The sequence below is a fragment of the Arachis hypogaea genome, chromosome 1 (genome assembly GCF_003086295.3).
Source record: "Arachis hypogaea cultivar Tifrunner chromosome 1, arahy.Tifrunner.gnm2.J5K5, whole genome shotgun sequence".
In the NCBI taxonomy this organism is placed as follows: Eukaryota; Viridiplantae; Streptophyta; class Magnoliopsida; order Fabales; family Fabaceae; genus Arachis; species Arachis hypogaea.
Window position 1 is genome coordinate 9,905,159 of NC_092036.1, and position 72,089 is coordinate 9,977,247.

Here is a 72,089-nt window from a genome sequence, read left to right on the forward strand (position 1 = left end):
AGAGTTTAAAGTATCTCTTTGAGCAGAAAGAGTTGAATATACGTCAGAGGAGGTGGATGGAGCTTCTGAAAGATTATGATTTTGAATTGAATTACCATCCTGGAAAAGTGAATGTTGTGGTGGACGCCTTAAGTTGGAAGTCTTTATATGCAGCTCGGATGATGCTACGAGAAGAAGAGTTACTAAAGGCATTCCAAGGTTTGAAACTGGGAATCAAGGAAGAATCTGGAATTCTGTATTTGAGTCAGTTGTAAATTTCAAGTGATTCTAAATCAGAAGTTTTGAAGGCTCATCAAGATAGTGAAACGTTATGTAAAGTATTGCCGGCAATTGAACAAGGAAGATAGTTGAGAGTGTCAGAAGGTAAGGATGGTTTGTGGAGGTTCAAGAATCAGATTATTGTGCCAAATGTCGGAGACATGCGGTAAAGTATCTTGAAGGAAGCTCATAAGAGCAGGTTTTCAATCCATGTAGGAAGTACCAAAATGTATCAAGATCTGAAAGCGATGTTTTGGTGACCAGGGATGAAGAATGACGTGGCATTGCATGTATCTAAATGTTTAACGTGTGGTGCACGAAATTGCAATCACACTTTTGCAACCCCGCACAACTAACCAGCAAGTGCACTGGGTCGTCCAAGTAATACCTTACGTGAGTAAGGGTCGATCCCACGGAGATTGTCGGCTTGAAGCAAGCTATGGTTATCTTGTAACTCTTAGTCAGGATATCAATAATTATCAGGATTGATTGTAAAAAGCAAAAGAACATGAAATAAGTACTTGTTTTGTAGTAATGGAGAACAGGTTGAGGTTTTGGAGATGCTCTATCTTCTGAATCTCTGCTTTCCTACTGTCTTCTTCTTCAAGCACGCAAGGCTCCTTCAATGGCAAGCTGTATGTAGGGTTTCACCGTTGTCAATGGCTACCTCCCATCCTCTCAGTGAAAATGTTCAACGCACCATGTCACGGCACGGCTATTCATCTGTCGGTTCTCAATCAGGTTGGAATAGAATCCAGTGATTCTTTTGCGTCTGTCACTAACGCCCAGCCTTCAGGAGTTTGAAGCTCGTCACAGTCATTCAATCATTGAATCCTACTCAGAATACCACAGACAAGGTTTAGACCTTCCGGATTCTCTTGAATGCCGCCATCAATTCTAGCTTATACCACGAAGATTCTAATTAAGGAATCCAAGAGATATCTACTCAATCTAAGGTAGAACGGAGGTGGTTGTCAGGCACACGTTCATAGTTGAGAATGATGACGAGTGTCACGGATCATCACATTCATCAGGTTTAAGAGCAAGTGATATCTTAGAATGGAAGCAAGCATGATTGAATGAAAAACAGTAGTAATTGCATTAATCCGTCAAGACACAGCAGAGCTCCTCACCCCCAACCATGGGGTTTAGAGACTCATGCTGTAGAAGATACAATGAGAAACGTGTAAAGTGTCATGAGGTACAGATACAATGTCAAAAGATCCTATTAATAGTGAACTAGTAACCTAGGGTATACAGAAATGAGTAAATGATGTAAAAATCCACTTCTGGGTCCACTTAGTGTGTGCTTGGGCTGAGCATTGAAGCTTTCATGTGTAGAGACTTTTTCTGGAGTTAAACGCCAGCTTTTATGCCAGTTTGGGCGTTTAACTCCAATTTTTATGCCAGTTCCAGCGTTAAACGCTGGGAATTCTGAAGCTGATTTGCAATGCCGGTTTGGGCCATCAAATCTCGGGTAAAGTATGAACTATTATACATTGATGGAAAGCCCAGGATGTCTACTTTCCAACGCCGTTGAGAGCGCGCCAATTGAGTTTCTGTAGCTCCAGAAAATCCACTTCGAGTGCAGGGAGGTCAGAATCCAACAGTATCTGCAGTCCTTTTCAGCCTCTGAATCAGATTTTTGCTCAGGACCCTCAATTTCAGCCAGAAAATACCTGAAATCACAGAAAAACACACAAACTCATAGTAAAGTCCAGAAAAGTGAATTTTAACTAAAAACTACTAAAAGTATACTAAAAACTAACTAAAATATACTAAAAACAATGCCAAAAAGCGTATAAATTATCCGCTTATCAACGTGTCATAAGGTTAAGATTGAACAAAAGAGACCATCAGGAACCCATCAGCCTTTAGAGATTCCACAATGAAAATGGGAGAGTATTGCAATAGATTTTGTGACAGGTCTGCTTAGGACTCGAACTGGTTGTGACGCTATTTGGGTGGTTGTGGACCGATTGACAAAATCAGCTCATTTTCTCCCCATCCGAGTAAGTTGCACAATAGAAGAATTAGCTCGAATGTAGATCAAAGAGATTGTCAGATTACACGGCGTGCCTTCTACCATTATACCTGACAGAGATCCTCGTTTCATATCAAGGTTCTATGGAGCTTTTCAGCGTGCATTTGGAACTCAGTTAAGTTTGAGTACTGCGTATCACCCTTACACAGATGGTCAATTAAAGAGAACTATCCAGACTATGGAAGATATGCTAAGGGCTTGTGTTTTGGACCAGCCGGCAAGCTAGGATCGGTATATGCAATTAGTGGAGTTTGCTTATAATAATAGCTACCATGCGAGTATCGAAATGGCTCCGTATGAGGCTTTGTATGGCAGCAAATGTCAATCCCCGCTATGTTGGTATGAAACTGGAGAAAGGAGCTTATTAGGGCCTGAGATGATAACTGAAACTACTGAGCAGATAAAGAAGATTCGTAGCCGAATGCTTATAGCCCAAAGCTGTCAGAAGAGCTATGCTGATCAAAGGCGAAAGCCTTTAGAGTTTTAAGAAGGAGAGCATGTCTTTCTGAAGGTTACACCAACTACTGGAGTGGAAAGAGCTATTAAAACTAAGAAACTGAATCACAATTATATTGGACCGTTTGAGATCCTGAAAACAATTGGGTCGGTGGCTTATAGGATTGCTTTACCGCCATATCTTTTGAATTTGCATGACGTGTTTCATGTGTCACAGCTTCGGAAGTATACTTCTAACGCAAGTCATGTTCTGGAACCAGAACCGATTCAGGTAAGAGAAGATCTAACATTTCCAGTAATTCCGGTGAGAATTGATGACACTAGCATTAAACGATTGCGCGGGAAGGAAGCATCATTGGTAAAAGTAGATTGGAGTCGAGCCGGTATTGAGGAACATACTTGGGAACTCGAATAAGATATTTGGAAAGGCTACCCACATCTCTTTTCAGGTAACTAAAATTGAATTTTCAGAGCAAAATTCTTTGTTAGGTGGATAGGATGTAAACCCCGTTAAATTAGTAAATAATTAGTCAATAAATTAGTTTTTAATAAAGAAAATTAGAAATGTGAATGTTATATTAAATTAGGATAGAGCTCATCGAAATGAGAATTTTGACACTAATTTTGAAAAATTCGGCCCAAAATTGGACCGAACGGACCGAACTGATTGAACTAGATCCAAACTGGGACCATGGGCCCAACCGGCCCAGCACTTAAAATGAACCCAGGCTTCTCATCTTCCCCAATTCAGCAATAAATAGCGCTAAAACACAATAGGGGGAAGGAGAGGATAAGCCATCCAAAACCCTTACGGCAAAATTCAAAATCCAGTAACTCTTCCGTCCGAGTTCCAATCGCCGCACCGTTTCCAACCACGTATCCACCGCGTCGAGCTATACGTTTTTATCGGAACAATTTCATAGGTAAGCCTTTAATTACTCTCAGCCACTCCTTTCTCCCAATTTTCGAAAATATTGTAGGGGTATTGAATTTCTTTACTTTTTGATGTTTTAGGATCCAATTAGCTTGAGAAAAACGTTCACTCTTACTTATATGAAGCTTGGGTAAGATGAGGATACCATAAATTTGATTTAAATTACTGAAATTATGTTTTGAGTATTAAATTGGGTATATATGTGTTATGAATGTGTATTAGGCTGTGAATAAATAATTGGAGCTTGAAATTGTGGACATTGGAATTTTGGTGGAGGCTGGCATTAGTATTTTATTGAGCTTTGGGGTTATGCTTGTGTTGGGTGAATTGCTTTGGTCGCTACGTGGGAATCGGCCAAGGTATAGTTTAGGTTTCGTACATTTAATATATAATATTCTGTAAAATCTTAGGCTAGATGACCATAGGATAGGTTGGAATGTATGTGCATATTGTTGTTTAGTATCTTGTTGTTAAATATGGATTGGTATGGAGCTGTGAATTAGTTGATGGTTTGGCAAATTGTAATTATTGAATTGAGGATATCGTTATGTATCTTGTGAGCTATGGTTTTGGTTGCAGGATTTGGAATGTGTGTATCTAACTATTGTTGGTTTGAAGTATGGCCTTTATGTGGTTATCGTATTGAGAATGGAGGACACTTTGTGTAGTAAGTGTAGGTTGTTGTGTTGGTATCATAGGTTTTGTTTTGAATGAAGAAGATGTTTTGAAAGTTTATAAAATTTTGGTTTTGGGCCAAATTTTGGCGAAGCATAACTTAACTTTTGGACCCTCAATTTGCTTCCAACTTGTTTTAAAATGAAAGTTGGGTTCATGAAGTTTATTCCATTCGAAGAACGGGTGAAAAATATTTTAAATCGAAAGAGTTATGGGTGTTGGAAGATTATCCCTGAAAACTTTATTTTTTTATAATTCTGCAGCTTTGCTACTGAATCTGTTTTTTTAAAGAACGTACATCCACACGTACACATGGCATAAATTTTTGGCGATGCGTATGCGACTGATCCTATGCATATGCGTAAGGAGCTAGCAAGCATGTCACGCATGCATGTGGGTAATGCCAGAGGCAATCCTAGAATGCCGACACTCAGATTATAAAGCTTAAAGTATTAAACAGAAGGCATAAAAGATAGTTTTCTAAGAGTAGCTAAGCCTAACTTAAATTAATCTTAAATCTAAGTCCTATACTGCCATTCCTCCATACCTCCATCTCCATCAATATTTCACAGATGTAAAATTTTAACACACACACACTCTCTCTCTCTCTCTCTTAACTTTATTAAATAGTTTTTTGAGATTAGAATATTTTTAACTTCCTCTAATAATAAGTATTTTTTAAATTATCTAATGCATAAAATATTACATCTTTCCATTTTATTTTGAAAGTTTCATTTTTTTATGTCAAAGCATTACGATTTATTATATTATTATATATTATTTTTATACCACAAAACAAAACGTGAAATTATATATTTTTTGTTACTTATTTTATTTTATTTTGGCTATTAAAATTAGCATGTATTATAATTAACATATTTTCTATTATTTATACAATATTTTTTTTAGTTTCAATCAATATGCATTTAAAAAATCATCTTTAAATCCTAAACCATGTAATTCAAAGATCATTGCATTCATATTTTCTAAAATTTCAAAAAGATAAAAACTTTTTGTATTATTATAATTATTTGAATAGAAAAATAATAACAATCACATCATAATTTTAATTAATAAAATAAATTAATTTGTCAATTTATATTAAACTATTAATTTTAGTTACACTTAAAAGTGAATAACACTTTAAAAATAATTAAAAAAATTTAAAAATCTTATGTGAATCAACATGTACATAAAATATTATATGAAGATAAGTATAAAAATCAGGATTGTCAATAAGTAATTACGTAAGAATAAAAAATAATTGTAAATTTTAAGAATTGAAATAGTAAAAGAATTGAGGAAGAAAAAGTTAGATATATATCAATTAAATAATGTTATAAATAAAAAACTTTATTTATTATTTTATAATATTCTTTTTTTTTTAAATGCATGTATGCATATAATGAATTCTCTATTTATATTTATTAAAGGTTGAGACCGAATTGTAAGTTAGAGTACAGTGTATCACAAAATACGTAATGAGTTAAGACTATTTTTTTGTCTTTATCCTTACTAAAATATAATATTTTTTTTCTTAAAAATCGCTTCATTCTTAATTTTATATGTAAATCATATGAACGAAAAAAATATATACTCTATCTACTCTCAATTTTTCTTTGACTATGTCTTAATCCAGTATAAATAAACATCTTTCATACTGTCACAAATTTTTAAAAAGTTATTGGAAGGTATACGTGAAATGGAAAAATAATTGTAATATGAATAAAAGAAAGTTAATTGATAATTTACCTTTTTTTTACCGTTTTCAAAATAAAAAGATATATCAATTACTCTTTAATAGGGTTAAGATGAGAAAGTCGAAAATTAGACACCAAACTCCCATATTTCCTTTATATATTATTATAGATACTAAATAAATTTCTACTCTATCTTAAAGTAAACCAAAGACTTCTTAATTGAAATATAAAATATTTATCATCATAATTAATTTCATACTTATTATTATTATTTATTAAATAAACATGCAAATTAATAACTTATTTATATAAAATTAGTGTCTATTAATATACTATTATAAAATAATAACAACATGGGATCGTGGGATGACATGATCCTTTTTACATTCAAAGAGAATATTACAATAGTTATAGGCTTACATAGGATGAACCTATATAGGTGTAGGACTTTTGCCACCCTTAACTGTCTACCACCTCACCAACCACCATCATCCACCACTGCCGACTTGAACAGTGAAATACTTACCATGTTAATTTTTAGTTAGGGCTACCTTTTTATTTTCATACATATTTATTCTATTTATTTTAAGTTATTATTGTCCATGCATAATCATTATTTTAGGGCAACAAAGAATAAAAGTTCCATTGGTGCTCTTTATCAATCAAGAAATTTATGTGATTAATGCCTGGCTGGAAACCACTAAATAAATGCCAAAATCATAAAAGAGAATTTATTTGTAGTGGAATTCAGAATTCTCCTAGCTAGTGGCCAGAAAATCAAAAGGAAAAAAAAAAAAAAACGCCGCAAAGAGGCATGCACACTCTACAAACATTATTATAGGGATGAACGTGCGTTAATTATTGCATTGTGCAAGCAAGCCAAAAATAAAAATAAAATAAAAAATCTTTGTACTTCGGATATATTGCATTGGGCAGTTATAATGTAACATTTATTTATACATGTTGTTCTTATGTTATGTTATCAAATATGGTTATGACGTGAATTTAATTTGTACTATTGATTTTATTATCAGTCTTTTTGTTTGAAATTTGTAAGCATTTTTAGAGTTTAAAAATTTTAAAAATATATCTTAATTTTAAAAAAGTAGTTGTGAAAAAAAAAAAAAACTATGCATGTTGGATTTGATTATTAAGAAATTAGTCTTTTTTGTTTTGATTAGACAAATAATATAATATTTAAATTTTATTATTAAAAGATTGACTAATTCTATCCAAATAGACTATAATTCTCTATTTTAGGGATTATTCATATTCCTTTAACATAGAACTATAGAAGACTTGGCCATTATTTCTGAAGATAATGAAGGAGGATGTAGTTCATATATATGTGATAGAATATACTGTAAATATGGTTGAAATAAAAGAATAAAAGATAAAGACGTGTGAAAATTAAATTAGCACAATTTTACTATTTTATCTTTCATTTAGTATATATGATAAAAAAAATGATCTTCTATACTATAAAACGAATATGTACAAAAGAATTATGGCAAAAAACTAGAGTTTATAAAAATATAAAAATATTTTTAAAAGATTATTTTTATTAAAAAAATCAATAAAATTTATTTTTTCTAATATTTTAAATATGTTTTCTCTTAAAATAATATTAAATATACTCCTCTTAAATAATAAAAATAAAATAATATTACATATATAATATTATTAGTTGAAATAAAATATAAAAAAATTATTTATTTAATTTTGCGGATATACAAATCTGCATATCCGATATATTAGTGTGTGGATCGGATTTCTAATAACCTTATAGATCATATTTATATTCGCAATTTTCGAATCGAATTCGAATAAGCACGGTGGATATGCGAATCGAATCTGATCTATCAACACCCCTAAAAAAACAATGCAAATATAATTTCTCTTTAATTTATAGAGCAATATAATTTGTTAACTTATATCTTGATCTATCAACTATAGACAGTTAGGTTTCTTCATTTGATTATTAATTACATTAACGAAAGTATGAGAATAACAATATAAAAAAATAAATCCTCAATCATAATTGATACTAATCAATAAAGCATGATTTTGAGTTAAATACATTCATGAACACAAGAAGTTGCTTTTATAATATGCTATGTGATTTTAGGTGCAATTTACATATTATATCGGTGTTAAATGTGAACACAATATATTTTTATGAGTGGGGAATAATCTATATCCAAAATTGAAAATAAGTGCTTTTATCTATTTTTAATTTAATTTTTCTTTCATTGAAGTGAAGTAAGTGCTTTATTATCATATCATATATATTATGAGAAATTATCTTTATATTTATTCAATACAATTAGGTATCTCTCAAAAATTGTTTATCATTCAATTTTAAAAAAAAAATAAAAAAATTATAAAAAATAAATAACTACTTATAAAAGTAAATATTTAAATTAATTAAATAATATTATTTAAATTAAAAGACAGACTAAAAATTAAAAATTTAAAGAATAAATAATATTTCTCTTATAAAAAAACACAAGCTGATAAATTTTGGTTAGCAAAGTCAACAAAATGTAATGGGTTACAGCAAAAGCACACAATAGTGGGTCTCACGTTGCAAAGTGAGTATGTACTTGTATTGAACTAATTCGCCAAGTTGTGGGGACAATATCATTGGAATTTTAATTTCTTCTAGATAGACATCTTAATTATTAGTTGGAAGCTGAAAAATTGTGTAACCAATGTTAGTGTAGCGTTCAGAGGCTATGTTCAAAACTCTTGAATTTTGGATCAAATTTATTTGAATGATTTTTTAATATAATTTTTATCTTTAAACGTACCTTTATTTTGAAATAACATTATTTTATATTTTTTAATTTTAATTTTTAATATTAAAAATTAATTACAAAATTTATTTTTTCAATTATCTTCTTTTATTTTCTTTTTTTATACGTAAACATTCATCTTTATTTTATTTTTTCGTTATTTTTCTTCACTTTTTTTATCTTTTTTACATGTAAGATAATCTTTATTTTATTTCTCAACTATTTTTTTCATTTTTTTATCTTTATTTTATTTTATGCATCTATCTTATTGTTATTTTTGTTTAATTTTATAAATTTATTTACCTTTTATTATTATAGTTTATTTTTTATCATTTATTATTATAGTTTATAATTATTAGACATTATCAATTATGTGTATATATATTTAATATTATATGTAATTTATTATAATATACATATAATATTTAAGATAATATTTATATAATAATATATTATAATTTAAAATTCTGTAATATAAAAATTGTTAAAATAATAATATTAAAAATTTAATCTAATGTTTATTTTTTTGATAATTTTACATTTAAAAGTGATTTTGGTTATTGTTATTCAAATAATATTTTATCAATTATAATTACTTTTGAATTAAAGTATCCAAATATAAATTACATTGAAACAAACTCAATTTTAATCAAAATCAATTCTAGTATAATCAAATTAAATTTAATTCTATTTTATAAAAACTAAACCAAATACACACTTAGTATTTGAGATAATATAAAGTTAGGCGGCAAAGAGAAATGTTTGTATATATTAATAAATATTTTTTTTAATTAATTTTGCGTCATTCATATACAATATTAGTAATTATTTGAAAAATATAGTGTAATATTAATGTACAAGACTGTATTCGAAGATTCAGAATGTAGCTTGCTTAGTTGACGATGGATTGGGTTTTCGTCAGTCCGATGGGATGACGAAACTGGATTTAAAAAATGTGGGGTGACACCCATAAAGATATTATAATGTTCCAGTTAAAGAATTAGAAAAATAAAGAATAAGTAATGTATAAAGTTGAATGATTATACTTGGAGATAGTGACTAAATTCTGTATTTAGTGGATATGTTTGAATTTAGGAATTTATTTCATAGACCGAGTTATTGAGGACTCATGGGATCTGAGCGTAACAATTAATAAAAGGGAGTTAGGTAGATAAAGATGTTTAAAATGTTTTTTTAAAATATTTTAAGTAATTAAAATTTAATATATATAATTAATTAAATTATATTATTTTTATTATAATTAGGTTAAGATAAATTAATTTGACTAAAAATTAATAAATTATATTTTGAATCAGTCTAAATTAATATTTTTTATAAAAAAGTAATTATAATATTTTTATTATAAAAAATAACTAATATATATATATATTTTAAAAAACTTTAAATTCTAACTTTTTTATGTTTTATTATAAGATTAGAATTTAAAATTTTTAAAATTAAAAAAATATATAATAAAAATATTTTAGTCATTTTTTATAATAAAATTATTGTAGTTATTTGTTATAAAAAAATACTAATTTAAATCGATTCAAAGTTTAATTTATCGATTTTTTGACCAAATCAATTTGTATAATTTAATTTTAACAAAAATAATATAATTTAATCAATTATATGTATTAAATTTTAATTAATAACAAATATTTAAAAAAAATATTCTAAACATTTTTATCAGAATATTTCTCTTAATAAAATATTTATTAGATTTAGAAGTTTAGCCGATATGACTTCATAAATGTGTCAGAAATGAGCAATAATAATTTTAACTTTATAAGAGGAATATTAAAATATGATCAGAATTAAAAATATTAAATTAATAATTAAATAATAATAAAAAATAATAAATTCTGCCCTTCATATTTTTCTTTCTAAAGTTCTATTTAATATTGTTAAATTTAAAATAATAAAGGATATGAGCTAATAAATTAGCTTGTTTTGTAACTCTATGCATGTGCTTAGGCCAGTCATGCATACCCAAAATCTTTTCCTATATATACTCAACTTCTCAATGTAGGGTTTCATCAACAAGTGATCCAATGGCGAAGTCTAAGGTTCTAAGCATTGTTTTCTTTGTGTTGTTAGGTTTGGGAATATGTTCTGCCGCTAGAACACTCCTAAACTATGGTTCAGACCACTACATTGGTGGTTCTATCCATGGTGATATTGGTGGAGGATATGGTAGTGTAGGTGGTTATGGAGGAGGAGCTGGTGGAGGAGAAGGTGCAGGTGGAGGATATGGTGGTGCTGGTGCTGGTGGACATGGTGGAGGAGGAGGAAGTGGAGGAGGTGGTGGTGCTGAAGGAGGTGGATATGGTGGAGGAGCTGGTAAGGGAGGTGGGGAAGGCTACGGTGGAGCAAGTGGAGGAGGTTATGCTGGTGGTGGTGGAGAAGGAGGAGGTGGTGGTGCAGGTGGTGGTGTTGCCGGGGGTGGATATGGAGGAGGAGCTGGCCATGGTAAGGGTGGTGGAGAAGGGTATGGTGGTCGTGGAGAAAATGGTGGAGGTTATGCTGGAGGCGGTGGTGGAGGTAGTGGTGGAGGAGGTGGTGCAGGGGGTAGTAGTGGTGGATATGGAGGAGGGGCAGGTAAAGGAGGTGGGGAAGGCTATGGTGAAGGTGGAGCAAATGGGGGTGGTTATGGCGGTGGTGCCGGAGGTGGTAGTGGTGGAGGAGGAGGAGGTGGTGCTGGAGGCTATGGAGGAGGCAAGGGAGGTGGAGCTGGTGGTGGATATGGTGGAGCATCTGGTGGAGGATATGGAGGCGGAGGAGGAAGTGGTGGAGGTGGTGGCGGCGGTGCTGGTGGAGCACATGGGGGTGGATATGGTACTGGTGGAGGAGCCGGTGGAGGATATGGTGGTGGAGGTGCCAGTGGAGGTGGTGGAGGCGGTGGTTCTGGTGGTGGCTATGGCGGTGGTGGGGCACATGGAGGAGGATATGGTGGTGGTGCCGGTGGCGGAGAAGGTGGTGGCCACGGTGGATATAATTAAGCTCCTCTAACCATAGTATTAACAAGAATAAGGTACGGGTAGAGGATGCTTTAATATAATATTACACTTCCTAAATTTTAATTTACGTATTACATGCATGAATTCAAAATGGACGGTGTGAAGGACATTATATATCAATTTATTATTCTAAAATGCTTAATGCATTATTCCATTTCCTTTCGACTCTCATCAAAACATTATATATATAGCACTTAACTAAGCAAATTAAAGCAATGATGATTTGGATTTTCACTAAAAAAAATTAGAAAGTGAAAAGTAATCCATAAAAAGAACGAGTAATCAAGTTAAGATGATTTGATAAGATTCACATGTAATGGGAATTGTTCACATGCACAATATATGGTCACATTGGTTGAACGTAAAAAGGAAGTGTTCGTTTGGACAGGCTAATGAAATAATAACTATATTAGATCTTTTTCTAAATATTGCTTTACTTTTAAAATTATTCACGCATTTTAATTGCATACAATAATATATGGACTACATATTGAAAGAACTCAATTTTTTAAAGTTTGAAACACCACAGTTTTCCTTATATAAATATATAGTTATATACCTGCTACATTTGTATATATATATTTTTTATTTTATCTTGATATAATTAAAAGTGATTGATAAAATATGAAAGATAAAAAAAATTACTTTTTATACTAAAAAAATTACACAAAAAAATATATAAATATCATTTTTCATAGATAAAACAAATCTACACAAATCAATAAATCCAAACTACCCTTATTATTCATTTTCACTTTAATTTGGATTCTATATCATTACACCTCACTTTTGGATGAAAAAAAAAATCATGACTCAGACTCAGTGGTAGATCATATGAACTAAGGGAACCATAACTCCAAAGTCAACAATTGTTTATATAATAAACTTCCCCAAAAAGAATATATGATCAATTATCACAGTTAATTCATTCATGCTTGTAGATATATTATTTTTACTGAATCACATGGTGAAAAATTCAAGGTGTAAAATAATCAACAACAATATCTAAGATTAGATTAAATTATGTTGCAAATCATGAATGATTGAGATGAATCTCTAGGAAGAAGAATTTGAAATAATAATTAACGAAATGATATCAACTATACCTGTGGATCATCCAACCTATGCCAATTATTTTCATCAGTGCATACATAGCAATAGTAATGCCCTGTCACATAAACCAGAATGAACAACAATTGCATATATAGATCATATTTAAATATTACCTGTCACATAAAAAAGGTACAAAATCAGCAAGAACATGATAACATTCACATAAAAATAAATAGAGTCAGCTAGAAAAGAGTATATAATGTAAGAAATCGCAATTATTAAGCTTACATTTTCCTAATTCTGGGAGGAGGTATAAGACTGTAGATTCAAGTCAAATTTGTAATAGACATACTTATCAATCTTTCTGGCCGTGTTGCTTGTTTGGTCCTTCTTAATCCTCTTCAAATGGAATACTGTAATATGAGGTGTTTCATTCAACAAAAATTGCTTCTCTTTAAAAACCTGTTCTCCACATTTAACTTTTTGATCATCAATCATTTCCACCCTGGTTAATGAATCAAGTGCACGCTCAACTGTTTTCACATCTTTTATCTCTAAACTCAGGTCAGTTAGCGGGTCGTATGTATTAGAAACATAACGACACTTACAACATCGCAGCTGAAGACAAGCATAACAATCACCAAATTAAAATAATGTATTAAGATTTATTCACAGCCATAAAAGGGTCGAAAACAATTACACCAAAGTATTGTATGATCATAGAGTATAAAGATAAAAATGCAATTTGGGGTGTTTGTAAACATAACATCCAAATGCTATTGTATGATGATAGATTTTAAAGAGAAAATTACAGTTCTAAGTGATCATACCAAAGTGCAATTCTGACATACCTTACTAACAATTTTTCCTCCAAAGACTCTGTCGGACAAGATTAGCATCCTCATCTAGTAAACACTTTTTAATCTTATCAAAGGTAGCATGCATGAATTCATGAGCATCACCTGCTTGCCTTTTTCAAAATTAGGTGAAAAAGCTGTAAAAAGGATAGTCATTGATTCACAAACATCCCAAAGGCTAATTTAACTAATCAACAACACAGTGGATTATAAAACACAGTATCCTAGTTTTACAATCATTACAATTCAATCGAAAAGAATAAATAAAAATTGAAAAAAAAATAAAAAGAATACTGCTCAACTTGTGAACAAACCTTGAAGGTTTAAAAGGAGATCTGGGTGTATATAACGAAGGATCGATGTTTTCGCACAGTGCACACAAATAGCACAGTAACTACTCTCTGAATGATAATTACTTCCTAAAATCCCACATTATTCAAGACTTCAAAATCTAATAATAAAGATTGATTTTGCTACTACATGGACAATGCCATTGTTAGAGAATAAATTAGAATCAATACTAAATCAATTAATATTATTTATATTTATATAATATATCTGTATATTAATTATAGAATTGTATATTTTTATTACTCTAATTCTTTTAGTATTTATATATACTCTTTATACATTATATTTTTTCACATTGACTAAATAATACACTAAAACCCTTTCTTTAGATTGCTCTCGTATTTCTAACATGGTATCAAGAGTATAGATAGTTTTTTTCTCTATGAATATTAGTTCATAGCTCCTTTGGTTTGTTCCCTCCGGCATTATTTTTGTCCGTGTTTTTTGATCCCTTTCCGATGCCTTAGTTCGTCACCGCCGCCATCATTCTCTTCGTCTCGTCGTTTTTGTATACTTTTTGTCCGTGTTTTTGGTGAGCTTTTTTCGATTTTGTCGTTTGTTTTCTCATTTTCGATCCCGAATTTGCAGTTTTTCTCTCCTCTCTTTGATCTTTGTGCCTACTATTATGGAAAAGTCAGATGTTTTTGCTGCCAAAAACAGAAAGGATAAATTCTGTCGAAACTGTAACTGTTCTAGGAAACTCTTCTCAGACTCTCCTTCTGTTGAATGTCACAAATGTCAACAGAAAGGTCAAAGAACATTTTATTACTGCTTGTCCTACTCGCCTACCACGTCTTGGTCACTTCGAGTATCATTCTCATCCCAGTTTCTCTCTCTGATATTGCATCTATTCTTAAGCATCTTCTCTCCCTTTCTGGTAATACTCTTGTTGTTTTTTCGACTCCACCAGGTAATTCTAAATGGTATTTTGACTCCGATTGCTTTAATCACATGTCTCCTTTGCGTCATTTTTTCTCGGCTTTGTCTACCACCACAAATGCACCTTTTGTCAATATTGCTAATAGTTCTCTCTTGCACGCAACACACAGGGGTTCTATCTCCCAGTTAACTCTCAATCTCCCCTGATACTTATTATATTCTCAAATTGAACTTCAATCTTATTTGTGTTGGTCAACTTGTTGATCTCGGTTTTGATGTCACTTTTTTTCTTTTTGGTTGTCGTGTACAGGACTGTCGGACGAGACAAATTATCGGGACTGGACGTAAGGTCAAAAGGTTGTTTGAACTCGAGAATCTTCATATTTCTCCTATGCCAAATCTCTGTGCTGCTTCTTCTCCATCTACCCTTCACTTATGGCATCAATGTCTTACCCACAACTTCTTAGAAAAATTGCATCTTCTTGTATAGTTATTGGAATCCTCTCTCAAAACGTATTTGTATATCTCATCATGTTGTCTTTTGGGAGCATCACATGTTTTCTCGATTCTCCTCCTTTGAGTCCATTCCTCCTACTTCGTCACCTTTTTTTACTAATTTCAATGTTGATCTTTTTTCCTAGTGATGATTCTATAGGTTCTATCTCGAGTCACCCTCTACAGCCTCTTGTTCTTCCGCCTTCTCCATCTCTTGATGGTGACCAGACGACGATCCTGCTCCTACCATCATGCCTCTTCCTTCCACTTGTTCTTCTAGGGTAAGAAATCCACCTTCTCATCTTCTTGATTATCATTATTTTTCTATTATTCTTCATCAACATGAACCTAAGTCATTCAAAGAAGCCTCCATAAATTCAAATTGACAACAAACAATGCAAGAAGAAATATAGGCACTTGAAAAAGCACACACTTGGAATTTGGTTAATCCCCCTTCTAATAAAAAAGTTGTGAAAAGTAGATGGGTATACAAGATCAAGACTTGCTCTGATGGTTCTATTGACCGTTATAAGGCACGATTGGTTGCTCAAAGTTGTATGCAATAGTATGGTATTAACTATGAATAGACGTTTGTTCCTGTTGCTCGTCTCACATCTGTTCGAGCTCTTCTTGCCATTGTTGCGATCAAAAATGGTCTCTCGGTTAGATGGACGTGAAGAATGCATTTCTTAATGGAATTTAAAAAAGAAGGTCTATATGAAACCCCCTCCGGGTTATCCTTGTCCCTCTAGCAAAGTCTGTCTCCTTCGCAAGACACTTTACGGTCTTAAGCAAGTTCCTCGTGAATGGTTTGACAAGTTCAGCACCACTATATGCAATCTCGGTTTCACTTGCAGCCCTCATGAGAATGCTCTCTTTATTCATAAAAGTGAACGTAGAGTTGTTCTTCTACTTTTGTATGTTGATGACATGATCATTACTGGAGATGATGTTGATGGTATCTCTGATCTTAAAGCCTCCCTTTACCGTATTTTTGAGATGAAATATCTTGGTTCTCTCAGTTATTTTCTTGGTCTCGAGGTCATATCCATATATGATGGTATCTATCTCTCTCAAGTTAAATATGCTTCCGATCTTCTTGTTCGAGCTGGTATTACAGATAGTCGCACTGAATATGTTCCTTTTGAGCCTAATGTTCGTTTTATTCCTATGGATGACACTATTTAGGATAATCCTACTCTTTATCGACAGTTAGTTAGAGGACTAGTCTACTTAACTGTCATCTGACCAGACATTGCCTATCTGGTTTATGTTTTTAGCCAGTTCTTATCAGCTCCTCGTACTACTCACTGTGCGGCAGTTCTTCGCTACATCCAAGACACCATATTTCATGATCTTTATTTTTTTGCCCATTCATCTTTATCCCTTCAAGCGTACTCAGATGCTGATTGGGCTAGTAATCTCACCGATCGTCATTCTACTACTGGTTATTGTTTGTTTCTTGGTGACTCTCTCATTTTCTGGCGAGCTAAGAAGCAAATGCTCAATGCTCGATCAAGCACGAAAGTTGAATACCGTGCTCTCGCTGACACCACTGCTGAGGTTGTCTCGATTAGTTGGCTTCTCGAAGACTTGGATACACCGTAGTCATCCTCAACTAATATTTTTTGTGACAATCGCAGTGCTATTCAGATTGCTCATAATGATGTGTTTCATGAACACACCAAACATATTGAGATTGATTGTCACTTTGTTCGGAAACACATCCTTGTTGATGCTATTCGTCTAATCGTTGTTGGAACACTGAATCAGACTACTGATATCTTCACGAAGGCTCATCATCCGACTTGTTTTCAGACTTTGGTATCCAAACTCAAGATGGTATCCTTAGCTCCCACTTGAGTTTGAGGGGAGATGTTAGAGAATAAATTAAAATCAATATTAGATCAATTAGTATCATTTATATTTTTTGGTGTTACTACACATCCGAGTATTTTTTCATCCAAGTTTATCCAAATAGGTCAAACACCAACAAAAACCACTCTCACTAAAAGAGCGTCATTACACGCACTTTTTCTTCTTCTCCTCCCCGTGCTTCTTCTTCTTTCAAATACACGCATACGTCCTCTTCTTTTTCTTTCAAATTCATGCATACCTCCTCCGGTCCTCCCCCTCCCCCTTCTCCTTCGCGTACGCAGATTCTTCTTCTTTTTCTCCTCCTCTTTTGTTATTGTCATTACCAGCAACACCAACATTTTGCTAATAGATTATTTTTTAATCGATTTGAATGGAATACAATTGCTAAATTGAATTGAATTGAATTGAATAGACGCAGGTATTCTGAATTGAATTGAATTGATAATTTCTAAATTGTAGACACAGGTGTTTTGAATTTGATTTTATATAATGGATAATATTCTGTTCATTTAGTACTATACAATTGTTTCACCTTAATAACGTGTTCGGTTCATTATGTAGAAAACTATTCTGAATTTGATTTTATATAATGGATAATGTTCCGTTCATTTAGTACTATATAATTGTTTCACCTTAATAAGTTCATTATGAATTGAATTGAATAGATGCAGGTGTTCTAAATTAAATTGACAATCTCTAAATTGCAGACACATGCGTTTTGAATTTGATTTTATATAATGGATAATGTTTTGTTCATTTAATATTATACAATTGTTTTACCTTAATAACGTGTTCGGTTTATTATGCAAAAGGCTGTTTTGAATTTGATTTTATATAATAGATAATGTTCCGTTCATTTAGTACTATACAATTATTTCATCTTAATAACATATTCAGTTAATTATGAATTGAATTGAATTGAATAGAGGCAAGTGTTCTGAATTGAATTGATAAGAGGAGAAGAAAGAAGATGAGAAAAAGAAGGAAAGAAGAAAATTTTGCGTGCGGAAGAAGAAGAAGAAAGAGGAGGAGGAGGAGAAAGAGGGAGAAGAACCTGCACGAATTTGTAAGAAGGAGAAGAAATGCGAGGAGGAGGAGAAGGAAAAGGAGAAAGAAACGTAGAAGAAGCGCGTGATTTGAAAAGTTGTTATAACAACTTGGATAGACTTAGATAGGGATTTTGCTTGGATATAGAGTTTTATTCTATATTTATATAGCATATCTATGTATTAATGGTAAGATTGTATACTTTTATTACTTTAATTCTTTTAGCATCTATATATACTTTCACACAAATCGAATAATACACTAAAACATCTCGTCCAAGATATAATTACATGGGCTGTGATTGTAAGAACGAATTGCATGAACAAATGGCACAGTATGAGTCATACCATTGTAGGATGGAATTTATGTAGCAAGTCATCCCTTGATTATATATTACAGCAAAATAACCACAAATCAAACTCCATTATGCATGCTTAGAAGTAGGGTTTTTGGTAAATAGGCGCGGCATCGTTGTCCGGAGCATTTCGCAGCATAAGCAAGCATTTTGGCGGTTTTTTTCTCTCTGTCTTTTGATGCTCTTCTTGTTGCGCTTAGCCACCGTGAATGGTGAAGAAAGTAAGTGTCTGTTTCTTTGTGAGAAAGAAGGGAAAAGAGAAAAAGGTTGAAATGGTTTGGAGCGAGAGAGTGAAAATGGTTTTAACAGAAACCGGAGGGAGAGGGGATGTAGATTCACGCATAAAAACAGAGAAGAGATTGAGTTTGTTACGGATATTTGTTTGTAACTCTAAATTGTGGGGAGTTCTCTCTTCTATTGTTCATAAATTAGTTATGTAAATAAATTAAATTGATTTGGAATTTACTCAAGCAGAAACTGTTATAGGATACTGTGATTTCTGAAGGAATTGGATCATGCATAAACGTTATAAGGTCATGTATGAGCTGAACTCTTTGAAAAATAAAATCAGAATATTAAGACATGTTTTTCAAAACTTGCGTGTTGAATACAGACTATGGCTTAAATAAATAGGAGCATAACAACAACTATGAATGGTGGAACAAGTTGGAGTAAATCACTAAAGAGTTCTATTATATAACAATTTGTCATGTCTTTTGTTTGTTGATTTTATTTGAAGTTTATTAGGTATGTCTTGGTTGTTAGGTTTTATAATACTTTTGGTATGATTTTATTTGAAGAGCATTATTGTCAACAAATTATAGTTCAAACGGCATAGTATTATTTATGTTAAAAAGGGATGAATTTACAAATAAAAACTTTTCTCTCTAAATTTGGGTGGAGTATTAATCAACTATTTAAAAAAACAAGCTAAGCTAATTTAACAAGCATCAATTGTGACACACTGAATATTGTAAATCGCTATACCGGTAACCTTTTACATATACTAAAAAATATCTATTTTAAAAAATTACAATTGCATAAATTCCAAACCAATTTACTTTATTTATGTAATTTGTTCTCGAATTTTTGTGTATTAGAATGAAGGGAAATCATCTCTGTATATTTCTTTTAATATAAAATATATTTTTATCAATTATTTTTAATATAGAAAGTAAGAGATATATAAAAAACAAAATTATTATCCGTATACAATAAATCAATTAATAAACTAGCAGCATATATACATTTGTTGTTTTATATATTCTTACTCTAATATATATATTCTACGTAAATGATTGATTTAATAATTGAATTTTTTGTATACACGAAATATAATTGTATAAAGAGTAAACAGCAATTTATACTTATATTTGATATATTTTTTATTTTATTATATTTTGATATTGTAAGTAAAATTTAGATAGACGTTTATTGTGATATGAGTATATGGTCATAAATATTTTTCTTTTTAAACTCATAAATTAAAAATAATTAAACTATTACAAATAAAAATTTTAAATATTTATTATTGGAATTTTTAGATCAGTTAAATGAACTCTCAACCAAGTTAACGAGGTGAGCTTTCTTGCTGATGTTTTCCTATATATTTTGATGTAAATTGCAATTGCAGTTATAAAAGAAATTCGAATTATAGTTAATTGTAATTGAAAGTAATGCAATTATCATAACACAATTGGCCAATTGCAGCAGCAGCAATGACTTACAATATTTTGGCGTTTAAGATTTTGTTTAGCAATAACTTTGGTTACTTATTATGGGTCAGCTTAGACCAATATTTACTAACAAATACAATCACATCAATTTCAAGTTGCCTAATGAGTTAAACAAGACTCAGCTTCTCAATTAGGGTAAACCAAGTGAGAGTAGTTATAAATCTCACAAATATTCATGGACAACCCTATTTATTTTTCAGGGAGAATAATTTATTGTGATTGTTTACAAGAAATTGCTACTTTGCTGGTTAGAGGCTATTGTAGCGACTAAATCTCAACCTTTAAAAATCTAGTCGACAGTTCAAAACTTCAAATTTGTTGATTTTAAACATACTAAATTTCAACCGAATTTATTTATTATCCACAAACTATTTAATCCCATAAACTTTGAACTTCAATATGTGGATTAAGATGAAGTCACTTTTTTTCCGATAGATACAAGATGACACTAATGAGTCTAGCAAAAAGGGGAGGGTGAAGAAAATCTAAAGCGTATTAGCAACCTCAAAACAATACCTTTGACACAATATAAAAACACCAGCCTCTTACAAACCTGAGAATATATATGGTTTCTTTTTCTTTTTCTTTGGTTTCTCAAAGAATTGTATATTCAACTATTCTATTACCTCCGACGCATACTGACTGGTATTCAAACTCCAAGGATTGTCTTGGATACAAAACATATTTAAAGGATTCGATCTTGAAGATCTGACATCAAATTGGATGCCAGTGAGGTGAGCTTCTTCCCGGTCTCTCCGGCAATGTTTTTAAGCGATGAGATATCTTGCTGCGCCTGTGAAAAGGGGATGAAGGGAAGGGTTGCAGCATCCAATCCAATATTAATAGGGGAAATAATAGGATAACTTAATTATATTTCATCATTTGACATGATGAATGGCACAAATATTGAAGTGTCTAAATATAGTTAAATTTAAGGGTTAAGGAATACCTGGAAAGATAATCGATTGATGAGGTCGCTAGCAGAAACATCAGCTCCAGAATTGGCTCTCGACTCACCAAAAAGATCAGCACTAGAGATGGCACTTGAACCCTGGTGACAACAAGAGGTAAAACATGGTACAGCATTAGCATTGATACCTATTAGTGTAGCCCATAGATCAAAAATAGTTGTCTGGGATTTCTCTGTATATGAATTTTGAGAGCACAAAATAACATTCATACTTTATTCAAAAAACTATGAAATGCAACTTCTCCTATAGTCTCAATGCTCGAATCAATTTAATATGGGCTATGGCAATCAAGTGAAGAGATACAATATGAAAGAAGCCAAACAATACACTCCAATAAAGGTGTTGGACAATCATAAGTATTAAATAAAATGTATGATACTTCCATGAAGCTTTACATACCGAAAACTTTGACAAAGTAACCTTCGCATCCACATCAGCAGCACTGTTCTGATCTCCAAAAAACTGGGATGAGGAAATGGATTTTGCATTCGAGAACTTCTTTCTGGCTTCATCTGTTTCCTCAATCTGACAATTAGGCATAGCAAAACAGGATTAGCTGAATGGGAATGGGTATGTTGGTAAAGACACCAAATACATGCTTCAGAGAAGATTGATCACATCTATTGAAGTGCCAAAATCAATAAAATGCAGGTTGACTCCATGGGATCCAATAACCCACCCCCCCCCCCCTTTTTTTTTTCCAAAAAAAAAAAAATTAAATAGTAGTTGTTAACAGTAGGTACCAGAAATACTTATGTCTTTCAGCCAATGAACATAAGAAAGCTTATGTATAACTAGAGCAGGCAAGAGCAGTCTATGATGGTGTATATTAATGAAACCAGTTACTGGCTGGAACAGTTACTGGTTGGAACATTAACAAACTTAAAACAAGATTGAGCTTTAATAACTCTGAAAGGAATGAACCAGTTACTTGACAATTCCTTCTGCATTACCATTAAGAAATATATGCAACCAGAACACACATACCCCCCTACTGGTTTCATCAATATACAATCATAGTTTTAATGAAATGATTGAAAGTCCCCCTGCTATAACAGCCACCATCCATGACTGCAGTAACTAAATTTTGCTCCATGGATTTGAATCTTTATTAAAACTATGAAGCACCACGGGCCAAGATTCAAACTTTAAAAGGAATCATAAATAAACTTAATATTCTATCAGAAAAACATACATGACTTTTTTTTCCCATTAAGACTGGCTGTTAGTTATACTGGATGTACAAAAGTTGCAGTCATATGGCTTACTTGCACTTTTGAGGAGCTAGGGCCAGATTTCTTTGAAAAGCCACTATCCATTCCGAAGTCAGAAAAAAAGCTTGATGACTTTGGCGGAGCAACATGACCAATTACCTGAGAACCTCCAGAGTTTACCTCAGACGATTGGACATTTTCAACATACTCAAATCGGGAAGTTATAGATGGAGCGAGCACATTATTGTTTGTTGCCAATGGAACTGGAGCAGGTGGTTCTTCCGGCTTCTGTTCATAGAGAGACTCACTTGGCTGCATTTCAACAGGATATGTCAATAAATCAAGTCATGAAATTAATTGAGTAAATGAAATGACACATAAGTTCAAAATTTAAATTCAAATATATCACTTCTATGTTCCAAACACAATCAGAAACAAAAAATTAATTATTTGCATACCTTTTTAGTGAGCTTACGAGCACCAAGTCCTCCAGCTTTCCCAGTTTTTTTGGCACCAATGGGCTTCTTGACCACACTTGACACTACTGTATGTGTATGTGAAGCACGGGGTGAAGAAGTGCTCTCAGGCTTTTCTGGTTTATCTGATGTGTTTTCTTTTGGTGCTCCACTGGTCTGGACTTCGCTAAGTCCATTAGCCCCTTGAGAAGACTGAGAAGCAACAGGTGATGATGACGCAACTCCCTCCTCAGCCATACTTTTAGCTACTTCCTTTGAAAGAAGTTTCCTATACATATCTGCAGCTCTGGATGTATATTTCGCTTCTATTTTGCCATCCTCATTCCAGCCATGCTGTTTAAAGAAAACCTGTGCACGATTGTTTCCTCCAAAGCTCATCATTTTTAGTTGCTCAGGACTCCATGAATCTAAATTTGTAGATCTACATATTAAAGAACATATCAATACTAAGCTATTGATCTTCATCCTTCTTTGAGCTATTCTACTACTTCAACTAATTTGATAACAATTTACTTCAAAGAACAATTAATTTAAAGCAAAGGCACAAAAGCAGAGTATTTGAAGTAAATCATGGAAGTAAATTAGACAGACCTCCATGAAGCTAGGAAGTGTACATCATGAACCCCCATTAGATTAAGCTATTTCATATATATACACCCTATAATAACTCTTTGAAAGACAAATGTCGGCTACATGTATAAAAAGAGGATAAGGTCAGCTACATGGATTAAAAAGGATAAGGAAAAACAAAATAAAATAAAACAATGGTTTACAAGAGCTTCTCACTCCCTATAAAGAAAAAAGTGCATCATGTGGGCTTTGCTTATTCAGAATGAAGCATCTATTCAATTTTTCCACTTTTAATCCTAATTCTTTGTGGGAGCTCAGCAACCACAACAACATAACAACTTTAAATGATCACTCATCCTTCCAAACTTAAGCTTATTGAGCTACACTCTCTTGTTTATATTCAACAGCATAAAACAAGGCAACATATGATGCTATCAGAGAAAACAAAGATTACATACCCCATACTTAAACCACAAACTCTACATGGAATTTCATACAAGAAGCCATTTGATAATAGCTTCGTCCCACTATAATTTATTATTATTCTTTTATGAGTAGCTTAGATGAATATACTTTAGTTTGTTTCTGAAGATAGAGTCAACAAGTAACATCATGCTATAAGAAAAGCTATCCTCAAATGGAAGTTGCATTCCATAAAAACCAGATGAAACTATGATCTATAGCGCAAACCAAACATCATGCCAACCGATTCTATTGGGGGAAAAAATGTTTCTGTGATAGAAAGCAGGAAGCCAGAAACAAGAACAGAATTTTTTTTATTTTATTTTAATTTTAGACATTATCGAACAGGTCATGCAAACTTCAAAAAATATAATTTTACAAATCCCTGTGAAATATACACAGCTTCAAGGACCACACAGTATCTTCCCATCTTCAAACTACTTCATAAGAAGGGATAAATCTAAAAGTCCAATTTCATTAACTATTCAAGCTTATGCCATACAATTTGAACAAAAATGAAAAATCTCTAAGAGGTGATACAACAACATGAGTTGTACAATATACTACTCCAAATTCATCCACACACATACAATCAGTCAAAACATAGCACTCCCAACACAAAATCAGCTGCATGATCAAAATTGCAAACATTTAAGAAAAATAAAAGTAACAAAGTCATCACAATTTAAACAACAATCAGCTACCAAAAAAAAAAAGAAGAAAAGAAACTAGCCTCACGAAGCTGATATGCACTCCGAGGCTGCGATGAACAGCGGAGCAATCGATGCATATGAAGACGCCATACGTAACCGACGCCCATGTTGGATTCTTCGCATTGCAATCGAAACACATCTAAAGCCGAAAAAATAAAAAATAAAAAAAATCACAACAATTCAAAATATAGTAGATCTGAACAAAAAATTGAAAAACCTCAAACGAAAAACCTCGAAATTGAAAATTTCTGGAAACCGGAAGTGATCGAACCTTGTTTTCAGACTTGGCCTTGAGCTTTCTGAACACCGTGTTCTTGTCAGTGAAACCTTCGGACGACGCCATTGGAGAAAAGGCGAGAGCGAAAAACGAAGATGATCAAAGTCGAAACGGAATTTAAATTGGAAAATTAATTTTGTTTTTTTACCCTTTTTCTTATAAAACCTTTTTGCTTCAGTTTGAGGGGGTTTGAAATCTCGGGGGTGTTAAGAAAAAGAAAGAATTAAAAAAAAATTGTGAGTAGAAAGTTGAAACTAGAAACCCCAAATCGGTGTTTTTGTGTGTGTTGAGTGTGCTTGCAATTTTTTTTTTTTTTTTTGTCTTTGTGTTTTCTCTCGTTTTTCTAATCTTATTTTTTATTTATTTAATTATTTCCTCTTCGTTCGTCTTTAAAAAGTGCTTTCAATAAATGATAACGGAAATGACAGAATTATCCTGAAGAGATATGAAGGATGATGCGTGTGCTAGCGATGGAGCTTGAGGGGTGTTTTCGGGATTCAGTGGACTGTTGCTAGCCCTGAGCTTCTGACAACACACGGCGAATAAAACGTTCTAAAATTACCGGAACGTCGTCGTTTTCTGTTGCAGTGATACTAAATGTTTCATTAAATTCTCAGATCTAGTACTTTTTTTTGGGTCGAATTTAATTTTTTAATTTCACGGTTATTTTTTTATCAAGTATTTTTTAATTTAAAAATAAAAAATTAATTCATCACCAATTAAAATTCTATTTAAGATTTATTGTTATTACATATATAAACGAGATTCGAGTTCTCAACACTAATTTAAATAAATTAATGAACAAATCACTAAATTATTTTAGGTTGTCACATTTTTTTTTGTTATTCATGGTATTGACCAATTCGACAAGTTAATGACTAATCCGTCACGGATCTAAGTTCCATTTAAGGATCTGTCGCTAGACGTGTCAAACGGGTCTAAACTCGCCGTGTCGTCTCGCGTAACCCGCAAAAAAAGGACGGGTCGGACTGAAAAATTAGGGCCGCCAAGGAGTAAAAGCCTGTCTAACTCGCACCGCTTAAACCGCTTGTAAGGAGGTATTTTTACAATTTTTTTGGCCAAAATTCAACTTCTCCCAACCCAACTTACAAGAGTATAAAGATAAAAATTGAGTGTTTTGAATTATGTTAATGTTGCTTTGGAGACAATATTTATAATTATATTTTGGATTATCTTTATTTTGCTTTGAAGACAATATTTATGATTATGTTTTGAATGAAAACTTGATTTATAATTATGTTTATTAGATATTTATAATTATAAAAATTTTAATGTTTGTGAATATAAAAAATATAATTTTTTTATCTCTTTAAAAATTATAAATTTATTATTATAATTGAGAGTAATCCTATTTTTTGTCAGATTGAGAGTAATATTATAAAGGGGCCAACATTAATATAGACAAGAAGTACTCGAAAGTTAATCTTATGCCTGTTGGGCTTAATGCCCACACTTCATAAAACTGGTTACCTCATGTAGTTAATAGTTATGCTTTTGGTATGCATTCTTTGGGTTTTAGCCCCGTCTAATACCAAAAATAAAAACTTAAGCCTATGCTACTGGACCCAAGAAAAAAAGAAAATTGTGTTATTCCAGGCCTGTTAACACAAACTTCGGTTATTTTCATCCCTAATTATTATTACAAATAAAATAAACCAAAAATTTGAATATTTTAAAAGAAATAAAAGCTTATTTAAACTTTTTCTTATATATTTATTTAAGTCAAATTACATCATGTAATTATTTTTTAAATTTTTCTTGTATAATTTGTTTTATGGTATAAAAGACAAATATGATATCATTTATTGTTAATTACTTTTAAATTTAAAAATAAAAGCCATACAGAAAATATCCACAAAATAATATATATAACATTTTTTTTTTGCTAATATTCATACAATAGTTTGTGCCATACAATAGTCCTACTCTTCATGTTATTTATCATTAAATATTACAACAGTAGTAAGAGGAGCTATGTATTATTTGTGTACACTGGCTTTTCATAACATAGAAATTTAAGTGTGGTTAATTTAATATGAAGTTAATAGTTAAGAATTCATAAATAATTTAAACATATTTGATTAAATTACGATCTAATCACTTTCAACTATTAACTTCATGAAATTAATCCGCACATGAATTTTCACTTTTCATAGTATATCCTCAACCTAGTATCAATGGAGGCCGCTACCTCCTTCTCCACCACCATCATGATTACCATCGCCACCAGAGCCGCTGCCAGCATAACCACCGCCACTCGTTCCATCTCCGTTACTATCTTTCTCACCTCCTTTAATAGGTGCTTCTGCATATCTGTCATTGTCATTGCCGCCACCACCACCATTTCCACCGTCACCACCATTACCGCCGTTTCCACCACTTCCTCCTTTTCCACCATTTCCCCCATTTCCACCATGTCCACCACCAGATCCATTACGTCCATGTTTTCCACTTCTTCCATCATGTCCACCTATTCCACCTTTTCCCCCACTTCCACCATTTCCACCGTATCCGCCACCGTATCTTCCACGTAGATCCACATCATCATGGATAGCACCACCATCTCCTTCATCGAAATCGAACATGAGGAGTTTTCTAGTAGCATAACATAACCCTAAATTAAAAAACAGGAAAGAACCAATAATTATGAGAGTAGTTTTACATGTTTTCATAGTTTCATGAGAAGAATTTCTGAAACCCTAATGCATGTTGAGGTCTTAGGGTCATGAAGGTGCGGCATAAATAGGAATGATAATTTGGTCACTATATATGGACAATTACATAAATACCCTCCTTAATGAAAAAGAATAATGTTTGATTATCCATTTCAGCTTTCACCATATAAGTATAAAGGATTTGGCTAACATGTTAAGATTGTTAATTTATAATTTTAAAAAAAATCATTATATATTTATTAAAATAAAGATTTTAATATGATGGTATTATTCACTTTGGACCTTTTAAATTTATCTCTCTTTTTCTTTTAAATTTGATAAGGATTTCCCGTCAATAATACGTCATGCACATATAATTGTAGGTATTTTGATTTGGACAAGCAAGGATTTTAACTCCCATATTTAAATACAAGGGATAGAATTGGGAACCCCATGCATCCCAACTTGTTCTTAAGTGTTAGTGGATGGAACTATTTGTTTTTGGTGCCCCATAATTCTTTAATGTTATTGAATGGAAAATATAGTGGTGCTCCAACTTTTGTCGTGATTCACGCTTTTGTGGGATACATTGACTTAATAAAGTATAAGGTTTTTTTTGGGCTTAAGCTTTGGTGGGAGAACTATTTTGAATATGATGTGCAACGAAAGTAATCAAATTGGGTTGGTCTAGTGGTTAATTCACTAGTTTGTTTAAGTGTTGGAGATTCAAATTTTGCCTTGTGCATGCAGCAATTTATTAGCTAATAACAAATTCTTAAATAAAGATCAATACCGCAACGAATTAGTTCTTGATCTGTCGAGTTGGGGATACTGAAAAAAAAAATTATTTGTAACGAAGTGAAATCCAAAGAAAAAAAAAGAATTACAGATGATTTTCAAACATGGGGGACAAGTAGAAATTGTCATAACATTTTCCCAAAAAACGAATTTGTTAGGAGAGGAATTTTTTTTGGCTATTGCATTACCCATAGAAAGATCTTTCCAAAATTTAAAAGAACAAAAATGGGCTTTTTAATAGCCCAAAAAGATATAGACTTTTTTTTTATTTGCAACTCAACCAAATTGAATTGCATTACCAAATTCTCATGCACTGTTAGATTTAATTTCTGAGGGTCTCTTGGAAAGAAAACAAAGAGTTGATATTCGAAATTATTCAATACTTAGAACTTTAATAATATAATTAAAAATATTATCAAAGTATCACGCAAAAGGCGTATCAAAATTTAGTATATATCAAATAAGTTTTGCAGGCTACTAAGTGTATTATTAAGACTGTGTTTCATAAATTCTTATTATGACTACCTTATAATTAGAGGAATATATTGCTTTTACAGAAAAGCTCTGCATACAAGTCATTAGGATTTGTATGCTTTACAAGTTCATTAACCAATAAACCCTCAAAAACTGCAACCCTACGTCCAATACACGCGCTATATAACTACCAAATTTAAAAGATTTGTTTCCTTTCTTCGTTCTTCTTCTCGTTCTTCTTCTTCTCGTTCTTCTCTCCTTATTTCTAGATTTGTTTCGTTCTTCGTTCTACTCCTCGTTCTTCTTCTTCTTCTCGTTCTTCTTCTTCTCGTTCTTCTCTCTTTTAACTCCAACTTCGTTTTCTATCGATTTTTGTTTACTGAAATCAAAGTTTGGATTCGTTTTGAAGATAATGGTTGATTCAACGTCAGATTCTCAGCTGAATCAGGGCGAAGTGGATTATGAATTTGAATCTAACGAAGTTCCTGAGGTTTGATTTACATACGTTTACTATGAATTTTGTTGTAGTAATTTGTATAGCATTGTGTAGCTGAATAATTCGTGAACATTGACTGTGAGACTAACGCGTCAACATAAATCTGTGGATTGAATATAATGTATTAGTTTTGATTGATTATCTGGAATTCATAGCAGAGGCTCGGGTATAGATCAGAACTTTTTTGGGTGTATTTGTTTCGGTAGTGTGGGTGTATTTACATTTATGGCTGTTTCTGTTATTTTAGCTGAGTTGTTGTCATTCGGGTGTATTATATCAGACATGATTGGGTGTGTTTTTAGTTTTTTGTGACGGTCTATTCTGCAGCATGTGTGTTTACAACTTATGGCTTTTATTGTCGTTTTAGTTGAGTTGGTGCCGTTCGGGTGTATTATATTTGCAATAGTTGGGTGTATTTATAGTTTTTGACATGGTGTATTCTGCAGCCTCTCTCTGTTGTTGATGACCAGTTTGTTCCGAAAGTTGGAATGACTTTTACCACCCTTGAAGATGTTGGAAAATTTTACAGGAACTACGCCAAGGTTGCAGGTTTTTCTATAAGAGTTCGGAGCACAAATAGGAAGGGAAACGAGATTAAGAATCAATTGATTACATGTAGCAGAGAGGAAAAATGGAAATCTAAAATATCTCCGACCGAGAAGACGAATCCGACAGCCGGTTTAAACTGTCCTGCAAGAATTTATATATACACATTGAAGGATGTCGGTGCTTGGATCATTTCAAAGGTTGTGCTAGATCATTCACACTCCTGCTGTACAAGTAAAGCAGAGATGCTCAAACAGCACAGGGAACTAAGCATGTCCATTCGTCGTACAATAGAGAATAACGAGGAGGCCGGTATCAGACCAAGCAAAACCTACCAATCATTTGTTGCGGCTGCCGGGGGTCACCGCGAGTTAAATTTTATCGAAAAGGACGTGAGGAATTACATTACCAGGGAAGTGCGGAATGTTTCCGAACAAGAAGATGCAAAGGAATTCGGAAAATATTTGTTAAGAATGAAAGAGAAGAATCAAAATTTCTTTTTTGAGCTTGAACTCGAGGAGGATCAATCGATTAAGCTGGCTTTTTGGGCCGATGCAAGAAGTAGAGCTGCCTTTGAGTATTTCGGAGACGTCATTTCATTTGACACCACCTACAATACAAACAGGTAACAAACTGCCCCTGTTTATAATGCTGAATTAATGTATTTTTATAAATCCGCAGTAGAGGTGTATATTGGCTGTTTTTTGGGTGTATACGAAGCATGTGTTGGGTGTACCTAATGATTTTGCATTCTGCACTATGGTAATTTGTTTCAGGTATAATTTGGTCTATGGTTCTTTTGTCGGGGTGAATCACCACGGTCAGTCAACACTTCTCGGATGCTCTTTGATGAAAAACGAAGAAATTGAATCATTCAAATGGTTATTTCAATGTTGACTTCGTTGCATGGGAGGAAACGCTCCGAAAGGGTTTCTCACCGATCAATGCGCATCAATGAAAAGAGCTTTAGAGGCCTGTATGCCAACAACAATTCACCGTTGGTGTATTTGGCACATCATGAAGAAGATTCCAAGCAAATTAAACGGGTATAAGGGACATGCAGATATTGAACAAGAAATGAGCCAAGTTGTTTGGAACTCTCATAGCAAAGACTCATTCGATAGGAATTGGAATGATTTTCTGCTGAATTTTGGTCTTGTGGACAACAAGTGGCTTTCAGGTAATGTTTGTTTAAAATCTGCAGCAGAGGTGTAAATTGCATGTTTTTTCGGGTGTATTTATAGTCTATGTTTGGGTGTATTCTGCAGATTTGTATGAAGACCGTCATATATGGGTTCCTATCTATCTGGATCACCACTTCTGGGTAGGGATGAGAAGCACACAAAGGAGTGAGAGCATGCCTTCATTTTTTAACAAGTTTATCACCCGGAACAGCTCGCTTATTCAATTCGTCAAACAATACGATAATTGCCTCGGAAGCAGGGAGCAAGCAGAGAGAGAATCAGATGCTGCAGATTTTCATACGGTCATACCGTGTGCAACCAAATCCTCCATTGAAGCTCAGTTTCAAGATGTGTACACTCATCAAAAGTTTAGGGAAGTCCAAGCGCAATTCAGAGGAAAGGCGAATTGCATCACCAGATTAACGAATTCCGCTCTAGGCTATTTAGTATACGAAGTCGGAGAACAAGTTTCCAGTTCAATATTCAACAAGTTTGTGGTTACTTACGACTCAATTGCAGCCGAGGTAAAATGCCAATGCTTATTATTCGAGTCGAGAGGGATACTGTGTCGTCACGCACTAAGTGTGTTAAGCTTTGAACAAGTAAGCCAAGTGTCACCTAGATATATACTGGAACGATGGAGCAAGAAGGTAAAGAGGCGACACACACACATCAAGAGCAACCATGACGAGCCACTGATGGAGCCAAGAAGCAAGAGGTTTGACCAATTGGTTTTTCGTTCGCAAAATATTTGTGAATTTGCATCCTAATCGGAGGAGTTGACTACAATTCTGCACCGTGCGTACGATAACGTCATGGCTGAGATGGAATCATTAAAAGCCAAAAGGAAGGGGACATCTTCTTTATCCCACGAAGACGCCAACTTGGAATCCGTTAACGAGCTTCAAAGCTCGCCAAGGATCCGAACAAGAGGACGTCCAAAAAATAGGCTAGGTTCAAAGTTGGACAAACAGATTGCAAATGCCACAAAAAAGAAGAAAACAAAAGTTTTAAGCGAGGTAAAAGTAATGTTCTTTAAATTTGTGGTGATTGAGTTTATTTTTCTCGTTAATAGTTTAGCTAATATGTGAGTGTTATATTCAGATAAACTTGTTTGATGCTGCATCAGTGGTGCATTCAAATTTCAGCCAATATCAAGGACATGTTATGAATTATTAGTTTAGGGTACCAGCAGCAGGGGATAACTCTTTGGGTGTATAGTTTTACAGAATATGAGTGTAAAAGCACTGTTCTCTTGGGTGTATTTTTGTGAATTCACATTTTACATTTTAAGTGTTTAGGGTTCAGGGTTTTAGTCTCAAAGCATCATGGGGGGGATAGATTTCATGGTGTATATTCAACTTTATTTGGGTTTAAAAATCGCAGGTTATGGGTGTATATTTGATTTGATGTTTTTCTTCATATTTTAGTACCTGTAAATTCATACATTTTGAAAACAGCACAGACAGTTTGGATGTATATTTTAAGCAATCTTGGGTGTATATTAAACTCCCGTTGGGTGTAAAATTTATAATTTGTGTTTAGATCTGCCTTGATGTTTTCCTTCATATTTAACCACCTGTAATACAGCTTTTGAATACAGCACAAACAGTTTAACAGCACATATAGTTTAACTATGGAAAAAAATTTCATTGAATAGAAGTTGTTTATAAATGGCAATTTTTTACAGCATTTGTTCAATTTACAAACTAGCTAGCACTTGGATTACTCATTTTCTATATCAGTAGAATTTATCTGACAAAACGGACTCAATAATACGAATGATGGCTTCGATAGTCTTATTGCATTACTCGCTCTAATTGCTTCATCTCTCTCTTTACTCATTTCATTGAATAGTATCCGCGAAGTATACTCCACTCTATAGTGGTCTACCTCGTCCTACAATTAAAAAGTATATTTTGTTTAAACAGCAATATTAATTCAGTAAAGTAATACAGAGTTATATAGTTCTAAAGACAGTTACCTGTTTCCAATTATCCCATTCATACTTCCCCCTTTTAATGTTTTCCGGCTCAATTAACTCAAGCCACTTCATAACGTAGATAGCACAGTCATATCTGAAAATGAAGAAAATAAATTACAAATCTCATTTAGGAAAGTTTAATGTTCATAGTCACAAATTTATACGTTGATTTTTGGCCTGATATATTAACGTATGATGCTTTCATTTCCTTCTCCTTCTCGCCTTTCTTCAGAGGTTCCCCGCCGGCATATGCTCTCATTCTTGAAATTACATATCCCTTAAATACCAAAACAAATTAGTAATACAGTCGAATGAAATACACCCAAATGAATGCAAACAATCATTATTTAGAACATACTAAAGATATAAAATACACCCAAATGAATGCACTAGATACAACCAACTGAATAAACAACATACACCCAACATGATCAACAAAATACACCCAAATGGTTCCACAAAATACACCCAAAGGAGAACACAAAGCCAACCTACAGTGAATTTATTAAGCTGCTTTCTCTTATCGCTTGGAGCTTTCTTGTGTAGCGGGTCAAGTATACAAAATCTCCGCTTTCTTGTATCAATCACCCATAACCACCAATGGTCCGAGTAGCAAACAGGTGCAAAAATCTGAAGGATTGCCATATTTCAACAGTGTGTTATTTTATTTGGCATATAAGTAAAGAACGGTACTAACAAATTTTACAAATGAAAACTTACATATGGATGCGAAGTTAATTTTTTTGCATCTATGAAGGGAATAAAACTTGGATAGTCTTCCACCCTGAATTCTTTATTGGTTTTAAGTGATATGAATTCCCCATTTGCGTGCTTCGAAATGGCCATGTTCTACAACAATTGTGAAACAACAAATATAATACTGAAAATACACCCAAGTGAATACTATAAATACACCCAAATGACTACACAATTTACACCCAATTGAACTTAAAAAATACACCCAAATGAATACAGAAAATACACCCAAAATGCGTAGAAGTAACACTTACCACAATATCGGGGGGGAGACAGTATACTTGTTCTTGAAACCTTTTATCATTTGTCTGGTTGAGGATGAGGCACATGGCAGATACAATCTAGAAATATATGCCGAAATTAATTTATATTAATAAACATTGCAGTAAACTTTGGTGTAAAAACATTAATGTTATTATAATATTACGTCAGCTTCTATATAAGTTGCTGCCTGGAGTGATGCAATGTGCATTTTTGTCAAAATGAATTTATCTTGGGCCATCAGAGTGCACATGTTCTCATACTCGTTAGTTGTGCCATCCGCGTATGTCTTCACTCGCGTCCCCCAGATGTAGCACTTCTGTTTCATATCATCCGTATTCTGATTTATTCCCGCAGGAGTTTCAAACTTCCCAGAACTTTCTCCCCCAGTCTCCCTTTAAATTTGTGGACTTTTACTTTCTTCTTTCATTGCACTTCTTGCTATTTTTTCTACCAAATTCTCTAATTGTTCTAGCAAATTTGCAGCTTTTGGAGATTTTGCCCTTTATACCTCCTGCGTTGACGCTCCCTCCTGCGTTGATGCTTCTTCTTGGCTTGAATCAGTGAGGCCAAGGCTGAATGATGGCATCTGATCTGTTCTAGGAACATACGATGTTGTCCGTGCCATCATCAATAGGGCAGCAGTGTCTTCTGCGGCTGAATAACTGCGTCATCATGTATAACGTATTATAAGAATAAGAATATACGGATGATAAGCAAAGATTGATTTCAGTCTGATGAACTTACATTTTAGTTGGAGCTGGGGGAAGCGTGGGTGTGCTTTCTTCAAGTTGTTGGGGGGTTCAGGAGTGCTGCACAGTTACACACAAATTAATCATGGCGTAAAAAAAAACTATTCAGGAACAATATACATCCAAACTGTTACCAAATATACACCCGAACTGTAACCCAATATACACCCAAACTCTAAACAAATAATTCTATTTCTTACGTTTTTGTAGTTCCTTCAATTTGTAGCAGAGGGGTTGGTTCAAAATCTGTCTCAGGTGTTCCTTCAAATTCCGGCACAGTGGTTGTTTGGGACACTGGCACAAAAACTTGAATCGGAACTCTAAACAAGAAGAAAAATGAAAGGTTAACAACGCCTTTGAAAATAATAAGGTTATAAGGTTGAAATATTCTTGAAAAACTCACATTGCAAGTGCTTTCGACGGTGTCTATTCCCTCACAACCATCATATTCGAATCAGCCGGCTCACTGGCTGACTGTTGAACCGGACTCAACCTAAAATACACCCAAAGAAAGTCAATAAATACACCCAAACAATTCAAAAAGAAGACAGGCTTTGTTTTTGGAGAACTTACATACTTGCAGTTTTTGCTTTTTTTTCCTCCTTTTTTTTCTCGAATAAAATAATAAAGGGTTTTTTTTCTAAAAAAAATATATATAGAATTAGAAGTAGAAGGTAATAGAAGAACAAAAGTAACGGTTATTTGAAAGAGAAATTACATGCTCTCTGCCGGCTTGTTTACACTACTTTGTTCTGTGCGTCCTTGAGAGGAAGGATCATCACTTCCCAAGTTCACATCCGGTATTCTAAACAGATTTCATGTTATTCAGACAAAATATGATACAGGTATAAAATAGACCCAAATGAATGCACAAGATACAACCAACTGAATAGACAATATACACCCAACACAACAAATGAAATACACCCAATTTAATAAACAACATACACCTAACTTGATCAATAAAATACACCCAAATCATGATAACAAGATTTTATTAAATAAAGCTTCTTACGTTTCAAAGGAGACATAGCGACCTTCTGTCGATCGCAGGTCAGCTTCGTTCTACCTGCGAAACAAGAAACAATTATTAGCGAAGAAAACACACTAAAATCTGAAATATACACCCAACAAGACATACCCTTCTGCAGCAGATTTTTCATCGATTCCCCTTAACAATTCATCTAGATCTTCACTTCCTATTTCATATCTCTCACTATATTCATAAAAGAAGATGTTAACAAAAATAATTATGATGATAGACAGTAATATAGCTTATGAGGTACTGTAGCCATCATAGTATTGATCTTCTTCAGGAGATGAATGCTCAACAACAACCTTTTTCTTTTTGGATTGTGTTCTGGGTGGAAAAAACAAGTATGAATCAGAAATAAAAAATTAATTTTATCATAGAATATTATCCAAAGAAATGCTTACTTTTTTGGTGTTCTTTGTGTCTTTTTCTTTTTCTTTTGCTTCTCCACTGGTGATGATTCTTCGCTTCTATAAGTTAATAAGAGACACTTCAGTTAATACACGAAATCTTTATAATGAGGCCAAAAGAAAGGAGTAATAATTTCAGAACATTACTCATCAGTTGATTTAGATTCTGAATCAGAATCTGAATCCTCTTGACTCTTCTTTCTTTTTCTGGAGTCCATTCTGGAAGGCAAACAATCATTTTTTAGAACATACTAAAGATATAAAATATACCCAAATGAATGCACAAGATACAACCAACTGAATCGACAATATATACCCAACTTAATAAACAACATACACCCAACTTAATAAACAAAATACACCCAAATGGTACTTACTTTTTTCCTTTTTTGCTGGGTTGTTTTTTTGGTGAATCCTCTGAGTCTTCTTGAGTCTCAAACTCAGAGGTAGAATTATCACTGTCAGTTATTTCTGTCTCTGAAGACGATGTTGAACTCGCCTTCCTTTTTTTTGTTTTTTTTCTCTATTTTTTTCATTTTCTCTCTTGTTTCCGCCATCTTTACAATGCCCTCAAACATTAGATATTTTAGTTAGCAGCATTCAGGTAAATAAAATACACCCAACATATAATGTTCACTTACCAAAATTTCCTCTGTTTCTGCACTCATTCTTTCGACCAACTCCACTTTACTTCAATTGGCAATCCAGGGTTTTGGCGGTCTTTCAGCCCTCTTCTTGCCTTTGTTTTTAGAAAGATGAAAGTAAATTATCATCAGGGCAAAGAGATAGCCATCAATTGCCTTCTTCTTTTTCTTCTTGTAGTCGGTTATGCCCTTGACGATAAAGGTCAAAACATGCCCCCCTCCCAGTTTCGCTCCGTTATGCTATCCATCTCAAAAATTGGGGCCGGGTGCACAGGCGAGATTTTGTTTATTGTCGTTGGTAAAAAGAACGCCATCTGTATATAGAGGATGAAAATCCTCTTGAACATTAGGCGTTCCTCTTCGTTACCAACGCCAATATCCATCATCTCATCTGTAAGACTTTTGAGGGTCTTACCCTGGAATCTTCTAAAAATTACTTTGTCACCCTCAGAAAGTTTCTTATAATCGACTTTCTGAGGAAATAGATCTCCTACAAAAAGGAAAACAACAAAGAATCAAAGTCAGTTCAAATACACCCAAGCATCAACTTAAATACACCCAAACATCAGTTAATATACACATATAGTTTTTAGCGAGTTACCTGTTGCATTGATGCCAAGCGCATCACCTATTTTTCTTGGTGTTATTTTAAAAGAACCGTATCCCGTTTCGAGTCTGTTCTCCCCTAGTTTGAAGTTGTTAGCCAGCTCCCTTAACACTTGGTGATGCACCCTTAGTGGTGGGATGTGCATCAAGCCACCGAATCCCAAATTCCTCACAATTGTTTTCTTTTTTCCTCACTCATGTTTCTGAATTTATCACTTAAGAGATGTGTTGCACACTTAAGGTCTTTTGTTTGCTGTAAACAAAAATAAAATTATAGTCAGATATAATTCTATTATATAAAACTGATTTCATGTAAGACATATATTTGTTCTTACATTTCTTTCAGGTTGGTTTCTCGCTGCCATTTTCTCTGAAATAAAAAATACACCCAAAGATATCAGTAAGATACACCCATATATATGAGTCAAATACACCCATATATATGATTTAGATACACCCATATATATCAGTCAGATACACCCATAGATATGAATCAGATACAACCATATATATCAGTCAGGTGTCACTCAAACATGCATCAATATCAAGCAACATTACAAGGTTAACTAATATACACCCAACAAATTACTCCATATACACCCATAGATATGATTCAGATACACCCATATATATCAGTTCAGAAATATACACCCAACATTTTATGTCATATACACCCAACAAATTACTGCATATATACCCACCAAACTACATAATATACCCCCAAAAATCAGTTACCAGAAGAAATAGAACAACAAGAACAGTAACACCTACAAGAACGAAGAAGAACATTGTAACATAGAAGCAAGAATAACAGTAAAACCTAGAACATTAAAAACTATAAAATGAGACGTAGAGTAAAAAGAACAGTAAAAACTAGAAGAACGAAGAAGAACAGTAAAACCTAGTTCGAAATCTGGAAAATATATAGGAATGGTAATGTAACGTACCTTGAGTATTATAGCTTTGTTTACTCTGGAGATTCTTGATCGAGAGCTTTATGGTGTGTTGATGGAGTTTTCGAATGTTAGCGACGAGTTGTATATCTTGAGTTTCGAATGTTGCTCGAAAATGGAAGGGTTGCGTTTTCTCTGAATGGCTTTGAGAAGTGGAAGAAATAGAAGAGTCTTCCATTAAAGGGCGGTTTACGCAAAGAGAAGCGTAACTGTTTGAGTGGGAGCGCGTGATGTTACGCTCCATTCAATATTTTTACTGCGCGTGTAAAATGTTTGTGGGCTGAGACTTGTAACACTTGTAAAGCTTTATTGTTTATATGTGTAGCAGCCCAATTGCTCTTATTACATCATGATCTAATGCTACAAATGCTGCGGCTATTGCAAGTAATTAATAAACTTACTTTATTAGATTTTGTTGTCTCAAATCTCAAGCCAACAACAACTCACACAATTCTTCTAAGCAAAACATGCCTTAATTAGCTTGTCCCCTTAATATGTTGTTAATACTTAATAGTATAGTTAAGCATCATGTGACAATAGAAAATAACTTATTTTAACAAATAGTAAGTTGAATATGAATATTCGTTTAACAAAACAAATGTAATTAGATAACTATATAAAGTATTTTATATTATTAGTATATTAAAATTAAATTCTTAAAATTAATTATTTACTTTTCTTTTGGACGTTGATTATACTTATTATTACTTTATGTATATTTTATTAGATTAACTTATTCTTTTTCATTAATTTTTAAAAAATAATAAAGTGATTTTTAATTTTTAAATATGAGATGAATTAGTCTTTTATAAAAATAAAAAATATAATAGTGTTTAATATTTTAAAAAAATGATAAATTAATCTTAATTTGTAAAATAGATTGTAGTTAAGAGAATAAATTATTTAAAATGTTAGAGAATAAATAAAAATTTGTTTTTTATTTTATTAAAAATTAATTTGTATAGCATTTTAAAATATTATTAATTAATATTATTGTTGCTCCTTCTAGTCTCTACAAAATTCATCTCATGTCTTTTTTTTTTGGCGTTGTCTCATGTTTTTTTTTTTATCAAATGAATTGAACAACCTCTAATTCTAAATATTATAACACATCTATACAATATAAAAGAGCCCATATTCAACCCTTGTCTCGTGTCCTATTCTTGACCACCATTATTTGTCTTTAACCATGTATGCGAACCTTCCTTTTTTTTTTTTTGGGAAATACTGCTAGTATTTAAGATGCTTGTTTTTATATGCTGGTGAAAATCCATCATAGTTTCGTTTTAATTTATTACTGTAGTTTAATAGTATAAACCATAGTATTCAAAATTTAGTAGTTTCTAACTAACATAAAATAATCTATTCGAAAACGATGATGATTAAATTCTAGATTCTAAAAATAAACTAAATTAAATTATTCATGTAAGTCATACATCGTATTTTTATTTCTTACTAGTTAATGGTTAATGTTTAAATTACTCATAAAAAGTTGTACAAGTTAATTTGGTGCTTAAAAAATTCAACATTTTAATTTAGTTTTTAAAAAGTATCAATGTGAATAAATTTGTTTCTTTTATTAATTTTTTTTACATGTCATTATTAAGTTCTATAGGAGCCATAACAGATTTATCTTTTACATTGACAGTTACAAGTAATATATCAACAGAAAATTAATAAAAAAATTAATTTGACACATATTAATATCTTTTAGAAATTAAATTGAAGTGTTAAATCTTTTAAACAAATAAATTAACTCATTAATAATATTCAAACTTTTAATACTTGTTTCACTGCACGAATAAATTAATTATCCAACTAATTTAAATAATTTTTTATTAATTAATTTTTTTATTATTCACAGCATTTTTCAATCCAACAAACAAATAATTAATTTACTGTAAATATAAATTTTATTTAAAAATTTGTTATTAGTCAATAAATTAATATATACACAATAATAAATTCGAACATTCAATACTTATTTAAACAAATAAGTAAGTTGTCTATTCGATCCACCTAAATTGATACCATATAAACATTTTTCTGTCTTGGACTAATTCCAAATAAAAAAAAAACTCTACTCGAATCTCACCCCATCCGCCCGCCCGACCCGAATCCCCGTTCTGATCTTCTCTCTCATGGAAATATGTTTTGGGCTTCTAAATAAACTTGTTATTGATGGACCTTTAGGGCAGAGCCGAGGGCATTTAATTCATAGGATTTTGGTCTTGATCACTCTATTGTGAAACACACAGAGCAAATGAATAAGAAAATAAAAAATGCAAAATCTAATAAACCCTATGTAGAGTTCAGCAATAATTAAGTTGAAGTATTTGGTAAGTTGGATTAGAAAGCTGAGATGAAGGCGTGAACAACGTGCGTGCTTTGGCACCACTCACCATCTATTCACTGCTACTGAATCATTATATCAACTTGTCTCTCTCTTAAGTTGTCATTTGAACTATAATTTGTTGATATTATTATTATTATTATTATTAAATTTAACTTTAATATTGTATAAACGTATAATAATTTTATCAAATTAAGTAATAATACGTAAGTAAAAATAATTTATTTTTAGTTCGACTGCATGAGTAATTATTTAAAATAACAAATGTAGTTAAACGATTGTATATAAGGTTTTACTCTATAATGTATTAAAGTTAAATTTATTATTATGTCAAAATATGTGTCCATTAAACTGTAATTTTAAATAAACGCATATATTTTATAGAATAAGTATTGTTTTTGTTTTAAATATGATTCAATGTTATTCTGCCGTTAGAAATCTATTAACATAATTGACGGTTGGATAAAATTGAGATGATTTTGAAATGATTGGAACTTAAATAGGACGAACACATTGGGAATAAAAACCATATATAAAAATAAATTTAAATTTTATTCTTCAATAATATCAATTTTTACTGTACATATTTATTCAATTATTTTTTAATCACATCTAAGTAAATTAGACTTAATCACATTAATTTTATTCTAATAAATTTATTTTTTTATAATTTTATTCTTAAAAATTTTTACTCATCATAAAATATTTGTAGAATAACTAGTACATAAACTTGTGAAAAAAAATGATAAATATATAATAAAGTAATGTGATTCTAGTCATTTTACAAACATTTCATGATGAGTAAAAATATTTGAGAGTAAAATTATAAAAAAAATAAATTTATTTAGAATCAAAATAATGTGATTAAGTGTAATTTATTTAAATGTGATTAAACTGAATAACTATGTACCATAAAAGATTGATATTAGTGAAGGATAAAATTAAAATTTATTTATATGTATAATTTTCGTTCCTAATGTTTTCGTCCTATTTAAGCCTCTAATGTTTTAAAATCATCTCAATTTTGTCCTGTCGTCAATTCCGTTAACAGATTCCTAATGGCAGGACAACATTAAGTCAATTTTGAAACGTCGAGAACTTAAATAGAACGATTCAAACGTTAGGAACAACTTTAAGATTTACCATTGGAGACAAAAACGATACTTTACTCTATTTTATATAATATAAAATCTAGTGATTATAGATTATGTATAGACAAATTTCATAACATGGAAGTACTAGTAGGTAAAATTTTTTATTATAATTATTTCAGAATTATAAGCATAGATCTGTATTATAAAGGAAAAAATCGCTGTTAAAAAAACAATTTGCATTATAATATAATAAAGATTTTTTATTATTTTATTATGATAAAATAGAGCATAAATTTTGTTTTCAATAATGTAAATAATAAAATGATGAATTAAAAATTAGCTTAAAATAATTATATCATCTTATTTAGACTTTCATGTTTATATTTATTTACTTAAACTTTAATGTTATATATAGGTTGTTGGAGTTTCAGGCGTTTCTTAGGAATTGTTTAATTATTACTTTACACCACAACTTGGAAAAAATAATGTTGTTGAGATGAGGTTGTTAAAAGTTAAAACCATTCACATGGCTGCCATTGCCAGTGTCAGTGTTGCTCCTTTAATTTATCTTATTTCAATCACGTCTCTTCTTCTATTTTTAGTCACAGAATATTCCTCCCCTTCATGCATGTATCATTTGAGTTTTGTCCATACCATATATAGTAACCTAATATTGGAGGAATATCTTTATGAACTATGATGATGAATATACACTACTTTTGCATGCTCTGGTATGCCATTAATTAGATTCAAATGAACAGGCAAAAAATTGCATGTATTATTATAAGAACATTTTTAAATATATCTAAAATATTAAACTTTCAGTCATTTTAATAGTTGATTTTAAGTAATATATGTTATATATATATATATATATATATATATATATATATAGTTGAGATCAACAGTTAAAATAACTGAATGATTAATATACTAAGAATACTTGATAACATATTGAGAATGGTATTTTGATACTATTTTTATTTTTAAAAGTTTCTTCTTTCTTTTTCTTTTGTAATTTTTTAATGAAAAAATGTAAAAACTGTGTTTAGTAAAATAAAATAAAAATTACTTTTAATAAAAGTTAGGTCTATTATGAACAAAATATTATTTTAATCTTTAATGTTTGTGTTAAATATTAATTTTGTCATTAATATTTAAAATATTTTATTTTATCTCAAATATTTTATTTCATTATACTTTAATTCTTTGGACTAAATTAAAAATTTTCTCTTAAAAATATTTTTTATTATATTTTTTCTTTCTCTTATTGTTCTGTCATTTCACTCTTAAAATACTATAACTACTACTATAATCATTATAATTATAATTTTTGTTGCTATCTAAAAGAGAATCATAATGAAAAAAAGATAATATTTTTATTGGAAGAAAAATTTTGTTTTGTCTAAATTAAAGGACTAAAATAAGACAAAATAAAAAGTTTGAGATAAAAATATGACATTTGAAATATTAGGAATAAAATTAGAATTTAATCCAAATATTAAAGACTAAAATAATATTTTATCCAAATAATTATAATAAGGATTTAACATAGGCCACATTTTAGAAATATAAAAATATAATAGTAAAACTTTTTAATGCTTTTGATGTATTCAATGCATTGAAAACATAAAAAAAAAAAATTTGCATAACTTTTATAAAAAAATTATAATATGTTTAATATATGCCTTTAAGGTCCCATTTAGCAAAATCTTTATAATAAATATAAATATAAGCTAAACAAGAATATAATTTTGAATTTTCGCTATTTTTATGGATAAGATTTTATTATTATTGTTTTTAATTTTATATAATCTTATACATCTAGAAATAGAAATGGTAATACTATTTGAATTCATAGGTATTCATTCCGTTCTTGTGTATTTGGAGCGGATAATTATCTGCTTCTGCGCCGAGACGAATTTTTAACGAGACGAATTTTTAGATGGAATGGGACGAAATCGAATTTAAATTATTTCTATCCTTATCTGTTCTGGTATATATGTAAAAATATATACTTTTAATACATAATATATGTAATATATATAAAATAATTAATAATATTATATTATATTTAAATTTTTATTTTAATTTATGTTATGTATGTAGATAGTAATAATTATATAAATTTTAAAATTTAATTTTATTTATTAAATTTTAATAATTATAAAAACGGATAGGATATAAAGATGAGATGGGTTAGAATTTAATTTTTTATTATTTATAAATAAAAATAAAACAAATTCGATGTGAATTATTATAAAATAAAACGGTATCGAATAAGACAAAAATCTACGTTACACGCTCCATTGTCACCCATAACTAGTAGCGCGCTTGCATAATGCACGGCCATATGAGTACATACGTTGCATGGAGAAAAGAGTGAAAATGTAGACTTTCCACAAATAATACCATGTTTTTCATTCAATTAATTCTTGTTTTGTTTCAACAAATCACTTAAATAACTTAATTATGAAAATGCAGTTAACCTAATTAAACTTGGACCCGATTCTTTGAATACTTTGGAACTCTGATTAAATCTAATACCATCCAGACCAAACAACCTAATAACAACTCAAAATGGTCCTCAACTTTAGGTTAGTGAATTTAATTCCTCCACCCCAAATATTTATTTTTTCCTTATAATAGCCTAGCTAGCTGCTCCATATTTGTTTTGGTATAAGTCATTTAATTATAATCTTACTTTAAAATCCCATGCCATAACAGCTTAAATCTCCATCTTGAATAATTTGAGTTGGTTGAGATACTCTATATTTGGAGTAGCATACTAGCATATTCCCAACATTTTAAAGGGGACATCTCATCATATATATTATTGTTTAGGTAAAATATATTTTTTGTTTTTAAAATTTATTAAAAAATTAAAAAAATATTTTTAAATTTTATTTTGTTTTAATTTTGTTTTATAATTTTTTATTTGTGACAAAATCAAAACAAGAAAAAAAAGATAAATAAATTCTTGACATTTTTTTGTGAATATTTTTTGTCTTCAAATAATGGAAAATACATTCATATCTCTGATTCCGGTAAAACGTGAACAAATTAACTTTTTTGTTGAATTCATTCCGTTAGACCTGACAGAAAACTCTGACGTGATAAACGTAGAGCTTAACAGTCCTTAACGGGATAACACGTGACTTTGAACTTTTGGAAATAGGACATATTAGTCTCCAGGCACAAAAACGACGTTGTTTCACTGCCTCCCTCCAATCTTTCAAATTGTTAAGCCCTAATCCTTCAACTGCACAGTAACGGTGAAGTGGGTGTAGTGGGTGAACGAAGAAAGAAAAGACTCCGTGCCATGGCATCCAATGGAGTATCATCAAGCTCGAGAAGAAGTGGAGGTGGAGGAAGAGAAGACCAGTTCACTGCGAGCTTGGTTCCTAACAAGAAGGATGGCGAAGATGGCGTCTCACCAAAGTGCTTCTATGAAGAAAATGCAATCCTTTTCATGTCGGAGACGCGAAACAATCCTAGTAGATTATTTCTGGGATGTCCCTTTTATAAAGTATGGGAAGCAACTATATAGAATGTGTCCCTGTATTTATGTTAGGGCTTATCCTCAAATACCAGATTTTTTTTTTACTTTTGTGGGCTGATTTTCTGTAGGCAAGACAATCGCATTGCAAAATTTTTTTGTGGCTTGATGAGCACATTGCAAGACTTGAGATGACTGAATCAAGGTATCTATAAGAGAAGAAAATTGGGGATGTTGAAGAGCATCATGGGAAGCAGGACATGAAAATCAGGATCACATGCTTGAAGAAGAGGATAGTAGCTCTAGAGATGGAAAAAAACCCAATAGGATGGTGTATTTGTGCTATTTTCATTGTCTTGAGTGTTGCTGTTTTAAGTTGTAAAAATTGATCAATAAAAAAAATGATAAATGTGTTGATTTGTTGCAAAAAAAACATTCAACATGTTCTTTATATATATTATTCCATTACCCTGTATGTATGCTGCAAGGTATGTATCAAATTAAAGTTGGATAAATAACTGATATTAAAGCTGTCAAAGGAAATATCCATGTTTAGAACTGTTACAACAACAAAAAAAGAAACCAGTTTGCCAATAATGTACAAACATATCTAGCATGCACTCATTAACAAGTTTTTCAACCTTAGCTTTTTTCTTTAACCCTTGCTTATTTGCAACTGGCTTCTTCGGAGTCACTACCTTCTTTTTATCCGTTATATTTCTTTTTCTCTTGCCACCAACAACTCCGTCATTACTGTCAGTTTCAGTACTGTCACTCTCAATTCCAACTGATGAAGGTTTATATAACACGTCTTCTGTGCTCTCGTACCCGTCATCTGAGGAAGAGGATGTATTCAGTTCCTCTAAAATTTCATCCACATCCATTGCAGTATCTCTATCATGGGTAGCATCATCAATAACTTCGATATCATCAATAGGGCAGTCAAAGTATATATGAAACTCATATTTCTGTTGGTTCTTCATTATGTTCTCTTGCATTGCATTGATCTCTGCATCTCCAGTTAATATGTTCAGTCCGAATTCAAAGTTACCGCTTGTTGGATCATATCAATATACTGCCTTGTATGACTGGTATTCCAAACCCTTAAATAATGTCACAAGGTCTCCAAAATTTACAAATTTCAGGTCTATCTCAGGGAACCTCTCTTCTTTTCCATTCTGATAAACCAGGGATCCATCACTTGCTCTGACAAAGTTACCTCCATAGTGAAAAATCGGCCACAAAAATATCAACCATCTGAAATTAATCCATAAACAACTACATGTAAATTCAAAAAACAGAAACACAAATTATGAATGAAATACCATTACCCTAGCACAATCCCTCCCTCTAATTCTACACACGACATTTTATAAACCTTTTTTTATAGTTCATTCCACCATTGTTACCTACATTGTAAATATGCACACACAATGTCTTCACAACTAGTTCAAACTTGAATAACTAAAACTTCATCGTTAAGCAATGCGATCTTATCTTTTGACGAAGACAGCAACCGCGGCCTCAGCATAACCTTCTTCTTAGCCTCCGACACCAACTTCAACCACGCACCAATTGCTTTTCTACGTGTTGTAATTTTTGGAGGAAGAAACAGAGAGGAGGGAGTTTGGTTGTTTGTTTACTTAGGGTTTTTAGTAATACTGTAACTTAAGTATGGGTCTTTTGGGTATTGTATAAGGGGATTAAAGTGTGTTTGGAGGGGAGCCAGTAAAACGGTAATGTTTTTGTGTTTGGAGACTAATATGTCCTGTTTCTAAAAGCTCAAAGCCACGTGTTATCCCGTTAAGGACAGATAAGCTTCATGTTTGCCACGTCAGAGTTTTTCATCGAGTTCAATGGAGTGAATTCAACAAAAGAATTAATTTATCCACGTTTTACAGAAATCAAAGACATAAATATATTTTTATTTCTTTAAAGACAAAAATGTCTACAGAAAAAAGATTAGAGATTTATTTATTTATTTTTTTAAAATAAAATATAACTTAAAAATATTTATAAAATTTTTAACAAATTTTAAAAATAAAAATATACTTTATTCGACTCTTTATTAGTATTAATAATTCGGCATGACTCATCATTTGGTATTTCAAGAATGGTGAGTACAGTAATTAATTCATTAATTTTGCTACAAATCATCATCATCCACTTAAGAGCCAACCGCTAATCACATGATGTTTTTTCATATGTTTAAAGTATATTTTAATTTTTCAAGATTTTAATTAAAGAATCAATTAATAAGTTACTAGATTATATATACCTACATAGTTTTCGGCATGACTCATCGTTTGGTATTTTAAGTGTCTATCAAAAACTAAAGTAACTAATTGTTTTGCCGAGAATTATCCACTTAATAACAAACAGTTAATCACATGATGTTTTTTGTATTTAAAGTAAATTTAAATTCTCAATACCTTAATTAAAAAAATCAACTAATAAATCACCATATTATACCTACCTAGTTTTCAGCATGATTTATCTAAGTACAATAATAAGAGTGATAAAAGTTTTTTATTTTTGTTTTCTCAACGATATTCTCTAACTCGACATATTAAAGATTAGTCTCTTAAAAATTAAAATTTTATATAAGAGTTTATTGCTAACCAATAAATTATTATATACACAAAATAAAATTCAAAACTCAATACCTACTTAAACGAATCCAAATTTGGGCCAATATTATTGGCTTGTGTATGAACTAATCACCCTATAAAAAAATATACATAAACAACTAGTAGTGCAACCAATTGCAACAAATTAAAAAAAATTCAATATAAAAATAAAAAAACACCTTAGTCACCTTAATTTCACTTTCACTCCTATTCACAGTAAAATAACAACCATCCACAAACTCTTATCTCTCTTTCTATAGCATGCTGCATGCGCTGTTCAACCTCCCTATATCTGTAGTGTCGCTCGTGTTGTTGACCAATGACATACGACCTTCTTTCGCCACAGATTAGCGAGTGAGATCCGTTATCGCATATCATCGCTATATGACATCTTCCCGCCACCGGTCATCGTGCCGCCTCTGAATGCCGCAATACCGCACATGTTTGAATGCAGAGAAAAGTCGCAGATCACACTATGATGATGCACCATCAACCTAGCGAGGGAGACCCGTCACCCGTTCGCCACATTATTGCAATAATTTTCTAGCTGCGGTCTCTTCTCAACTCCTTGTGAAGTTTTGGATAATTTTCTTTTATTAGTTTTGGATGTTTCTTTCTCTTAGATTTGGATGTTTTTTTTTATGTTTTGGGTGTTTTTTCTTTTTGGGTTTTGAATTTTTTTTAATAATTTTAGGTATTTTTTTACTTAGTCTTCGAATGTCCTTTTTTCAATAAGTTTTGGATGTCTTGTTTTGTTAGGTTTTAGATTTTTTAAAATGATTTTGGATATTTATTTTTCTTAAGCTTTTTATGTTTCTCATGTTTCTTTTTATTAAGTTTTGGATATTTTTTTTTGTTATGTTTCTCATGTTTCTTTTTATTAGGTTTTGGATATTTTTTTTACAATAATTTTAAATGTTTGTTTTTATTTGGTTTTAATTTTTGGATGTTTCTTTTCATTTAGTTTTCGATATTTTTATGATAATTTGAATTAACGTTCTCTAAAAAAAGAAGAAGTTACTAATTAATTACTACCGTTAATTGAAAAAATACTTAATTTGATGCCTGAAGTTATATCCGAGCCTCAATTTAGTTTTTGAAAATTTAATTGTCTTAATTTAGTCTCTAAACTTTTTAATCGACTTTGTGACGGAAACTACCATATAAACTAATATAATTAAAATTTAAAAAATTTAAAAACTAAATTAAAGCAATTAAAATTTCAAAAAATATATTGAAACTCAAATATAATTTTCGAGACGAAATTAAATATTTTCTCACCGTTAATTACACCCTTATTATTTATCTATCGGAGTTACTAATTATTATATATATCTCCCCCTCCCCCTTCTTCCTTCTAAATTTCTTTCCACACATGTGAAAAAGGTTGACATATAAATTTTTACGAATCACTGATATTGGGTGATAAATAGCTATTATAGGAAAGGACCAAGCATAAGAAAATTTGGCAAATTTTATTGATTAAAGCCATCCGCCTTAAATTGCTGCATTTTCAATTAGGTAACAAATTACTTCAATTAAATCACCTATCAAAGTTCTAAACCATCTAACTTACCCGTCTTTTTTCTCTCTCTCAAAAATTAAAAAAAGAAAAAATCACATAAGTTATAGTATACCATCTTTATTATTGAATTAATTTAAATATTATAATTTTTTAAAAATAATTATTTATTGAGATAATTATTTATTAATACTAATTAAATAACTGCTCACATAAAGATATATTTATGTGACGATAATATATTATTAAAAATTAGATGATTTGATATATTTAACTTATTTAATTAATACAATATATATTTATATTTTATCAATTATTTTATATAAAAATATCTTTGTATAAGTAATTACTTACAAATTATTCTTTTCATGAATATATATTAATTATTAACAAGGAGTGAGTTATATTATGAGAATAAAATTTTAAACAGAAGATAATACTTTTAGTTTAAGGGTATTCTCTCTCTCTGATATATTAGAAAGAGATATACTATAAATTTATTAGAATTTAATATTGTTTTATCATTATTTTTAGTTATCAATCTAATTTTTTTAGTCTAACAAAATATAAAACACGGATACTTTATTGAGTTGCTGTGTCTGCGTGTCTAGTTTTATTCTTAATATATATTTTTAAAATAAATTTAAATACAGTATATATTATTATTTATTAAAATAAAAAATATTTTAAATACTTGATATAATTAAAATAAGTAAATATTAAAAATAATTAAAAAATTAATTTATATTTTAATATCAATAAAATATCAAAATATCATTACGATTTATCTAAAAAATACTTTATATTTTATCTAAAAAATTTCAAAATTTGCGTGTCAGTGTATTCCGTATCGTGTCGTGTCCCGTGTCCGTGTCAGTGTCCATACATTATAGCTAGCAATTCACCAATATATTTTAACCTATATTTTTAAACATTGATGACTAACTAATAATAAAAAATAATAAATTCAAATGGCTTTTTAACATTTTTCTATTAGAAAATGAGGCAGTTTGACTTTAACTGCACGTTTTTAAATGAGAATTTTGAAGAAACAATATACGTGTCTCAACGAGAGGATTTTCTCTCACCCAACCATTTAAATCATGTGTGCAAGCTTCAAATGTCACTATATGGATTAAAGCATATGCTTCGTGCATGGTTCACCAAGCTCAAGACCATCCTCAACGGTTTTGGATTCCATAACACTGTCTTAGACATGTCTCTCTTCACAAAATTCACAGTATCCTCAGCAACCTATATTCTTGTTTATGTTGACGATATCTTGGTTATAGGAAATTCAAACTCTGAAATTACCACACTGATCAGTTAGCTTAACTCAAATTTTTTAAGGACTTTGGAGAAATGAATTATTTCGTAGGTATTGAAGCTATTAAGCGAAATGACAATGAAATACTTCTCTACCAGACTAAGTATATTAAGGAGTTGCTTGCAAAAGTGAGAATACACGATGCAAAAGCCATGCCTACTCCAATGGCATTCAGCTTGAAACTCTTCGTACTTTATGACATTTCGAAAACCAACGCTGTATAAATCGATTGTAAGAGGCCTCCAATATGCAATATAATCATAAGACCAAATATCACATTTGTTGTCAATAAAGTCTCCCAATATATGCACCAGCCTCCAGAAACTCATTGGAGAAGTGTCAAAAGAATACTCAGGTACTTAGCTGTCATAATCCAACATGGCTTAAAGTTTCAAAGGTCAAATGACTACAGAATTTATGGCTTTAGTGACTCAGATTAGAGGAGTGATGTTGATAATAGAAAATCTATCAGTGGCTTTTGTGTTTATCTTGAACCCAACTTAATCTCTTGATCAAACAAAAAATAGCTAGTGGCATCCAGAAGTTTCACAAAAACTGAATACAGAGAAATAACATCGTACCTCGGTGAGATTATTTGGGTTCAGAACCTATTAAGTGAGATTAAAGTGACATGTACCACCAAACCAAACCTCTATTATAATTGTCAAAGTGTTGTGCTAGTTGCAGCCAATTTTATTTTTTAAAATAAAAGCAAACACTTTGATCTAAATCTCCATTTTATTAGAGATTTGTGGCTGACAAAAAGATCCATGTTATCATATTCCTGCCCATGATCAAATAATTTATTTTCTTACAAAGCCACTATTAAATACATCCTTTTTAAAATTCAAACCACAACTTAGAATTGTTGATCGAGAACTAAAGAAAAAAAATAAAGATCTTAGTAGTAGGATTAATGTTAGCAGCAATAAAATAGTAGAGTTTAATAACAAGATTGATGTTAATAGTAATAACCCTACACACATGCAGTTAGTTAGAACTACCAAGCTAAATTAGCAAAGTTGTTAGAAACAAGAGTCAATTATTCTTTTCTATTAAACTTTATGTATATATATCAGTTCTTGTAACAACTTGCATTATAGCCGTAAAATCCATTCACCATTTTTCTTCTAAAATCTTCTAACATTTTTTATTTTTCTGATTCTCTCTACTTCCTTCTTCTTCTTTAATTCTTCTTTTTCTAAAGAGGTTGCTGATACCTTCACACCAACTAATATTATAGTTAATATCGACTACTATCTTTCGGAAAAAAAAAACACCGATGCAATTCATTTATTAAAAAGTTAATTCACATTTTATAGTATCTTTTAAAATGTATAATTCTTTTTGTCAAGAATTAATTAAATGCAAAAAATAATAAATAAAATGGATGCTTTTCCTTAAAATAATTCATATAAAAGTTATAATCACATAATTTTTTTAAACTGTGTCATTTAATTCAATAATTTAAGATTAATTTAATATAAATTTGAGTTTCATTTAAAACCTAATCACCCACTCCTTTTTTTTTTCAACACAACTTTTGATTAAGAGAAGGTTACTTTATTAATTTGAATGTTAGTTGGACACTAATAATAATGTATGTAAACGTAAACACTATGCCATCAAATCAAAATATATAACATTTCTTTCAAAAATTTAGAAAGGTTATCGTAATTTGTAAACATATAATGAGTCTAGTTTGTTTACACATGGCCACATGGGAGAGACTGGTAATCTGGTATATACTATATGCACGTGCTTAACTCCAGAAAAAAAAAATAATTTTTTTAATATTTTATACTTACAACTTACAACACGCATGCATTGAGCAAAACGTGCACCATTAAATTAATTAAAAAACTGTATATTATTCATCTTCTTACAAGGTTCATCTGACACTAGAAATTCTGAAATTGAGTGCCTAGATTTTATAAACTAATGAAAAGGAATAATTTTATTATTTTACTATATTATTACTTATCTATTAAATACTCTTGTATTATCAAGATATTTTGTGCACAATAAATTTGTTAATTCAAAATTTGGACACAAAATCTTTTAGTTAGATTATACATAGACTAGATAAGATTGTCTATATTTTTTAGACAATAATATTAAAAAGATAAAATAATAGTTTAAATTTATCTTATTTAATTTTTATTAATTATTATAATTAATAAATATTAAATAAAATAAATTTTGACTGTGTTAACTATTTTTTATTTATTTCTCACACATTATTGTTTTTTAGGAATATCTTTTTATTTTTAATAAATAAATCAAAATTGAAATGCCTTTTTTTGTTCTATATTGTTATCATTTAATACACTTCTTGAACAGAGAACATCACACCATGTGTAATATAAATGAATTCCATTAGGGAGTTAATGGAGTATTTGTACAATGTGTATAATAGGTTATTTATTTGACTTAATATGAGTTAAAAAATGAATATTCAGAATAAAATACTACTAATTTTTTAAATATAATACATTCATACAATCCAGAATAATCATCCGAATACTAGAGGATAATAAATATCTGATATTCTATTGAATCGAATATCTCTAAACTCTATCATACACATTATACAGATACTTGATTACCTCTCCTTCTATAATAATAGATTGAATGGAATTATTATATAGAAACATGAATCTCCAATTGGTAACAAGTAATAAACGCTTTCAGCACAAGTGTATACTCTTTGATTGTAATCTACTCTATAGCTAGGACTATATTAAAAGAGTAAGAAGATACCTTAAGAAATGGAAAATATAATAAATCTCGTCATTAATTTATTGTTTTGTTTTACGCGTACTTTGCCTAATTATTTTGAAATGTGTTCTCATGCAGCGTATCCAAAATAATATGAAAGGCAGCTCCTTAGACCAGAGGATCAAATTTTCAGAAATTAATTTAGTTATGGAAGTTAAAAACGTGATGTGTAATAATATTGTATTATGGTGAGTAATTTACAAATGTGAAACAGGTAAATTCAGTAACGCTTTGATTAAGGTAACTTCAAAAAGGCTGCACGCGTTGTAAAATGCAGCTTGCGTTTGGCATGGAGGAAAACTCAACTTTAAAGCATGTCTCTGTGTTCTTTGCATATCAACACTTCAAACTTCTAAAATGTAAGATGCGTTTAGCAGGTGCACAGCAAAATGCAACCTGCGTTTGGTAGTCTCCCCACCTGCATGTGTGACACGTGTAAAGGAGAGTGGTAGAATTGTCTATAAAACCAAAACGCAGGCCATGAGAGTTTGTTTCAGTTTCCCTTTTACGTTATATGCTGTGAGTGAGTTTTGAAAGTGAAAGAGTTGGGGTTAATGGTAAAAGAAAGTAAGTTTGTGAGAAAGAAGAATTAGTGAAGATTTGGGGCTTTATTTAGTGAAGAAGGAAAAATGATTCGTAATTTTACTTTATCTAAAAAACACATTATTGAATATTTAAATCATCCTCAATTGATAGGTTTTTTTTTTGAAGTTTACGATAAATAAATATACTTATTGTTATGTTCTTTATTGATATATTTTTAACTAATAAAATTATTATTATTATTATTATTATTATTATTATTATTATTATGCCTATGATATAAATAATAGTTGTGTTTTATTATACAGGCATTATTATTATTATTATTATTATTATTATTATATGAATAATAGTTGTGTTTTATCATACCAATAATCATGAAATAGTTATTATTATTATTATAACGGTTATAATTATTATTAATGTTATTCTAATAATTATTACTTTTATTATAATGTTGTCACTGTTATTATAATAATTATTTCTTAAGATAATAATATTAACAATACTGTTTAGTTACCGTATTATTATTATTATTATTATTATTATTATTATTATTATTATTATTATTATTATTATTATTATTATTATTATTATTATTATTATTATTCATAATAGAATACTGTATAATAATTATTATTACTTTCTAATAGTAAATAAATATTTATTATTTTTTTAATAATTTATTATCATTTTTTAATAATCATTTTTTTAATAATTTATTATTAAAAACTCCGCCTATGTTACATTTGCGGTACATAGCCAGTCCCAAGGCCGGATAAAGGAGGAGGGTTGTGTTAGGTCTTCGGCAACCAACATAAAAATATAGCCGAATCCCCCATGACATGAAGTCAAAGCAAGAGCCGCTGCATCGGTGCTCGGATGTAGTGTTAAATGAGCAAGGGTTCTCACGTTTTTGTGAACGGACGAGGGTAAATAAGCTAGTTCACAAAGGAAAAGGTAAAGGTCGAAGCGACAGAAGGTTGAGATTTGGGACATGGAACATAGGCACTCTAACAGGAAAGTCCATGGAGGTGGTGGACACCATGACAAGGAGGAAGATTAACATTATGTGCCTACAAGAAATGAAATGGGTTGGTGCAAAGGCTAGGAAGTTGGATTCTTCTGGTTTCAAACTTTGGTATACAGGAAAGGTGAAGAATAGGAATGGAGTTGGAATAATTGTGGATAAGCGGTGGAAGAAGGACGTAGTGGATGTCAAGAGGGTGGGAGATCGGATCATCTCTATCAAACTTGTGGTGGAGGGAGGTGCTTTCCATGTGATTAGCGCCTATGCACCGCAAGTGGGTTCGGACGAACAACATAAGATAAGGTTTTGGGAGGATCTAGAGAGTTTGGTTCAAGGCATACCTTTGAGAGATAAGATTTTCTTAGGAGGAGATTTAAATGGCCATGTTGGGAGAGAAGTGACTGGATATGGGAGTATTCACGGAGGCCATGGTTTCGGGGTGATCAATGCCGAGGGTAAAACTATTTTGGACTTTTTCTCAACTTTTGATCTTCTCATCGCAAATACATGTTTTAAAAAGAGAGACGAACATCTTATAACCTATAAGAGTGGCATGACAAGCTCTCAAATCGACTTCTTCTTGTTGAGGAGAGTCGACCAGAAATTTTCATTAACTGTAAAATTATCCCGGGAGAGAGTTTGACAACACAACATAGGGTGCTCGTCATGGATTTTCGCGTTGAGCAAAAGTTGAGGAAAAGACATCATACGAAGAACCCAAGGACGAGGTGGTGGCGGATGAAAGGTGAGGAACAAAGAAGCTTCCTAAGACAGGTAGGAGAAGAGGCAAAGTGGGATGGGAATGGAAGCGCGGAAGAGATGTGGAGGGAGATGGCAGAAGTTATTAGAAGAACAGCAAAAGAAAGTTTTGGTGAATTTAAAGGAATAGGACCAAGAGACAAGGAGTCCTGGTGGTAGAATGCGAGTATACAAAAAAAGATAAAGATAAAAAGGGAATGCTTTAAAGAGTGGTCTTTATGCCGCAATGCAGATAACTGGGAAAAATATAAGGCGGCTAAGAAAGAGACAAAAGTGGCTGTAAGTGAAGCAAGAACAAGAGCATATGAGGGTCTCTACCAGTCTTTGGGCACGAAAGAAGGAGAAAAAGTTATATATAGAATCGCAAAGAGTCGGGAAAGAAGAACGAGAGATTTGGATTAGGTTAAGTGCATAAAGGATAAGGATGGAGAGGTGTTGGCTCAAGAGGAGAAGATTAATGAAAGGTGGAAGAGCTACTTCTACGAGTTATTTAATGAGGGACAGAAGACTCTTCCGAGCCTTGGTCGATTATGCACAAGGGAAGAAGATCAAAACTTTGACTACTATCGAAAGATTCGAGACTTCGAGGTAAAAGAGGCTCTAAAGCAGATGAAAAATGGCAGGGCAGTAGGACCTGATAATATCCCGATTGAGGTTTGGAAGGGTCTTGGAGGAAAAGACATCAACTGGTTAACCAAGCTTTTTAATGAGATTTTAAGGTCAAAGAAGATGCTGATGAGTGGAGAAAGAGCACCTTGGTACCTATCTACAAGAATAAGGGGGATATACAAAGTTGCGGAAACTATAGAGGGATTAAGCTTATGAGTCATACTATGAAGTTATGGGAAAGGGTGATAGAACGGAGGTTGAGAAAAGAGACACAAGTAACAGAGAACCAATTTGGATTTATGTCAGGCAGATCTACCACTGAAGCGATATACCTATTAAGAAGGATGATGGAGAGGTATCGTAGTAATAAAAGGGATCTACACATGGTGTTTATTGATTTGGAAAAAGCGTATGATAGGGTACCAAGGGAGGTCTTATGGAAGGTTTTAGAAAAGAGGAGAGTAAGGATCGCATATATTCGGGCAATTAAAGACATGTATGATGGGGCCACAACTAGTGTGAAGACTCAAGGTGGTGTGACAGAGGAATTCCCTATTGGTATAGGATTACACCAGGGATCATCCTTAAGTCCATACATTTTCACATTAGTCTTGGAAGTACTCACAGAGCACATCCAAGAGCCTGTGCCATGGTGCATGCTTTTTGCCGATGATATTGTCCTTATGGGAGAGTCAAGGGAAGACCTAAATAAGAAGTTGGAGTTATGGAGAGAAGCTCTAGAAGTGTATGGTCTGCGCATAAGCCGTAGCAAGACAGAATATATGGAATGTAAGTTCAGTCTGAGAAGGAAAAACTCCAATATAGAGGTGAAAATTGGAGAGAACATCCTACGAAAAGTTAAAAATTTTAAGTATCTTGGGTGCATCATACAGGATAATGGAGAGATTGAACATGATGTAAATCATAGGATCCAAGCAGGTTGGTCAAAATGGCCGAGTGCATCTGGTTTTATATGCGACAAAAAAGTGCCTTTAAAACTTAAAGGTAAATTCTATCGCATCGCTATAAGACTGGCTATGCTGTATGGTATGGAGTGTTGGGCGGCTAAAAGGGAGCACGAACATAAGCTGAGTGTGGCAGAGATGAAGATGTTGAGATGGATGAGTGGTCATACGCGATTGGATAAAATAAGGAATGAAGATATAAGGGAGAGAGTTGGAGTAGCACCCATTGTGGAAAAGATGGTTGAATTGCGTCTCAGGTGGTTTGGACATGTGAGAAGAAGACCGATAGAACATCCAGTCAGGAGGGTGGATGAGATGGAAGATGGACAAAGGGCGAAAGGCAGAGGAAGACCTAAGAAGACCATCCATGAGGTGGTCAAACGAGATCTATATGTAAACGGTCTCTCTGTAGACATGATACATGACAGAGCACAATGGCGTCGTTTGATTCATGTAGCCGACCCCACTTAGTGGGACAAGGCTTTGTTGTTGTTGTTTTGTTGTTGTTTTTAATAATTTATTATTATTATTTAGAATTTAATAATTATTATTTTACTTATTGCAGGTTATTAGGAATTTGTTGTCCAGAAAACTCGATTCGCCAGATACTTTTAACGAGGTAGCGGCAGCGGCATTTTTGTGCAACCACTACCAAAAGTGCACTTTTATATTTTCCATACAGGTGCGTGTCATCAACCTGCACCAGTGGCTTGCAATGTCTGAATGCTACAATATACGGATAGAAGCTCCAAAAAATACGATGCAGAACTCTTACACCTTGAACCTCCTCACTCTCATGGTAAACAGGGAGCGTTTTAATTTGAACACGAGACATTGGCATCTTCACTGTCATTACTTTCAATCATACTAGTAGAGTCTGGTAAGAAACTTCCCAATCACCGAAAACTTTTGCGACAAATTTCTACTTTGCCAACCAAGCCTTGCGGCAACTCACAGTGTAGTTGAACCTGCCTTGAACTTCTGCAATAACAGACTTCACCTTTATCGAGGGATCTGCTTCGACCAATGGCCTAATGGCATCTGCAATTGTATCTGAGTCCAACTTGGCATGATCTTATGAAATCGTGCCCATGGTGGACGTGTACTTGCCATTGTATCTCCTAATCTCTCAACAAGCTTTTTTTCGAATCAAGCTAGCTCGAATAAGCCAGTCGCACCCTGCACCATACCTCTTCCATTTCGCATAGAATGTCTGCGGCTCAGACTCATACACAGTGTAATCAACTCCTCTAGAGATGGTGTAGCTTTTGATTGCAGATATCACCGACTCTCTCGAACCAAATTCTATTCCGACACTAAACTCGCCATCTTTCGCCGCAACGTTGCCTTTACCTACGACATGGGCATCACCATCAGTCAGACAAGGCAAATAAATTAAGCACTATAGGAAACTTGAGTTAATAATCATAACATACCCGTATTCGCATACTCAGGAAATTTCGGGGCATGCATGGCTTCGAGATCTAGAGTCTGCATAAAAGACAGAACACCAAACGGGTGTTGGCTTACAATGGCATCCGTCTCATTCTGCATCGCCGGATTGCCTGCCAAGTCTCCGTCATCGTTTTCGTCATCGACTTCATAGTTAGCTTCGAATTCCTGTTCGCTGTCATTATTATCTTTTTCCCAATCTATATCCCCAAACTCATCAACATTGACCTCATCGCCGACCGTACCCATCACCGACTGCTGTTCAAACTCAACGTATAGCTCTATCACCGGCATGTGAAATCGGGTTTGTCGATAAATATAGAACATCTGCTGCATGCTTGCTTCGTCAGTGATGGACATTATTTGAAACTGTATCAGTCCACCAAATACTTGTACATGATTCTTGTACAAAATGTTGCTCACTCTTTTCGAAATGTGACTTTGTATGTTCCCACAACGATCATTTTACAACTCTACAAAACTCGTGCTGTATGGAATAGCAAATAAAAATGGACATTCACAAACAAAAGCCACTCCTTCATGTGTATTTGGTATAATCTCACTGTTATAATACACTCGTATATTTGCAATATCCTCCATATTCTCACTTTTTTAACCCTTCTAATAACCAAAAAATGTCACAAGCATCAGATACATGATGGGAGTACAAGTGAGGAAGCAGAAGTGAGGTGCAAGTTGGAATTAGCTGTGTTAGCTATTTATAAGCAAGGCTCTTTTTTTTTTGGTTTTCCACGGTATCCCCCAACCCGGCAGGTCAAGGACTAATCCGTCGCGGTACTGAGCTCCATTTAAGAGTTTGCCTTATTAAAATATTATTTCGTATATAAAACGTAAGCTGCGTTTTGTAGATTTCAAAAAAAATTAAGCCCAAATAAAATGCAACCTGCGTTTTCTCTTCGTCCAAAAAAATTTGAATAAACCCATCTGACAAATGCAACCTGCGTTTTACTTTACAGAAAAAAATTAATAAACTTTCTCTAACAAATGCAACATGCGTTCTTGCTTTTTCTCAAAATCCAAAAAAATTTCAAATGCTAAACGAAAATTACGTTTTGTTTAATTTGAAACAAAAAAAAAGAAAATGCTGAAAAATGAAAAACGTAACCTACATTTTCTCCTGACATCCATAGCAGTAAAATTTTTTGCCATTCCTCCATTTCATGGTGTTACATCATGCACTTTTCCATTTGCAAAAAAATGAGCCTCAAATTTTTACATTAACATGAGTTATTGTTTAATTTTTAAATATAGTGCAAAATGCTTGCATAATTTGAATAATTGTTCTTCTAAAATAAAATTGTTTAGATATGGGTAGATCAATTCGCCTAATAACTAAAAAGTAGACTAAATCCAACTATGATTGGATTCACATAATAAAATTTGTTATTTACAACCATTAACTGGTTTGATATATCATATAAAATAGAAAATCAGGAGTGCATATGGATAAGATAGTATTTGCGGTAATTATCCGCATCTGATTTAAATTTTGTGGATATTATTCAATTTGCACTATGATAGAATTGGATTGCAAATTTGACAGTAATATTCGCAGATTTGATCCGCTGATTCGAATATCCACATGTCTCATATAAATAGCATAGTTTAATAAAGTAAATCTTAATATAATATGAATTTTAATGTGTTGTTTTATAAATTTTATGACTTGTTTTTAATTTTTTTATATTATACTTCAAATTTGAATAATTAAATTTAGATTTGTGTGTTTTTTTTTGTTATTCAAGAGAACTTTTATTCATAATATTTTATGAGTAAATAGGTTTAAACAGGTGAAAAAAATAAAATTTCTGGACATTTTTTGTAAAAATAGCCAAATAGAGTTTTAAAGTAGTTTTTTTTTAATTATGCGGATATATTCGATATTTGGTCCGATCTGATCTGATAAAAAAAGAAGATATCGTATCCGATTCGATCCAATAAATACAGTACAAATCGGATAGAATTATAAGTTATATTCGTTTCGATCTGATCCATATACAGCCCTACAAAAAATCTCCATTTAGATCTTATTTTACGTTACAATTGCACTCTCATTTATTCTCATATACTATTGTGAGTTGAATTTTCAAGATTTATGGAAAGTCCTCTCTCAGAGTTTTCTTTATGAAATTGTTTTTGTTTACTCATGCACATGTGCCTGTAAATAAAACAATCAAATGACAAATAAAAAAAAAAACACAAGAAGAAATTCACAACTAATTTCTGTGAAAATTAGTAAAGCTAATTTTAGAAAATAAATAAATAAATAAATAAATAATAACTAAATAAAATGAAAGGTAATAAACAATCCTAGTTTATAACCTTAGGATTTTAATGGTTGAAAAAGAAAAGAATTATATACCTCTAATTGATGGATGGTTCATATTGAAGAGACTCACCTATAAATTGAGTTTTTCTTTAATTCATTTCAATCAAGTCATCCAGATAGAATAACATAAGATTTCTTTGAGTAGTTTTCTCCTATATTTGATAGAGAGAAGTATGTTCTCCTTTTGTCAAGAGAGAGTGTTATTGTAGTCTCCTTGTGATAGAGAGAAGTTGTAATTCTCAAAGAAAATTATTCAATTATTTCCAATTTTATACAAATTTCTAATTTTTCATCTCTATATTTTGCTGTGTCATTTGTCTGGTACCTAACAGTGGTATCAGAGCCAAAGGTTGCTGATTAAGATTTTTTTTTCCGCTGTGAGTTACCGTCTAAAAAAAAATGGCAGCAAAGTATGAAATTCCAAAATTCAGTGGGAGTAATTTTTCCATATGGAAATTGAAGATAAAAGCCATTATGAGAAAAGACAATTGCGTGACAGCAATTGAAGGTAGACCCACTGGAATTACAGATGAAAAATGGAAGGAGATGGACAACAATGCTGTTGCAAACTTACACTTGGCACTAGCTGACTCAGTTTTATCAAGTGTAGCAGAGAAAAAGACAGCAAAGGAAATTTGGGATGCTCTCACAAAATTATATGAAGTCAAGTCACTTCACAACAAGATATTCTTGAAGAGAAGACTTTATACTCTTCGAATGAGTGAGTCCACATCGGCAACGGATCACATCAACAATCTAAATACGCTATTTTCCCAACTCTCATCGTTGGAATATACCATAGCGGAAAATGAACGTGCAGAGCTCTTACTTCAAAGTCTACCAGATTCATATGATTAGCTAATCATTAACTTAACTAATAATGTTTTGACTGATTATCTTTCTTTTGATGACATGGCTGCTGCGGTTCTTGAAGAAGAATCTAGGCGCAAGAATAAGGAAGATATATTAGAGAGCTCAAAACAAGCAGAGGCTTTGTTGTTGACAAGAGGAAGATCAATGGAGCGTGGTTCCAGTGGGAGTCAAAGTAGACCAAAGTCACAAAGTAAGAAGCAGATCAAATGCTACAATTGTGGTAAGAGAGGGCACTTCAAGAAAGATTGTTGGAATAAGAAGAGTATAGAGAAGGTTACAGAAGGATCAAGTTCTCAAGGATGTGTTGCGAGTACCTCTGATGATGGAGAAATCCTGTATGGCGAAGCAACAATTGGTTCTAAAGGCAGCAAACAGCTCACTGATGTTTGGATTGTTGATTCAGGAGCAACATGGCACATGACTCCTCATCGTGATTGGTTTTGTACATATGAACCTGTCTTAGAAGGATCTGTGTTTATGGGAAACGATCATGCCTTAGAAATTGTTGAAATAGGTACTGTCAAAATAAAAATGTTTGATGGTTCTATTCGTTCACTTCAAGGGGTAAGACATGTGAAGGGCTTGAAGAAGAACTTGTTGTCGATTGGGCAACTGGATGAACTTGGCTGCAAGACCCATATTGAAGGTGGGATCTTGAAAGTTGTTAAAGGAGCTCTTGTGGTAATAAAAGCAGAAAAGATTGCAGCAAATCTATATATGCTTGTGGGAGATACTTTGCAAGAAGCAGAGGCATCAGTTGCTTCAACAAGCCAAGAAGAAATGACGATGATATGGCATTGCAAACTAGGCCACATGTCAGAACGAGGTTTGAAGATTCTTGTAGAACGTAATCTCATTCCCGGGCTTAAATCGGTAAACTTACCGTTTTGTAAGCACTGCGTTACAAGCAAACAACATAGATTGACGTTTGGTAGATCAACTGCTCGGAGCAAGCACATATTGGAGTTGATTCATTCTGATGTGTGGGAATCGCCGGAGATGTCCCTAGGAGGAGCAAAATATCTTGTATCATTTATTGATGATTACTCTAGGAGGCTATGGGTGTTCCCGATCAAGAAGAAGTCAGACGTGTTTGCGATATTCAAAGAGTTTAAAGCAAAGTTAGAACTTGAATCTGGAAAGAAGATCAAGTGTTTAAGGACAGATAATGGAGGAGAATATGTCGATGGCGATTTTCTAACATTTTGCAAGCAAGCAGGTATTCAACGGCAATTCACAGTTGCATATACGCCTCAGCAAAATGGTGTAGCAGAGCGAATGAATCGGACTCTCCTAGAAAGAGCACGAGCTATGTTGCAAACTACAGGTTTAGCTAAGTCTTTTTGGGCAGAAGCTGTTAAAACTGCCTGTTATGTGATAAATCGGTCACCATCAACTGCAATTGGGTTGAAGACACCAATGGAGATGTGGCAAGGTAAGCCACCTAATTATTCTTCTTTACATATATTTGGTTGTCCTGTGTACGTAATGTACAATTCCCAGGAAAGAACAAAGCTGGACCCAAAGTCTAGAAAATGTATATTCTTGGGTTATACTGACGGAGTTAAGGGGTATCGCCTGTGGGATCCCACTGCTCGCAAGGTAGTTATCAGTAGAGATGTGATATTTGCAGAAGATGAATTGCAAAAGGAACAAGAAAATGACAGCACTGTTAAAGATATAACCACTATTCAAATAGATGAAAAATGCAGAGAAGGTGATCTTTCTGAAGTAGAACCACAGCACGAAGAACAAGAAGCAGAGGCCAATGACATAGAAGTTCGTCGATCCACTCGACAAAGAAGAACACCATCATGGCACTCAAATTATGTTTTGACAAACCATGATGCATATTGTCTTTTGACAAAAGATGGAGAACCAACAACTTTTATGGAGGCTATGCGCAATCCAGATGCTTCTATGTGGATGACAGCAATGCAAGAAGAAATTGAGGCATTACATAGGAACCATACCTGGAAACTTGTTGAACTTCCAGCAAGTCGGAAAGCCATTGGTAACAAATGGGTTTACAAGATCAAACGAGATAGTAATGATCAGGTGGAACGATATCGTGCAAGATTGGTTGTCAAGGGATATGCTCAGAAAGAAGGTATTGACTTCAATGAAATATTTTCTCCAGTGGTGAGACTAACTACTATTAGAGTAGTTTTGGCTATATGTGCTGCATTTGATTTACATCTAGAGCAATTAGACGTAAAGACTGCTTTTCTTCATGGAGAACTTGAAGAAGAGATATATATGCTCCAACCAGAAGGTTTTGAAGAAAAAGGAAAAGAAAACTTGGTTTGCAGGTTAACTAAATCTCTGTACGGTCTAAAGCAGGCGCCAAGGTGTTGGTACAAGAGATTTGATTCTTTCATTATTAGCCTTGGATACAACAGACTTAGTTCAGATCATTGTACTTATTACAAGAGGTCTGGTGATAATGATTTCATCATTCTGCTGTTGTATGTGGATGACATGTTGGTGGTAGGTCCCAACAAAGATCAAATCCAAGAATTGAAGGCACAGTTGGCTAGGGAGTTTGATATGAAAGACTTGGGACCAGCAAACAAGATTTTAGGGATGCAAATTCACCGAGACAAAAAAGATAGGAAGATTTGGCTATCGCAAAAGAATTATTTGAAGAAGATCTTGCAACGCTTCAATATGCAAGAATGTAAGCCAATTTCAACCCCACTTCCTATGAATTTCAAATTATCCTCAAGTATGTGCCCTAGTAGTGAAGCAGAGAGGATGGAAATGTCTCGAGTACCGTATGCATCAGCGGTGGGAAGCCTTATGTATGCCATGATCTGTACAAGACCAGATATTGCTCAAGCAGTTGCGGTAGTAAGTCGATTTATGGCAGATCCAGGTAAAGAGCATTGGAATGTTGTTAAGAGGATCTTGAGATACATCAAAGGAACCTCGAATGTTGCATTATGTTTTGGAGGATCAGAATTCATTGTCAATGGATATGTCGATTCAGACTTTGCAGGTGATCTTGATAAACGAAAATCTACTACAGGCTATGTGTTTACACTTGCTGGAGGAGCTGTAAGCTGGCTATCTAAATTACAGACTGTTGTGGCTTTATCTACAACAAAAGCTGAATATATGGCAGCTACACAAGCATGCAAGGAAGCTATTTGGATCCAAAGGTTGATAGAAGAACTCAGGCACAAACAACAGAAGATTTCTGTGTATTGTGACAGTCAGAGTGCCTTGCACATTGCAAGGAATCCTGCCTTTCATTCAAGAACAAAACACATTGGAGTACAATATCACTTTGTTCGGGAAGTAGTAGAAGAAGGAAGTGTTGATATGCAGAAGATTCACACTAAAGACAACCTAGCAGATGCCATGACAAAACCAATCAACACAGAAAAGTTTGAATGGTGTAGATCCTCATACGGCCTATGGAATACATAAGCAACATGAATTTTGAAAATTTATCAAAATTAGCTTTAAGTGGGAGATTGTGAAAATTAGTAAAGCTAATTTTAGAAAATAAATAAATAAATAAATAATAACTAAATAAAATGAAAGGTAATAAACAATCCTAGTTTATAACCTTAGGATTTTAATGGTTGAAAAAGAAAAGAATTATATACCTCTAATTGATGGATGGTTCATATTGAAGAGACTCACCTATAAATTGAGTTTTTCTTTAATTCATTTCAATCAAGTCATCCAGATAGAATAACATAAGATTTCTTTGAGTAGTTTTCTCCTATATTTGATAGAGAGAAGTATGTTCTCCTTTTGTCAAGAGAGAGTGTTATTGTAGTCTCCTTGTGATAGAGAGAAGTTGTAATTCTCAAAGAAAATTATTCAATTATTTCCATATTTTATACAAATTTCTAATTTTTCATCTCTATATTTTGCTGTGTCATTTGTCTGGTACCTAACAATTTCATATTCATATATGTTTTATTTCAATACTCTATTTATGCGTCAAGAAAAAAGAAGATTGTAAAAATCATTCTCTAATATATTGTTGATGTAAATGCTTGATTGTGCGCTTGCAAAATAATTCAAATAATCTTAATTCGTTGTATGTATTTTTCATAAAATTCAACAGAATCCAATTACATACATTAATTAAAATAGTCATATTACACATCCATATAATTTTGTATCCAAGTTCATTTAAGTTGGTCCAACACAAAATAAAACCAATACCATTAAATGAAACGTGAAATACACGCGCCCAACAATACGAAACCGCTCTTGCCTAACGCTTTCTTCTCTTCTTCTTCTATTCTCCCTCACGCTGCTTCTTCTTCTTCTTCTCACGCTCATTTACGCACGAAGCGTCTTCTTCTTGTCCGCCTTCTTCTTCGCGTTCCTCCTCCTCCTTCTCCTCTTTCTTCTTCACATGTTTTCTCCTTATCGTCATTCTTTTATTGTTCTTGCTGCTGTATTTTTTTTGTCTTTTCCTCCTTCTCTCTTTGGTGAAGAAGCAGTAGAAGGTGAGGAGGAAGAGTTTTGAATTGTGCAGAACAGAAATGAACCGAACATGTTATTATGGTGAAACAATTATATAGTACTAAATGAATGAAACATTATCCATTATATAAATTCAAATTCGAACATCTTTCTGTATAATGAACCGAACACGCACTCATGGTGAAACAATTGTATAGTACTGAGTGAACAAAACATAATCCATTATATAAAATTAAATTCAAACAGCTTTCTGCATAATGAAATGAACACAGTACTCATGGTGAAACAATTGTATAGCTGAGTGAACGAAACATAATCCATTATATAAAATCAAATTCAAACAACTTTCTGCATAATAAACCAAACACAGTACTCATGGTGAAATAATTGTATAGTACTAAGTGAACAAAACATAATCCATTATATAAAATCAAATTCAAACAACTCTGCCTACAATGTATAGATTATCAATTCAATTCAATTCAATTCAGTACACCGTCCATTCAATTCAATTCAAATTAGCAATTGCATTCCATTCAATTCGATTCAAAATTGAATAATCCAAATCACTCTCATTCAACTGATTTGAAGTTGAGTCATTCATTATTTCGATTCAGAAGTGTAGATCGAAGAAGAAAAAAAGAAGAATAGGAAGAAGATAAATGCAACGTAACCAGATCGAAAGAAGAAAATGAGAAGATCATGAAGCTAAGGCGACCAAAGGAGAACGACGAAGGCAATGCATATCAATAAGGAAGAACACGAGCAAAAGAAGAAGGTTTACGTTGCAACATAAGATTTACATTGAGCAAAACTTTAGGTTGCAACACATTATATGTGGCGTATGTATGACAAACGAGTGAGAGGAGAAGGAAAGTGCGTTTGGCCAATATTATTTGAATAACTTAAATACATTTTTTATATAGATATAGAGCATTATTGTAATTAAAATTGACATAAACGAATTAAATCTAAAAAAAATAAATAAAATGTATACAACACACTCCTTGAAAAAATGCACAAGTCTAAAATGTTTTTGTTACAAATTTTGTTACTACCATGCATTATCATCTACGCTACCCAGATATCCACAAAATCCCAAGATTCAAAGTTCTCTCTGTCGTCTCTTTCATGAAAAGCACACTGCATACAGTAATATTCAAGGAGACAAGGCTTAGTACCTGTTAGCCCAAGTGAAAAATATGATTCAAATGAATTCCTAATGAAACGAAGAAAAAGTCTAGCGAGCCAGTAATTTTTGTATTTTATAGCTAACACTTAATCATCAAAAGAAAAATAAGTGATCTTCTATTATTATATGTAATTTTACATCATTAAAAATACTATTGATGATCAATTAATAGTTACAAAACACAAAAATTGCTGCCTCCTAACACTCCTCTATATAAAAAAGAAATTTCTGCATAATTTATTAAACAACTGGTAAAATATAAAGTCGTATGTATACCAAGAGTTTTCACCTCGTGACTCGAAGAAAAGATTACCCATACTTTTATTTTTGCCTTCTTTTTACGTTCTTTTACTCAATTCAATAATATACACTTCTATCAATTTTTATTATTTCATTGCATTATAATTTTTATATTTATTATTTAATTTTGGAGACTAACAGTACCTATTATAATGTTTTTAACTTTGTATAATTTTTTATTAATTTTTTAATAGTTAAATAATTTAAAATAATAAATTAAAAAAATTTAAAATTAAATATTTTATATATAAATATATTATTTTATTATATCTAATTTAATTTTAATTAAATTTAAATTAAATTTTTGAATTTTTAAATTTATCGATTCAGTTTTGAGAACATTGGTAATATTGATGGAGATCAAGTTTTTTTAAACAAAGAAAATCAGTAAAATAGAAAAATGAAATTTTAATAATTTTTAAATCAATATAATAATTAATTAATATAAGGCTCGTATATTATATAAACTAAAAATTTAATAACGAGTAAATATTTATTTTTTATTTTATTAATAATTTTTCACTTTACCAAATAATATGTTCTTCTTCTTTTTACGTATTAATGGACCAAGTAATGCCAATAACTAACAACATCAAGAATTATATATACATAATAAACAATTAAATGTTAATTTAAACCACTGACAATAATATATCACAAGTCTAATTACTTATTAACATTATATTTTTTTATTGTTAAAATAGCATATATGAAATGCCGAAGAACTCAACTTTCATAGTTGGGAGATATGTTTTCTTTTTATTGAATAGGTAAAGATAAATAATTGGTGCTATTATATATTAGTGATACTCGCAATTCTAATAATTAAAGTGAAGGTTTATATTCAGTCATTTTCTTAAAATATTTTCTTATGTCATGTATAGTATATTAGTATAATGCTAACCACAAAAAATTAAAAGAGCATATTGCTAGAGATTTGGTGATATATTAGTTTTAGGAAAAAAATTGCTTAAGGACAAAATCTATTTCCCCACGTGCTAAAATATCCGAAATTGAGAAATATAATAATATACTACTGTTACACAATTTACAAGATATAATAAAATAATAATGAAAATGGAAATAATATTAGCCTTCACAAAAATATTACTCAGTTGATGATTTTATTGGATCAATAAAATATGTGAAACTTAACCAGAAAAAGGCAAAGGACGTTTTTATTTTTTTCAAATTTATTACATAAACACAAAAATTAACTATATAATTATTTATATAAAATATATATTAAAAATATATAAAATTTAGTAGCTAGTTTTTTTTTATCTACAAAAAATATTTTTACTAACTTTTCATCGTAAAATGTGGTAAAATACGAAATACTGAAATAGTAAGATAAGCACAAAGAAGGGAAAGAATTATAAATCAAATAACAGTACTACAAAAATATGAAATTTTTTTTCGGTGAGTATCCTAAGAACTTTGTAGAAGTTTTAAAAGTTAAAATCTTCCAAAAAAAATGGCTGTTTTATAAGAAAAATTATTGTTTTGAACTTCTCACTATATTTGATGTATTAAAAATATAGCTTGAAGGAGTTATAGTTGAATAATCAAAGGGCCGATGATTCCTTAATTGAATATTAATTAAAATATCATTTTTTATTAGCCAAATTGTATTATTTTACAATAAAATAACATTATTCTATTTCCCAGTTTCATAAAAAATATTACTCCATTTCATTTAAAAAATCCTCTTTCCTAAGTAAAATGAATTGAATCTAAAGAAATATACACGTACGTCGGCTTTATTTTTTTTTTTTTTTTCTCAAGAAGACACAAATGTTTTAATACGTAGTATTTAGTAAAGTTTATTTTTGAATAGTGTTATCTAATAACTTTCACTTAACTTCACAAGAAGATAGTTGCATATAAATTTTTACCACTAATTTTTGGATATTTTTTATTATTTGTTAAAAATTCTACAATTTTTTTTTCAAACAAAGAAATTAGCTAAAGAGTATTATAAGAATATTAATTCAGAAAATGATACTCACAAAAAAATTTTCAAAAAATGATGATGACAATAACAATAACAATGCTTTGTCCTGTTAAGTGAAGTTGACTACATAAATCAATCGATGCTATTGAACTCTATTATTTATTATGTCTATAAAAAGACTGTTTACATATAAATTTTGTTTGACTATTTTAGGAGTGATCTTTTTAAATCTTCTTTTGTCTTTCACCACTTATCCATCTTTCATCTCATTTACCCTTATGATTAGATGCTTTGTTAGTCTTCTTCTCATCCAAACCAACTGAGATACAATTGTACTATTTTTTTACAATAAGTGCTACTCCAATTTTTTTTTATATTTTTGTTTCTTATTCTATCCCAACTCTCTCTCTTAATTCAGACATTTATAATAAAAATTTTCATTCTGTCTATATATTAAAAGTTTTAAAAAATTTATACTTTTTATTTAAATTTTTTATTAAATGACTTATAACCATAATAGTTAGAATCTCGATTTAACTCTTAAAATTTTATGATATTATGATTTTAAATTAGTTTATCAATTTTATAAAATTTATATTAAATTTAACCATTTTACTATTTAAATATTATTAAGATTTTATGTTTTATATTTTTAATTTATTTTTTCGATTTCACGTAAAATCTCGATTTTTTTCTCCTTTGCTTGCAGCTTATTTTCAAAAATTCAAAATAGAAAACTGAAAAAACTCTTCATGGTTTTGAGTATTGAGTATTGACCATCCAAAAACATGCACTGTATTCGCAAACCAATGAAGACCGATTTTTTCCCTTTTATCTACTCAATCATCCAATACCACGTCCCGCACCTGCTCCTCCTTGTTTCTTTGAGTCACCTCTTTAACTTTGTTGGATAATCAGATTTAGGCTGATTTTTTTGATATGAGAAATATGTGTATTATATATTATTGTAAAAAATATGGATGTTAGATATAAATATGAAAATATTTTGTTTTGAAATAGGAATGTAAAAAATATAGATGTTAGATATAGATGTAAGAACAATTGAACCATTCGATTTTTTTGTAAAAAAAATTAAGCTTACTAATCAGACAGTCCAATTAATGTGGAAGATAAAATTTAAATTTTGGTGAAGGTAATTGGACCATCCGATTTGAATTTAAAAAATTAAAAAAATTTGGAGTACACAAATCGGATCTCCAAATTTTTTTAATTTTTTAAACACACTCAAAAATCGGACAGTTCAATTTTTGTTCCTGACACCACAGTTACGTAAATCACCCATACACTCTATATCTGCGTTTTACACCATTCTCCCTCCCATATCTAAATTAAAATGTGTCATTACTCAACGTCGTTATTTTTGCTTCTCCTTTTGAAGTTTTAATTTTTGAAATTTTAATTATTTTTAGAGTAATAATCCATATAGGTTCTCAAAGAATTCACAATTCGAAAGATTTGTTCTTAAAAAAATTTAACTAAGATTTTGGGTTTGACCTTTTTTATTATAGCAAGATACGTCCCCAACCCAATTTAATCCGGTTAAGACTAACGGCGAAGTCTTATGTATCTGTTAACTGAAACGTGTC

The 72,089-nt window shown here is 31.7% G+C and overlaps 3 protein-coding genes across 4 annotated transcripts; 2 read left to right on the forward strand and 1 right to left on the reverse strand.

Moving 5' to 3' along the window:
• The first annotated feature begins 10,844 nt into the window (after positions 1-10,844).
• On the forward strand, positions 10,845-18,859 carry LOC112795679 (uncharacterized). 2 transcript variants are annotated; one of them, XR_011882101.1, is made up of 3 exons: positions 10,845-11,899; positions 15,336-15,382; positions 18,325-18,859. XR_011882101.1 is itself a non-coding variant. In XM_025837766.3 (2 exons), exon 1 carries the CDS (start codon positions 10,920-10,922, stop codon positions 11,865-11,867), a length of 948 nt encoding a protein of 315 aa, XP_025693551.1. In that variant the 5' UTR covers positions 10,845-10,919; the 3' UTR covers positions 11,868-11,899; positions 18,325-18,859. The 2 variants fall into 2 exon arrangements, 1 of the variants encoding a protein (XP_025693551.1); XM_025837766.3 differs by lacking the exon at positions 15,336-15,382.
• On the forward strand, positions 16,238-17,128 carry LOC112801743 (uncharacterized mitochondrial protein AtMg00810-like). Its single transcript, XM_025844680.1, has 3 exons — positions 16,238-16,437; positions 16,543-16,675; positions 16,805-17,128. Exons 1-3 carry the CDS (start codon positions 16,238-16,240, stop codon positions 17,126-17,128), a joined length of 657 nt encoding a protein of 218 aa, XP_025700465.1.
• A 1,991-nt stretch (positions 18,860-20,850) lies between the features above and the next one.
• On the reverse strand, positions 20,851-25,636 carry LOC112795685 (probable ADP-ribosylation factor GTPase-activating protein AGD8). Its single transcript, XM_025837780.2, has 7 exons — positions 25,214-25,636; positions 24,963-25,081; positions 23,180-23,618; positions 22,776-23,033; positions 21,907-22,032; positions 21,486-21,587; positions 20,851-21,329 (listed from the first exon to the last, which is right to left on the reverse strand). The coding sequence occupies exons 1-7, from the start codon at positions 25,283-25,285 to the stop codon at positions 21,222-21,224; spliced, it is 1,224 nt and encodes a 407-aa protein (XP_025693565.1). The 5' UTR covers positions 25,286-25,636; the 3' UTR covers positions 20,851-21,221.
• Positions 25,637-72,089: the final 46,453 nt, after the last annotated feature.

What these genes read in the sequence shown, in the direction of transcription:
- LOC112795679 (XM_025837766.3), top strand. Translation starts at nt 10,920, where the DNA reads ATGGCGAAGTCTAAGGTTCTAAGCATTGTTTTCTTTGTGTTGTTAGGT.
- LOC112801743 (XM_025844680.1), top strand. Translation starts at nt 16,238, where the DNA reads ATGAAACCCCCTCCGGGTTATCCTTGTCCCTCTAGCAAAGTCTGTCTC. An exon ending in AGAGTTGTTCTTCTACTTTT is followed by an intron (nt 16,438 to 16,542) that starts GTATGTTGATGA and finishes TGGTTCTCTCAG; the next exon opens with TTATTTTCTTGGTCTCGAGG. An exon ending in ATGTTCCTTTTGAGCCTAAT is followed by an intron (nt 16,676 to 16,804) that starts GTTCGTTTTATT and finishes GTTTTTAGCCAG; the next exon opens with TTCTTATCAGCTCCTCGTAC.
- LOC112795685 (XM_025837780.2), bottom strand. Translation starts at nt 25,285, where the DNA reads ATGGCGTCGTCCGAAGGTTTCACTGACAAGAACACGGTGTTCAGAAAG. An exon ending in AGGCCAAGTCTGAAAACAAG is followed by an intron (nt 25,082 to 25,213) that starts GTTCGATCACTT and finishes TTTCGGCTTTAG; the next exon opens with ATGTGTTTCGATTGCAATGC. An exon ending in TTACTTTGTCAAAGTTTTCG is followed by an intron (nt 21,588 to 21,906) that starts GTATGTAAAGCT and finishes TGTTGTCACCAG; the next exon opens with GGTTCAAGTGCCATCTCTAG.